The sequence below is a fragment of the Peromyscus leucopus genome, chromosome 22 (genome assembly GCF_004664715.2).
Source record: "Peromyscus leucopus breed LL Stock chromosome 22, UCI_PerLeu_2.1, whole genome shotgun sequence".
NCBI lineage: Eukaryota > Metazoa > Chordata > Mammalia > Rodentia > Cricetidae > Peromyscus > Peromyscus leucopus.
The window spans coordinates 52,765,407-52,824,633 of NC_051081.1; the positions used below are offsets into that span (position 1 = coordinate 52,765,407).

The following is a 59,227-nucleotide window of genomic DNA, read 5'->3' on the forward strand; positions in this document are numbered from 1 at the left end:
AGTTACAGCCTAGCTGAGGCAGCAAAGGTTTTGAGTGAGCGTTTCAGAATGAAAAGGTGCTCCTAATCGCCCTAATACAAAGATCCCCTGAAGCAATGCAAACTGTTAGCATTGTATCCTCACTTGTGACCAAAAACCCAGAGGCAACTGGCCAGCATCTCTGAGTTGGAGTACATTTCGGGGATACTAGGATTCCTGCAGTTGCAAACTTCCTGGAGCACAAAGCTGAGGCAGGAAGGTGCAGGACCCAGGGGAAGATTGCTAATGAACAAAGCAAGCTAAAGCCGGTGGGAACGGCACAGTTATTCGCTTTCCTACAAGTCCCGGGTTGATAGGTCCACAACTGCAAAAAGAAAATCTGAGAAAAACCTTTCCTATCAGAGTAAGGACTTTTCTGGGAAAACAGTAAAGCTGAACTGTGCCTGAAGCAGTCGTGCTGCCGAGTCACAATGCTGTCTGGGGAAAGAGCCCAGCTAGGGCAAAACAGAACTATCCAGGAGTAAAGCTTTCTTTTCTGTCAGAGAAAGCACCTCTTGAGAAAAGCTTTGTTTCAACTGACTCCCTGAGATGAGGGAGTGTAGCCCTGAGGGGTGATTGCCTCTGGCATAAGCTCTGTCCTTGAGCACCCAGACAAGCAAATGCAACCCACTGGGGGACTGGGCCAGGTGAAGGCCTGATGAGGCAAAGCACCTGTCCTAATGGGAGTTTAGAAACGGCAAAAACCTCCCTTGTTAAATTTTTCAGTCTGTTCGCAAACCACACAGACCCCGAAAACAGAAACGGACTAAAGCCCCTACCTTCAGTAGCAGGGAAAGCCAGCGCTCTAGTGTCGGAAACTGTTTCTGGGGTAGAGGGGATAAACTGAGACCAAACTGGATACTGTCAGGGAGAAAGACTCTGAAGAAACAGAGGGGACAGATTCCTCCCCAGAAAATGTATGACCTGACAAAGCTGCTAGAGTTTGAGGCAGATTCAGGGGGAGAAAAAAAGCCCCTACCTCCAAAGGCAGCTAGCAGAGGTACAGAGCCGCAGACAGATAGCTGAAGCTCTGCATCTGGGGAAGGAAGGAATAAGCAAAATGAGAAAATCAGTGGGAAAAAATCTCTGAAGGAGCTATGGAAAAGCTGTTGTAAATGATCTTGTTTTTCACTGACTGGCTAAGACAAGCACAAGCCCCGAGGAAAGATGCTATCAGAAATGCCAGCCTCAATGCCGGCTAACAAGAGGCAGGTGTGGTTCTGATTCGGGGGCCAATGTCTGATAAAGTTGAAACACCTGTTTTAAAGCCAGCTGAGGAGAATAGAAACCTCCCAATGTGCCATAGCTAAAAATGTAAAGTGCTTGTTCAAATCTCCCATTGCAAAGGCAAGAGACTTTGTTCAAACCTCCCAGGCAAGTCTAGTAAAAGAGAACCAGTTGACTCTCAGACCCGAAAAGAACTATGAGAAATCAATGATATAAGGAAAATGGTATAAGGGACTGATATGGGACTGATATTATTATGGACTGATATAAGGGAAATGCATTCTGGGAAAGGTAGTTTTTCCGCTAAAGATGGCGACATTGCCCTGAAACACTTTTGTCAGCTTGAAAATACATTCATGGTAAACTTAAAATACAGCTTTTAAAAGAATAAGGAGGAAAATCGTCTAAGAGTTTAAGTGTCAGTTCCATTGGAAAAATTGAAAGGATACGGAACTAGGTGCTTCTTGGTTTGAGGCTAAGTTGGTAAAGTGCCTTATTTACCCTAATAGCTGTGCAAAGTTTTTACGGTAGTTGGATGACAAAAAGCTACCTTTAAGAGCAAACAAGCCACTTTAAAATCCTTAACAAGGGGAAACAGTTTATACACTGAACGTTGTCTTAGATATAAAGAAGCTTATGTTAAAATTAAAGTTTTTGCCTTTTGAACAAACTGCCTGCAATGAGTAATTCCTTTGCAAATCTAATAAAGAGACAAGGAAACAGGCATTCAGAAAAGAAATGACTGCTTTATAGATGGGAAACAAACTTCAGAAAATCTAGCTGTCTTACAAAAGAGTTGCTTTACCTGAAAGTTCCTTATAAGAAATCAATGCTAAATATCACCGCTGCTAATAACATCAGGAGTTAAAGCTAATGAAGTGAAAATACTAAATCCTGAAACTCAAGTGAAATGGAAAGATCCCTGCTCGGGATTATGGAAGGGTCCCGATCCTGTTTTAATATGGGGTCGAGGACATGTTTATGTTTTTTCACAAGAGGAGAATGAAGCTCGATGGTTACCGGAGCGTGTGGTAAGGAGCATTGGAACTAAGGAAGGTCAGCTCCAATGAGGTTCCTATAAAGGAACCAGAATGAAGGTGGCTCGATTAGTATTTCTGAGGTTTTGTCACTGGTTAATGCAAACAGTGAGGAAATAAGAATTCGGAGCGCCGGGCGTGGTGGCGCACGCCTTTAATCCCAGCACTCGGGAGGCAGAGGCAGGCGGATCTTTGTGAGTTCGAGGCCAGCCTGGGCTACCAAGTGAGCTCCAGGAAAGGCGCAAAGCTACACAGAGAAACCCTGTCTCGAAAAAACCAAAAAAAAAAAAAAAAAAAAAAAAAAAAAAAAAAAAAAAAAGAATTCGGAGCTTTGCCGCTTTTGGCTTTACTTTACTAGCTGCTTTAGAAAAATACTTTATATCGCCTAATAGCTGTGCAGTATTTGGCGAAGAGCTTTACAGAAGCTAAATACAGTAATTTCACCCTCAGCGTAAAGTTTTTCAGTAGAACAAACCAAAAGTACTGCTGTGATAGAAACGTTTGTATGAATTGAAGCATTTAGGGGAACTACTATGAATTTGGGTGAAGGGACAGCCTCTAGTTAAAAACTACCGCTGACAGTGCATCTCTGCCGGTCCGGAAAGGCTGAGAGAACTGGCAACTTTGGAGTGTGGCTTCGTCCAGAGAATGTTACAATCCCCTAGCAACAAGTATCACAACTCTATAATGACAACACTCACTAAATCCCAGTGCTTTATAACAAAGCTGACTATAAACTCTAAACTTTAGAAATGATGTACGTACTTCCTGTCTAGTTAAGAGAATCTTTCTGATAGAGATGATGATAATAATTAAGAGTAAGAAATAGAAAGACGAAAATAAGATATGTGAGTTTGTAAAAATTCTGTCTTGTTAGATCTGTGTTAAGAAATCTTTAGGTGTTTGCTAAGTTAGATATATGCTAATGGTAGCCTATATAAGTTTGTAAAATAGATCTATAGAGTTCCTTTAAGAATATAAGCTTGTAAGAAGTACCTAAGGTAGTCTTAAGACATGTAGTAATAAGCTTGTAAGATGCTAGTTGTAAATGTAAGTTTAAATAGAAATAAGATGGAATGAATATAAGTATATGAGAAGTAATAAGAAATATATTTGCTAAAGTAGTTCTATAGTTTCTTTAAGGAGTATAATAAGTAGATGTTAATATGTTGTGAGTTTGTAAAAACGTGTAAATGTTGAATATGAGTCTAAATGCTTTGCAAGGCAAAAAATGTTATATGTGAGTTTGTGAAAAAATGTAAATGTTAAATGTGAGTCTATTAATGTATATGGTGAAAACACCTGAGACACAGGAGATAGTGTCCTAGTAGACTGCAAAGTAGGCAGTCTGAATGGTTTCAAAAGCTCCAGAAGCCGCTAAGAAGCTAAGAATGGCGGACACCAGAACCAGCACAAGGCATCCGCAGCTGAGATCCGTGGAATATCAACGCAGCACAGAAAAACCTGAGCTAACAGCAAAAACGGTGCGGTTTAAAATATTACTATAACTAAAAAGGTCTGTCTGTGAGAACAAAAGTTGCAGAGATGCTTGTTTGAACAAAAATTAACTGCAAAAAGTTTTGGTTGAAAAACATCTCTTCGTATTTGGAAGTGAAAGCCTGATACCAGAATTTTTCTTGTTTGAACTTTTTGAACTTAAAAATGAGATAAAATTACAAAAATTTTGGTTATGGATTTCTCATATTTGGAAGGCTAGTACCAATATTTATCATTTGAATTTTGGTACTTAAATGAAATGAACAATAGAGATTTCATTGCAATGGGACAATTTTGAGCTTACTTATAGTAATGACCTAGGAACGGTTTTCTGGAATTGGGTTAAAAATGAAACTGTTTAAATAAAGAAATGTATTTCTACTTAGAATCAAGATGCAATTTTGTGTATGCATATATGCTTTATTAACTGGAGATTTATGAATTGTTTTGTGGAACTGTTTATGTAAAAATGGAATTACTTATGGAACTGGTTTTGTGTTACAAATGGAACTGTTTAAACAGAAAAGTTTGGGTTTTCTAACTAGGCTTGAGATTTTGCTTAAAAATTATAAAGAAAAGGAGGAGCTATGAGATTGAATTATGTTCGCAGAAACCTATTGATATTAATGCACCCTGGCTTTGTGGAATTGAGAAAATGTTTAAGTTTGATGTGAATACATCGAAGTTTTTCCTATGTTCTGTTAACAAGAAAATTCAAATGACTGAGTTAAAGTTGTAAGACGGAGAAAATTGTTAACTATATATAGCACCATATATGCTAATTCTAATGGTTCTGTTAAGAGTTTGCTTTGAGTTGTAAGATTGAGAGAATTGTGACTATGTATAGCAATATTTATGTTAACCTGTTAATGGTAATGATGAAGCTAAGGGATTCTTTAAGTTTGTAGTCACCGAGTTTTGGTTTAGAAAGGGCTTGAGGCAGCTAAGACTGCTGTAGTCACCTTGGACCTAATTCAAAAGAGAAATGCCATCTATATCATCCTCTACTCCCATACTGGGAGGTATAACAGCTATGGAGATTGCTGTAAGCCATTAATAGTTATTTTTTATATATTAAGAAGGGGGACCTGTGGGAGCCCGTTCTGGGGTTCCTCGTGGCTTTACCCAGCAGGTCCGAATAGAGGATGATCAGGACCACGGGCCTGAGTGCAGGTGTCTGAGATGGCCTGCACTTGGCTGTGCTGGGGGAGGAGGTCTTTTGCTCCACCCCCTTGGCGTCTCTATAAAAACCCTGGACCAGAGACAGTCGGGGCCCGTTGGAATAGGTTCCAGGCCCTCTCGAGGCTATCCTTTATTTTCTATCTGTTTATCTCCACAAGATTCTCTGCTATAAATCCTTCTATCTAATATTTCCTGCTGCTCGCACTCAAGAAAACTCTGGGAAGCTGTGGGGGTGGTGGGTAAACGCCCCACAGCCTACCATATTAATACAAGCTACAAAGAAATCCTACATGATAATACTAATTGATCATTAAAGTATGTGACATCATCCAGCACCCATTCATGCCAAAACTTTTTGGAAAAAAAATGGGAACAGGAAGGAACTTCCCCAACTTGGTAACAAATATCCATCTATTTGTCTATCCATCCATCTATCTATAAACCTTTCAATCAATAATACCATCCTTAGATAACTTTAGAGACCAAGTGTTTCCCCCAAAAGCCTCTGTTACCAATCCCACTCAACAAAGTATTGGAAAACCAGTGGAACTTACTGGGATGAATTTCTAGTTTATTCCTTTCGCATAATAGCAGAGACAAAAGCCAGGCTGAGAAGAATGTAGAGTAAGGGAATGGACACAGTTCTTCCACAGGTCACAAGGACTGGTCAAATGGGATTACAGATTCAGATACACCTTTCTTCCTGTCATTTATACCTCTGGGAGAGGGAAAATCAATCTTCTCCAATAGAGTGACATTGGATATATCAACCACTTCAGGGCAGGCTTCATGTTCAGGAGTAGTTGACCAACATAAAATAGACTCATAGTTTATGCGTATGTATGCTTGTGCTTTTATTTGGTTATAGTTTGGTAATTTTTTTTCCTTTTTAAGTGGTGTTTTGTTTTCTTGGTTTTGGGGGCTTTGTTGTATTGGGTTTTTGGTTTTGGTTTTTCGAGACAGGGTTTCTCTGTGTAGTTTTGGTGCCTGTCCTGGATCTTGCTCTGTAGACCAGGCTGGTCTTGAACTCACAGAGATCCGCCAAGTGCTGAGATTAAAGGCGTGCGCCACCACCATCTGGCTGACTCTTCAAAGAGCCCTATCTATTTTTCAAAGAGCCCTAGACATCTCGATCTCACTATGTATACCAGGGTGGCTTCAAAGTCACAGGGATCCACCTGCCTCTGTGTCCTGAATGCTGGGTCTAAAAGTGAGCGCCACCATTCCCTGCCTGTAGGTTTAACTCTGAAAGAGTGGGAGTTTCAGACAGCTCCTATTGTGACTTTTGCACCATTTTCTACAGTACCTGGCACATAGTAGGTAACAATTTCCCACTAACCTTGACACAGAGTAAAACTCAAAAGGCTGGACAATCTGGTGTAAGGGGTGACATGTAACTGTTACCAAGTGCCTAGGTCCTAACTGTTCTTTTATATGCAAGGTACTGTCTGTCACAGACTTCCCTAACTCCCTAAAGCGTATGTCTCTCCTCCTTGCCCTTTCTCTCATCTTACCTTACCTAAGTCATTACATCATCCTTACCAAAATGCATTCTCCACAAAAGCAAAGATTCAGTTGGTTTTAGTAACCAGTGTCTTGTCTAAAACAAGCATATTCAATTACATGTGACTCTGTTGTGCTTGTATTTCCTGTGTAGAGCAGAGACTCCCTGGACACATGAATTTAAAGTGACATCAGAGGTGGACACTTCTTCAATAAATTCAATTTTCCATCCTCAGATTTATCCGACAGTTGCTCCTGTTTTCTTTTTTCTTTTTTTTTTTTCTTTTTCTGATCACAAACACAGTCAGAAGTTGTTGAGTTTTAGCAAGTCCTCTCCAAGCATTGTCTTCATTCTGTCTTTTGTTTGTTTTTGCCCCAGCTGTCTTGGAACTTGTTCTGTAGACTAGGCTGACCTCGAACTCAGATCTGCCTGCCACTGCCTCCCAAGTGTTGGGGTTAAAGGCTCATTCTGTCTTAGTACTTCTCACTGTAAGTGCTCTCTCACTGACCTGCTGTTCCTGCTTTCCCTACCTTTTAGGACATAACCGTCCCAGTTTTCTGAGTAGCCCCGGTAGGCAGAGGCCTGGACTTCTAGATCTAACCCGATGTCGGCTCTATGTGCTCTTTCAGTAAATGTTTTGTTGCTGTTTTCTAGATAAGGTTTCTTGGTGTAGCCCTGACTGTCCTGAAACTTGCTCTGTAAACCAGGCTGGCCTCATACTCAGCGATCTGCTTGCCTCTGCCTCCCAGGGGCTGGGACAAAAGGCGTGCACCACCACCGCCCAGCGTGTAAAAGGGTTTTCGCTGCCGTTTTGTATTTTGAGACCAGATCTGCAGAGTGCTGGGTAGAGCAGGCTGGCCTTCAAGTCACAGTGATCCTCCGCCTCTGCGTCCTGATGCGCCACCACACCCAGCATTTTTCATAAATGTTAAACTCAACAGGGCAGCTTCACATTTTTGAGGACAAGGGGTTCCGGGAGATGTTCCAGAATCTTCCGCTGCACCAAGCAAGAGATGTTAAAAATAGGAATTTATAGCTTGGTGATGGCAGCGCACACCTTTAATCTTGAAAAACCAAAAAAAAAAAAAAAAAAAAAAAAAAAAAAAAAAAAAAAAAAAAAACCCAAAATAAATAGCAAGTTATGACAAATATTCAAACACTATCTCATTGATTTGATTCCCTATAGGGAGAACTCGAATACCATCAGAATTCCTTTTTCTTTTTTGCTTTTTTCGATACAGAGTTTCTCTATGTAGCCCTGGCTATCCTGGAACTTTCTTTGTAGACAAGGCTGGCTTCGAACTCAGAGAGATCTGCCTGCCTCTGCCTCCCAAGTGCTGGGATTAAAGGTGTGCGCCAGTGCCAGGCTAGTGTGCCTTTAATCCCAGCACTCGAGAAGCAGAGGCAGATGGATCTCTGAGTTCGAGGCCAGCCTGAGCTACAGAGTGAGCTCCAGGACAGACTCCAAAGCTACACAGAGCAACCCTGTCTCGAAAAACAAACAAAAAAAAGGCGTGCGCCACCGTGCCAGGCTAGTCTGACTCCTTTTCATCGAGTCAGCGGGAACAGTAGAGTGAGTTCGGGACTAATCGGGCATTTCAAACGTTCCATCTTCGCGGCGAATGATACTGTCCGTCCGCCCTCACCCCGTCCGCGAACACAGGAAAGACTACAACTACGGAAGCCGAGAGCTTCCCCGCACGGAACCAAATGCCGACTTCTACGGGGCGGGGGGGGGGGGGGGGGGGAAGAGAACGAGTGATACCGCGACACTTGCCCTCCGGAAATACTTCCGGGGACCTTCTAGGCCGCCTCCCACGTTTCAGCAGAGCTTCCGCGTTCCCGCCCCTCCACTTCCGATGTCCCGCCTCTTTTTTCCTCCCCCGCCACCGGATATGAGCCGCTCTCGCGAGAGCGGGTCCTCTTTCGAAGCCGGCACTCCGTGAGGTAGGTTCGCGGCGGGCGGCGCGGCCGTGGGGTTTTTGCGGAGTCCGGGGGGGAAGGACCCTCGGGCGCCCTCCGGGGCGGCGGGCCGGGCGCCCCGGGTGGGGATGCGGCGGATTCCCCGGTCTGCGCCCGTCGATGGCCCCGGCCGGCCGCCCCGCGCGCGACCCGGGTGACTGGTGACCCCTCCCTCCCTCCCCGCAGGGACGAGCCATGTTCAGCTCGAGCGCCAAGATCGTGAAGCCCAATGGCGAGAAGCCGGACGAGTTCGAGTCTGGCATCTCCCAGGTGAGTTGGTCTCCGGGGTCCCCCTGGTCCTGGGTCCCCCCGACTCCCCGGTCCCCCGGCCTGGCACCCACGGTCTCCCCGTCCGCAGGCGCTGCTCGAGCTGGAGATGAACTCCGATCTCAAGGCGCAGCTCCGGGAACTGAACATCACCGCGGCCAAGGTGAGTGGGGACCCCCCGCTCCCCCTTCCCCGGGACGCGCCCACGGCCCCGGTGTGTGTGGCTGTGGCCGGAGTCCGCCCTTCTTCCTCCCCGGGGTGAGAAACGTAGAAGCAGTGGACGTGCGAACCTCCCAGTGCAGGTTACTCTCTCTCCACGTTCCTGCATCTTGGCACATCTGTCTGATGTTAGCATTTCTTGTCTGGTTACTGACTTGAAACTTGGACTTCCCGGAAGTGTCTAGACCCAGTGTGGCTCCCAACGGGACAGTCAGGATTACTGGTTTTTTTTTCTAAGTTCTTGGTATGGCAGGGTTTTGTCTAAGATTGATTTTGTGAGTGTTAGTGGTTTGCCTGTGTGCATGTTTCTGCACCACGTGTGTCCCTGGGACTGGATGGTTGTGAGTGCTGGGAATTGATCCCGGGTCCTTTGAAAGGGCTGTGCGCTCGCGGCGGAGTCGACCCTAGCCCCGCTATTAGTGTTCCATGGAGTTCTTATTGTCAAATTCCTACTGTGTTTGGACGGTTTACAGTGTGGAGAAGAGGCTTAACCCCGAGGACACCCATGGTGATTTAGTTTACCCTTGTAGACGGTTCCATCATGCTGGGGCCAGAGTCCTGGGTGGTGTGCCCCTCACTGGTGAGCCAGGATCTCTTGTAACCTAGGCTGGCCCCCCACTTGACTTTGTAGCTGAGGCTGGTGGCCTTGTGCCTCCACCTCTCCAGTGCTGGGGCGGTGGGCACATGTCATTCGGGGTCTGTTGTAGAGTCTCCCACATTCATTCTGGGATTACAGTTTAGTGACTTCTTCCACCTCTGGACCCTAACCCCACTGTCAGTGCCTTAAAATGAGGGTTAGGTTTTAACTCGTGGACTTCAGGGACACGTAGGATGTTGTTTGAAAGGGGGCTCTTTGAAAGGGGTTGTGGTGGAGCATGACATTAATCCCATCATTGTGAGGCAGGTGTGTCTGGGTTAAAGGCCAGTCAGGTTTGCGTCGACTCTGTCTCAGAAGGGGCGGTATTGGATTCAGGCATTTGACCATGCGTATTCACATTGAGTGGTGCTACCTGAGTGGGGTGGGGCGGGGAGGGGGTGGGAATGGAGGTGAAGGACTTATACATGACATGGACTTTCTTCCTCTTAGGAAATTGAAGTTGGTGGTGGCCGGAAAGCTATCATAATTTTTGTACCAGTTCCTCAGCTGAAGTCTTTTCAGAAAATCCAAGTCCGGCTGGTTCGTGAATTGGAGAAAAAGTTCAGTGGGAAGCACGTGGTCTTCATTGCTCAGGTATCTGCTCGGCTCCCTGTGCTCTGAACGACTTGGGTTTAGGTTTCCATGGGGAGACTGGTGACAGCCCTGTTAGTGTAAAGCTTGGTGCTGGGGTGAGAACACAAGTGTGTTCACTCTGGGAGTCACCAGTCTGAAGGGTCTGGTAAGTGATGGCGCTGTCAGTTTAGCATTGGATTTGGTGCTATGTGGTGGATGTAGTGTGAGGGCTGATTAGGAAACGGAATGCCGTTGAGGCATGTTAGTGTCCTGAGTAGTGGGCTGACAGGTATTTTTGCCTTTAAAGCAGTGGGACATTTCTTAGCTTTACAACTGCTCACTCACTGTTTTTGTGTTGGTTTTCATAAAAGAGGAGGATTCTGCCTAAGCCAACTCGGAAAAGCCGCACGAAAAATAAGCAGAAGCGCCCCAGAAGGTGAGTGTCGCCTGCCTCACTCGGGCTGGTGGTTGGTGTAGGCGTTGAGTGCACACATTGACGTGGAGTCCTCTTTGGGTGGCAGTCTCTGGTTACATGTGGTGTGTTGGAATACTTTCTAGACATAAAAGTTTCAGGGGTTCCCAGAGGCACAGTGTTGGTTGTCCCACAGGTGAGGCTTGTTCCTCGTAACAAGTCTGTTGGGTGTAGCTCGGGCTGGGGTGATTTTGTGTGTTAGAGACAGAACATGGGTGGGTTCCATTTGCCGTTGACAGTGCTGATGGTCACTTCCGCATTGGCCTTTAGACTTGGGCCTTCTGATGGTGGTGGTGTTGCTGTAATTATATCAGATTTGCATTGTAGATCCCTGCAGACTTGGACCAGATTGAGGGTGAAAAGTGTAGTTTCCCTTCATAACTGCTGTAGGCAGTCTACTCATGAGACATACAGTTTGTGTTGTGTGTTGGGTGGTATCAATTTTGGGACAGAGTGTTGAAGTCCAGATTCCCTTGAACTTGCTGTTTTAACTCCTGCCCCTACTGCTCAAGTGCTGGGATTACAGGTGCACACCACCGTGCTCTGTGGGTGTTGTATTGCAGTTAGATTACAGTGCAGTTAATCTAACAATTTCTTAGTTCAGTCTTGTTTTGAAAGCCTTGGAAAATAGATGGGAATTTGGTGTGTGAATAAATGCTGTCTGTTGGAAGGAGGAGGGGTAATGGTCACAGCTAAGGCCATAGTGTTTTGTGGGCACTTGGAATGGTAGGATCTTTGCCATAATGCTTAGTGGGGTTTGCAGTTACAGTCCTTGGAGCCTGGTCATAATTGTAGATTAAGTAGCTCGTGCATAGCAGAGCTAAGACTGCCTGCCATGGCTGTAGTGTTCCCAGTGACCTTAGCAACTTTTGCTTTTGACCGCCAGGTCATTGGCAGGTGTGGTAGCCCTATACTTCTGTCTCCAGACAGACCCCCCTGACTGTGATGTGCTTTAAAGAGGAGCAGTGAGCAGCCATCTGATTACTGCATGGTACTGCTGTGTGAACATACGGAGAGGGTGAAGTCTGCTACTTGGTGTGTGCTATTTGAGACTACAGCCATAACACCAATCCCCCAGAGTTTGGAATTGCAGACGGTTCCTCACTAGTGTAGGGTGGTTTTATAATAGTGTGCACTCAGGAGAAATAAGTTGGGATTCTGAATTAGTGCTTTTCCTAGGCTAATGGTGTGCCATGAGCTTTGATGCTGGCCAGCAGCTGCAGCTCTCAGGTACCATGTGATCGATCACCTTGTAACACTGGGCACCCACGGTCATCTCTTGTAAGCTGGGGTCCTTGCTAGGGTAGGTGTGGTAAATGTCTGGCTAGGCTATTTCCCACCTGCCCTTGTAAGTCAGGGAGCCATTATGCAGCTTGCCAGGCCTTGGGGTTGGGATGCTCTGAGAAGCAAGGGTCCACTGGAGGTCACCTAATGGCAGTGCCAGGAGGTGGAATGCTGTCTTGTTTGTTCATGGAAAATGAGTTAGTGGCATTTGGGTGAATTACATGGCCAGGTTAAAAACTACTTAGCTGTGCATGGAATGAAGAGGAGCTTGCTGCACGTGAGAACAGCAGCATGTGCAAGGCACTGTCCCCAGATTCAGTACTCTTGCCATGTGTAGGCTGCCAGGGTGTCCTCAGCGCATACAGCTTTGGACACAAATCCTGGCTTGCTTCTCACTGGGACAGAAGCTTTAGTCTTGGATGCTGGCTGAATAACCAGCCTCTTTAGGAGCCAAATGTGTTTTGAGACATGGACTCCTGGTGGCCCTGAACTCAGATTGTCACAGGTGTGAGCCACCACCCTCAGCTCCAGTGCTGATTTGGTTTCAGGAATCTGTACTTGGCTGTTTTCCGCTTTATTCCAAGGGTGCCTTCTGCCATGTTGCTTACCTTTTCCATTCTTTCAGCCGCACCCTCACTGCGGTGCACGACGCCATCCTCGAGGACTTGGTCTTCCCAAGTGAGATTGTGGGCAAGAGGATCCGAGTGAAACTGGATGGCAGCCGGCTCATAAAGGTTCATTTAGACAAAGCCCAGCAGAACAACGTGGAGCACAAGGTAAGGCCTTCACATTCGTAGGAAGGTCCAGGCACTGGGAACATGGAGATAAGGAAGGAAGCAGGCGCTGGGTCTCCAGTTTCAGGGAGGGCAGATAGATATTAGGACAACTTGGGTGGGTGGTATATTAGAATGAGGAATGGGGTGCTGTCTTGATGCTTGCTGCCCCATTAGTGATGAATTCTGTCCTCTTTTTCAGGTTGAAACTTTTTCTGGTGTGTATAAGAAGCTCACAGGCAAAGACGTTAATTTTGAATTCCCGGAGTTTCAGTTGTGAAGAAAATGACTGAATAAAGTGTCATTCATAGTATTTGGTTGTATCTTTTTTTTTTAAAATCTCAGGGCCATAGATACACGACAGTGGTAGCTTCCTGAATGAACTGAAGGTTTGAAGGGAAGCCTCGAAGTGTGTCATGTGTCTGTCCTTAGAGCCTGGCTTCACTGTAGGACAGGCTGGTGTAAACACGTCTCCTGGTTTTGCCTCTCATGACTCCACATCAGGTTAAATGGAGACAGCATTGTCCACAAAAATCAAGACCTGGAGTGGTAAGGGAGCTCCTGGTGTGGATCATGTGCAGGTGGAGCAGGCGTCCTTTGCTAAACCTTAGGCAGGCTAGAGAAACGCTCAGCCGTGTGCTGTGCTTATGTGGACTAGCTCCTGTTGCTTCCGGCCTGCTAAAAGCTGACAGGCACTGTTGCAGAGGGAGGGGATGCAGTGTGGGTGTGACTTCACTGTGGTGCCCTGGCCCTGGCGGATGTGAGTGAGCAAAGCGTGAGTCTCCACAGGAGTGTTGTGTTCCTGCTGCCCGCCCTCTCCTAGGAGCTGCAGCTGTGGTTTTGCTCCCTCGTCCTGAAGTGCCACTTGCCCAGCTCACCTTAGCACAGCTGCCGGCTGCTCACAGCTCTGCACTGGACTCCACCTCAGTTTAGTGCAGCATGGTGGTGCGCTCTGGTGGCTGAAAGGGGGTGGTGAATTTGGGGCTAACCTGGGTTACATACAAGGCTTCAAGCCAAAAGGGCTGCTCTTCAGAGGACCTGGGTTTCATTCCTGGTGTTTACATGGTGGCTCACATGGACTCTGGGCATCAGGCACATAACGTGCATAAACAGCATGCAGACAAACACTAGTACACAAAATAGTTCTTAAAAGTAGAAATTACCAGCTGGAGAGATAGCAGTTAAGAACACTGGCTGTTCTTCCAGAGGTCCTGAGTTCAATTCCCAGCAACCACATGGTGACTCAACTATTTGTAATGAGACCTGGCGCCCTCTTCTGTCAGGCAGAACACTATACACAATAAATCTTAAAAAAAAAATAGAAATTACCAATCAGAACAAGCCTGATGAAATGTCATGGAGGACTTGGTGTTGCTCTAAGCCTAGAGCTGAGGTGAGCAATGTGTTTAGCTGAACAAAATCTTGGGCCAGCCTGATGATAGGGCAGATACACTCGAACTTTAGAAGGTGACCAGTTATCCAGGGCTTGGCTAATGCAGATTCTCTTGACTCAAATTTAGGGAGTATTGCAGTTTCAGGCAGCTGTGAGGCTGTTTGGGTTATTAAGTGGGAATTTTTAGTAAGGACAGAATGTGATTGTAGAACTTGAACAATTTATGAGCCTCCCAAGAACGTGGCTGATGCAAAGTCAGCAACAGATGGATCAGTGGGAGGGCCTGTGTACCTTGTTCTTCATGTGAACCCTTCAGTTTCATCCTCTCACACCTTACAGAGCTTCCTCCATCCCTAGTGGAGCCCAGGCTGGGCTTGACCTCACTGGCCTGCCACTGCACCCCACAAACTCCAAGTTTTGGAACAGTCTCACTAGTTTGGGCTGGCCTCTTTACCTCCCTGCTGCTAGGATTAAAAGCATGAGCCACCATGCCCAGCTCTGCTTATAAGTATCACTATAGCTGATGCTGGCTTGTTTGGTTTTTTTTTTTTTTTTTTTTTTTTTTTGGTTTTTTGAGACAGGGTTTCTCTGTGTAGCTTTGCACCTTTCCTGGAACTCACTCTGTAGCCCAGGCTGGCCTCGAACTCACAGAGATCCGCTTGGCTCTGCCTCCCTAGTGCTGGGATTAAAGGCTGGGGTTTCAGTTAGGGGGCAGGGTTTCAGTTAAGGGGCAGTATAGGCTTGACAATCTTTTAATGCCTGTAGTTCCAGTGTGTGAGAGGTAGAGGCAGGAACACCAGAAGTTCAAGACATAAATTTGAGACTGGTTTAGATTACGTGAGACTTCAAAAAACAAAGCTATCCTTGTGTGGTAGCACACACATTGAATCCCATTACTCTGGAGGCAGAGCAGAGATCCTTTGAGACCAGCCTGGTCTACACATGAGTTCTAAGCACCCTAGTGGGACCCTATATCAAAAGCAAGAGTGCTCTTCCAGCTGTGGTGATTTGAGATCAATAAAATAATTAGCTTTTTAACTGCTAGTCATTAAGTTGCTGTTAATTTTTCAAAGCTAATTATGTTAACATTAAGACCAGTATCTAAATCCTAGCACTTGAGAGAGGCAGAGGCAGGCAGATCTCTGGGTTTGAGGACAGCTGGAGCTACGTAGTGAGACCAACCCAACCAAAACAAAACAAAAACCAACCAAACAAAATTAGTATCTCATCAAAAAAGCTTGGTACTATTACTACTTTTTTTTTTTTAAGATTTATTTATTTATTATGTATACAGAAGAGGGAGCCAGATATCATTATAGATGGTTGTGAGCCACCATGTGGTTGCTGGGAATTGAACTCAGGACCTCTGGAAGACCAGCCAGTGCTCTTAACCTCTGAGCCATCTCTCCAGCCCCCGCTATTACTACTTTTATCCATCAAAATTTAAAAAGCCAGGTGTGGTGGCACATGTCTCTAATCCCAGCATTTAGGAGGCAGAGGCAAGCAGATCTGAGTTTGCCTGGTCTATACAGAGAAACCCTGTCTCAACACCCCCACCCCCCACCCCTGCCATTGTCTTGCTTGTGATGTGATCGTGCCATATGGCTTGTTTGGAGTCAGGGCAACTGTGGACTGATCCTTTGTTCTCACATGGTCAGTTAGCCTTACCCAAAACCGTGTTTGATTGTTGGGTCATCCTCATCCTTATGGATTACAATTTTTTGTTTTGTTTGAGGCAAGGACTCTATAGATGAAGCTGGCCTTGAAGTCCCGTAGATCCTTGTCCACAGCACCGAGAGTAACTTTTATTACTGGTGGTTAGTGTTACTATTAACCACAGGTTTAGCATTTGCAAAACCCGAGGTTTGATTCCCAGCATACCTTCCCCACAACCAAGGATTGAAATGCCACAAGTAGAGTTACAGGAGTTATATGTGAACAAATCTAATGGAAGTTTTGATGGAAAAAAAAAAATTGTGTGTGAGGGTGTGCAGAGGACGCACATTCAATTCCCCACACTTAAAAGGTGGCTCACAACTGTCTAGTTTCAGGGATCTGATTCCTAGCTTCTGGGGCCACCAGTCATACATGTCAGGGGCACATACCTGCTTTAGAAAAAGACATTACTAAAGGCTGGTGAAGCTGTTTGAGCTGCTTGCTTGCATCCTTTACTGCACGGTGAGGACCTCACGAGATACTTTGGAAAGTAATACGAAGTGCAGTTATCACCACTGGGTTTCTGGCGGTGAACAGCTGGGTATGGGGAGGTTGCTGGGTACAGGGAGGCATTATCTTCAGTTCTGGAGCCACTGGTAAGTTATCCAGCCCCACCCATGATCACTCATGCAAGCAACCATAATTAAACTACGTTTAGAAACAGAGATCAGAGAGACGGTGCCCTGGCTGGTTTTATGTCAACCTGACACAAGCTAGGGTCATCTGATACAAGGAAATACGAAAATGCCTCCATAAGATCCAGTTGTAAGGCATTTTCTTAGTGATGGATGGGGGAGGGTCCAGTCCCTGTGGGTGATGCCATCCCTGGGCTGTTGGTCCTGGGTTCTATACGAAAACAGACTGAGCAAGCCATGGGAAGTAAGCCAGTAAGCAGCACCCACCCCTCCATGGCCTCTGCATCAGTTCCTGCCTCCAGGTTCCTGCCCTGTTTTAAGTTCCTATCTGACTTCCTTCAGTGATGGACTATTAAGTGTAAGTGTAAGCCAAATAAGCCCTTTCCAACTTGCTTTTGGTCATGGTGTTTTCATCACAGAAATTGTAACCCAAACTAAGACAGATGGCTCAGTGGTAAAGAGCACTGGCTGCCCTTGCAGAGGATGGGAGTTCACTTCCCAGCACCCACATGGCAGACCACAGCTGTCTGTAACTCCAGCTCAAGGGGACCCTACACCCTCTTTTGGCCTCAGGCACTGTAACACACGGTGTACAGACTTACATGCAGGCGAATATCAATTTTTTAAAAGGTCTTTAAGAAGCTGTGGGTCATTTTTTGGGAAGAAGGGGCTCTGCAGGAGGGAGAAGAGTAAGGGGGTCCGGCGTGGTGAAAGTGACCGAACCCCGTAAGCCTGTTGTGCAGAGCTACCCTCCTTAGCGAGGCTGCCACTGTGCAGCTGTGACTAACAAGAGACCGGAGGATCAGGCCTGTTGATGCTCCTTCACAGAAGGGGGCTGAGCGGTTCTTCCCTGGTCTCCGTCACTCAGGTAGGCTCTCCCGGCCAGCTGTCTGTAATCCTACCCTAATCGCACACTGCAGCATGGCCTGGAACCGGGCCACAGTGTTGTAGACCTTGGGAGGTTATCGGACAGGGGCTCCACCTATGCCCCTATGGGAGGCTGTCAACCATGCCGGTGTGACTTTCAGACACTGTGATGGCTTTGTTACCCGCACTACTTCATGCTCTAATTTAATCAGTAAGCCTAATAACCTCATTGGTCCCTTAGGCTGGGCTTTGGGGTTTGTCTTTGGAGCCTGGTGAGAAAGGGGTAGATGTTTGTTAGAGTTCCTGAAACAACAGAATTGTCAAGAAATTAAAAATATTTTAAAAAAAAGTCTACCAACTACTCAGTACACTTTTGGAAGTGACTTAAATCGCTGATTTTCTAACTGCCTTGAGAAGGCTCACTTTGTTTACCTCACTTGATGTCCAAACTCTCTCCGAGATGGCTCGGAGGGACAGTAAAAGGACTCCCATGTCAGATCTGCGTCTGACAATGTTCACTTTACAGTTGCCCTCCATGCTCATTTTAGTCTGACTTTCTGGCCGTATGAGGAAGCCACGCTGATTTTTGTCATGGCTGTGTTCACTCAGGCATGTTTATACGACTGTCCTTTATTCCCAGTGGTCACTGGTTGAGAGGTGGTTCTGCTACGACAGTCACTATACCCAGCGGGTCCTCTCTTCTGTCCCATCAGTCTGTTGGTTCACCCCAGGGCTGTACAGCAGCTTGAGGAGTAGGCTAGCATGGCTGGCCCTTGAGGGTTGAGGTATAAGGCCAGTCACAGCCAATAAGGGGCTGCTGACACACTGGGGTAGACGCTCAGCCATGTCCTGACACCCACTGTGAGGCTGGCAGTGGCTTCTTAAGTGTCTCTGACCCAGCCACCTCAGCCTTGAGAACTTACTACAAATGAGCATTCTGGGATCCCTACACTCAAACTATCAGTTCCGAAACCCTAGGGCCTAGAGCTGGAGAGATGGCTCAGTGGTTAAGAGCATTTGATACTCTGCAGGAGACTGAGCTTGGTTCTAGCACCCACATGGCAGCTCACAACATTGTGTATTTCCAGTTCCAGGGGATCTGATACCCTCGTTCTGGCTTCTGTAGGCACCACCAGTGCAGGCTCATTGTGAGAACCTCTGGGCGGGCCCTCTGAACATCCGATGATGACCTGTCATGGCCACTTTCCCACGTAAATGGTGCAATCCAGAATCTTAACACTGAGTAAATGTGTTAAATGGTTAAGTATTCAAGACCTTTTAACTACTTGGCAAGAAGAGGTTTTCAATGCTTGCATCTGGGTCTTTCTGCTCCATATCCCAGAGTGACTAGGCTTAGGATAGGGTAGTGGGCAAAGTACTGTGCACTCTCCGGAAGCCCAGGCACTCTCAGTGAGGGATGAGGGCCTTTAGGGAGGTGCCGTGGTGAATGTCCTTATGGACAAAATGTCCCACAGATACAGCAGCACGTCCGGTGTGACCCCCAGGGAAGTTTCCCATCCAGAGCAGAGTGGGTTTCATGTGACTCTTGTATCCAAACTCCATAGTTATCTTAGAGAGATGTAAACACTCACTGGATGTGGGCCAGTCATGTTCTGGCCAGGAATGGGATGGTCTGTGGGGTCAGAGCTCCCAGGCAAGTGGCTCTAACCCTGGGCCTGTGCCGTCAGGGCAGGAAAGCAGTGGAGGAGTGGCCAGAGTTTCCTTTTGTAACCCCAGGGTAAGCTTAGAACATACAAGTTCTAACTCACCATCTACTCAACATAGGCGAGTTAAATTACCACTGTTTTTGAAATGGGGAGTATTTTGTTGGCACTGTTTTAAAAGCCCTCAGGATGGGCTGGGGAAATAGAGCAGTTGACAGAGCATCTGCCTGGCGTGTACAGGGTCCTGAGTTCAAGCCCCAGTACCAGGGGTAGGGCTGAAGATTTGGAAGTGGTGGCTCATGTTATTCCAGCACTAAGAGGCCTCAGCAGGAGGATTGCTTCCAGTTTGAGGCCAGCCTGAGCTATGGAATATATTGAAAAAAAAAAAAAAAGCCTTATAGCAGGGTGTGGTGGAGCATGACTTTAATTCCAGCACTTGGGAAGCAGAGGCAAGCAGATCTCTGAGTCTGAAGCTAGCTTGGTCTACACAGTGAGTTCCAGAACATCCAGAGCTACACAGAGAAACTGTCTTGAACCCTCCTCCCTCCCCGCAAAAAAGGTCCTTAAGCTTTCTGGGCCCCCTGGCACCTTGAGGCAGGAGGGGGTGTCTGACAGTTTGCTTGGGCAGGTTTTTAGGAGGGACTCTTGGGCTTGCTCTGTGTACTTCTGTGAACTTTAGAGATGTGAACAGAGTCATTTCTATTAAGATTGAAGATAGTTTGAGCTACATGAGACCCTGTCTCAGAAACAAACAAACAAAAAGTTAAGCTTTATTTGGAGGTGATTATAAATTTGCATACAGTTGTAGAAAATAATTCAGAGAGCTTCCTTGAGCCCAATCTTCCCTGTGAAAAGTCTGGCACAGTACCACAACCCAGATTCCAGCATAAGCAGGCCAACTCATATCACTGTTGAGACACAGAGCTCTGGCCAACCACTGATCTGTCCTTGATTTTTATAGTTTTATCACTTTATTTATTTATTTATTTATTTATTTATTTATTTATTTATTTATTTATTTATTTATTTATTGTTGTTGTTTTGGAGAGAGAGTTTCTCTGTGTAGCCCTGGCTGTTCTGGAACTCACTCTGTAGACCTGGTTGGCCTTGAACTCAGATCTGCCTGCCTCTGGAATTAGAGGTATGTGCCACCACCACCAGGCTAGTTTTATCACTTTAAGACTGTTATATGAATGGGATGAGAGGGCAATATGGCTGCAACATCATTCACCCCAGTGATCATGAAGTTGGTTTGGCTGATCTGGCTTCCTCCCTCATGGATCCATGCGTCTATCCTGAAGCTGCATGTCAACAGGAGACCTTCCCTGATGGAGGAGGACTGTTGTTCCTTTGAGGGTCTTTGAGTGGCTGTGCTGAACTTCCAAGCAGGCTCTCAATAGTATTTTATAGATGGAACAGTGGGTAACTCATGGAGTCTGTTTTGCCACTATACGGAACTCTTGACCATCTCTCCAAGTTGCTGTGTGGTAATATCTTTTATTACTGTGTGTCTGTAAACAGGTGCTTGTGTGTGCAGAGATTCATGCCAGGTGTCTTCTGTCTCCCTCACTATCTACCTTGGTTTTTTTTTTTTTTTTTTGTTGTTGTTGTTGTCGATTTATTTGACTTGAGACACAATCTCACTATGTACTCCTGGCTGGCCTGGAACTTGCTACATGGTGCAAGCCGACTTCTAACTCACAGCGATCCTCCTGCTTCAGTCTTCAGAGTGCATGTTCAGCATATGTACTTAGAAGAAAAAGAAGAGAGAGGAAAACAGGAAAGACAACCCAAAACCGGACAGAATGTTTGGGGTGGGAGTTGGCTAGGATCTCCAGGCACCCCAGCCTGGCGGCAGGGGCTGTGTTTGTTCCCACACTCCTCAGGGCCCTGCAGGACAGCTGATGGTTTCAGGCAGGAAGCTCTTAACAGATAAGGCAGCAGCCTCCAGCAGATCCGCCGGGCTGTCTGACAGGCACGGGTTCCCTCTGAGTTGGACTGCAGCTGGTCTCTGTAAATAAGCAGCCATGAGGCTCCTTGGAGCAGTATCTCTGCTAGCCGGGGACCGTCAGGACAGCACTTTCGCCTAGTGTGCATCCAGGTAGGCGATGCTGCCCCAGGAAACTGGGCCAGGATTGGACAGGCGTCGAGGCACGGACAGGAGGGCAAATTTCCAAAGAGGGCTGGAGGGTAGACTCGGGCTTTGGAATTTGGCAAGGTGGGACACAGTCTCAGATCCAAACATCCTGGAGTTGGTCCATAAGTCAGACACTACAGCTTCAGAGTTTGTTTAGCTCCGTCGTTAGTGGAGGAACCTTTGAGAAGCCTAAAGAGGCAAATTCTGATCAATCAGTTGAGACATGATGTAATTGCAGGCATTTGGGTTAGTGCCCAGAGGTTTGAATGAACACTTCTAACTCCAACGGGGGAGAAACGTACCCCAGACTCCTGCTGAGCAGCATTTATGGGGTGACGGCTGAGCAAGCCCTGTTCAGAGACCTACAGCTCAAAGGCACACTCAGCAGTGGATCTCAGGTGGAGGGTAGTGGGAGGGACATTGCCCTCAGGGGGGCCATCTACCAGCCGGCATCCAGTCTCCCAACATTGGGAAGGGGAGCATCTTGAAAGGGCAGTTGCTTGTGCCCGGACACCAGGCTTCGGGACCGGCTGTTGTGTCTGAGTGGCTCCGGGTGACAGCTCCCAAATGGTTACATGTGAAGGCCACTGCATGGTATAATGGGGCTCAGTTTGATGAGGAACCCTGCCTGGGGGGGCAGAGCTCCGACCCTCCACATTTAGTGTCATCCCCAACTTTGAGACATCTGTGCCAGAGAAGAAAGAGAACAGACAGATCTCTCCTCACCCTAGTGTTGGTAAGATCCTCTCTGAAGCCTCATGGTTGGGGGTGGGTCACTTTAGGACAGAGGAGGCTTCCAAATGGTGGGGCTGTTTCCAGTAGACAGTTCAGAGTCTGTGAGATCCAGGGATCCACGGTGGGTGTTTAACGGACATGTCAACTTGTGTGTTTGGCAGCACGATTCATGTTTCCCCCTGACCTGCTCCCAGTTCATTCTTACGTGTTTCTTTTGTGAATTCCACATTTAATCTCTCCCCAGAAAGCTGTCTCTTTGATGGAAGTGGGTGGGGCCTTAGTCTAGTCTTTGGGCCCTGGCTGAGAGATAAGGATGTTGTTTTTAAAAAGATTTCAGGATTGCTGCATCGTCTTCGTTTATAAAACCAAATTCCTTTCCTGAGCACAACTGCCCAGGACACAGACTAGCTTCCTGGTGGGCATGGCGCCTCCCCGTGTGTCCACCGCCTCCCCATGTGCCCACCTGCCCTGTTCTGGAGCAGGTCGGGGGCAGGAATCAACTGGAGGACTGTGCCCTACCACATCCACTAGCTCAGATGAAAACTGACAGGAAAGACACACAGGCAGGAGAGTCAGTGAGAGAGTAGATGACGGACGGATGAGGAGCCAGCCCTGAAATGTTCTGCATTTCTGCTCTCCCTGCTGGCCTGCTGTGGGCTGACCTTTGTAAAGCCACACTTAAGGCTTTCACAGAAGAGAAAGTGATGGACACCTGCTGTCTCTGGAGGAGCAATTTTGTTGTTGTTTTTTTCTGAGACAGGGTCTCTCTGTGTAGCTCTGGCTGTCCTGAAACTCACTCTGTAGCCCAGGCTGGCCTTGAACTCACAGAGATCCACCTGCCTCTGCCTCCTGTGCCACCACCATCTGGCAATGTTTGTTTCTGTGGGATACATTACTGTGCCCTCTTGGGAGCTCCCAAGAAACACCTGAACAGTTTTTAATCCAGCAAATTGGGTGCAGCAGAGTATTTGCTTCCCCCCCCCCCCACAAACCCTTTTCTTTAAAAGATATTGTTATTATTTTGAATTTTTGGGATAGGGTCTCATTATGTAGTCTTGACTGGATTCAAACTCACAGGAATCCTCTCTGCCTCCCATGTATTTAGATTAAAACCATTGGGCCTCCGTATCCAGCCTTTTAAATCATTTAAAAACTATGTACATGTGTCTGTGTCTGTCTGTGTGAGTGTGTGCAGGTGCCAGTGGGGACCAGAGGCCTCAGATCTCCCTAGAGCTGGAGTCGTAGGCAGTTGTGAGCGCGTGAGTGCTGGGGAACAAACCCAGGTCCTCTGCAAGAGCAGTCGGTGTTCTTAACCTCTGAGCCACCTCTTTAACGCCCTCCACAACTCCCCTTTTTTGTTTGATGAAGGGGAATCTTACTATGTAGCCCTGGCTAGCTGCTGGGCCTGGAACTCACTGTTGGAGCCCAGGCTGGGCTTGAACTCATGAACTTCATCATTCTGTCTCCCGAAGTGCTGGGATGACAGGTGTGCATCACCATACATGGTCTCGTGTTACCTTTGCAGCTATCCAGAAGGAGGAACCACACACTTGCTGCTTAGGTATAACAGCTGAGTGTGGAGAGTGAAGGGCACCGTGGGGGAGCGTGCTCACCCACAGGTTTTGCAGTTCCCTGTTTCTTAAATTGCTGGAAATTTCAGGAAATCGACAGCAGAGTAATCATCCAAGCGTGACGAGAGTTCCGTGTAAGCTTAGCATCACATTTCTCATACATTTATGAACCTGTCCATGCATAAGTAACTCTTAAAAATGAGAAGCCGGGAGTCTAAACAACGCCCCCAGCATGCAAATCCCTGCTGAAGCCTAGATACCCAGGCCTCACTGGAGAGTGCATAGGTTCGCTGATTCCTGTCCATGGTGATTTTCCTTGTGTGTGTGTGTATGTGTGTGTATGTGTCTGTGTGTGTGTGTGTCTGTGTGTGTGTGTGTGTGTGTCTGTGTGTGTGTTGTGTATGTGTTTGTGTGTCTGTATGTGTGTCTGTGTATGTGTGTCTGTGTGTGTATGTCTGTGTGTGTGTGTCTGTGTCTGTCTGTGTGTCTATGTGTGTGTGTCTGTGTGCCTATGTGTGTGTGTCTATGTGTATGTGTCTGTGTGTCTATGTGTGTGTGTCTGTGTGTATGTCTATGTGTGTGTGTCTATGTGTGTGTGTCTGTGTGTATCTGTGTGTTTATGTGTGTGTGTATGTGTCTGTGTGTCTATGTGTGTGTGTCTGTGTGTGTATGTGTCTGTGTGTCTATGTGTGTGTGTCTGTGTGTGTATGTGTCTGTGTGTGTATGTGTCTGTGTGTGTATGTGTCTGTGTGTCTATGTGTGTGTCTGTGTGTCTATGTGTGTGTCTGTGTGTCTGTGTGTGTGTGTCTGTGTGTGTATTCTCACTCCCCACAAGCCCAGTTATGTGTTCCTTCCTCTGCTCCCATTCCTGATTTTTGCAGTCTGCCTTGATTTGTTTTTCTTCTTAATAAAAGCAGAAACTTGGTGGGACCACGGTGCTTTCCCAGCCCACCATTTCTCCTAAGCCCTTCCGCATGTGATCAAGTTCTCTCTGCTGTTGTCTCCTCACGGTTTTTGATCATTCGACTATTTCAGGAGTGGGCACCTCATTAATTAACTTCCGGCTGCCACAGCTTCCCCCTCTCCCACCACCCTGCAAGCATGGATGTACTCGCAGAGGACTGGCAACCTTGTCAACTGCCGACAGCTCAGAGCCCAGAGACCTAGAGTGTGGGAGGGTGGGGAGTGTGAGCTGGGCCTCAAACCCCAACCTCCTAAGGACAGACCAGTGTTGAGGTCAGCAGAGTCCATGTTCTGCAGGCTCAAGACTTTGTCTTCGTGGTTTGAGCTATGCAAGGTGTCTTCAGATGATGGAGTTGGCTTTCCATTTTATACCTCTGAACTTCCAGCAAAGTCCTAAGGTCAAGGTCAGTGAGTCAATCCTCTTGGTTTATACCCTCAACGCTATACCCTTCAGTCCTGTGCTCCCTCATCCTTGAGTCTCCCCTTGGCTTAGGTGGGAAGTCAACATCTAGTGCCAGCAAACCGTTCTTCTCTTGTCTCTTGGGGGTACTTGAGCCGAAAGAGGAGTGTCAGATGGCTTCCCTTCACACAGCGGGGACAGTAGATTCTGATCACCAGATGCAGCTTTCTGTTGTCGGACATGATAGTGGCAGTACGTCTGGACATCGTGACTTCTCCACACAGTTTGAGGAGAATCCTTTTCTGGAAGCAAGTGTAGCAGGGGCTTGGTATTCCTCCAGTGGGTGTCAGCACAGCCAGAGAGTGGGTCTGCAGACTGTAAAGGCTCCTGGGACTCTCTGGACTTCTCTGTGGAGAGACGCAGCAGGATGATCTCACTGGCTGGGTATGTGGGTCCCTCGCCTCTGAGGGCAAGATGGCCGGAGTCAGGGAGGGATGCAGTGTCTTGATCTTTGAGTTGGGCAAGTTAAACCATTGCTCCCTCCACCCAGGTTCACAGGCTTCTTGGACTGGGAAGTCAACTATAGTCCCCCCCCCTCCCCCATGCCTGCTCTCAGTTACCCCAGCTCTGTTCTCCAGGGCCTGCAGCTGGCCATTCCCTCGAATTTCCATAGAATCTGGTGAAAACCAATCAGCCTTGCCTCCGCAACACCTCCCAGCTGCACCTCTCTTCTCCGCCTCTGCCACGGTGTCCTCACAACTTCTCACTACTGCACACCGAGGTCTCCTCTGTCTGACCTCTTCACTTCCTTCCTTTTTGTTGCTGTTGTTTTATTTTTGGGGGACAGGGTCTCACTATGTAGCTCTGGCTGTTCTGGAACTAACTCTGTAGACCGGGCTGGTCTCGGGCTCATAGAGCTCTGCCTGCCTCTACCTCTCAAGTGCTGGGATTAAAGGTGTGCACCACCACACCACCCTGAGTCTCACTTCCATTCTCTTTTTTTTTCAAGACAGGGTTTCTCTGTGTAGCTTTGCGCCTTTCCTGGAACTCGCTTTGTAGACCAGGCTGGCCTCGAACTCACAGAGATTCGCCTGCCTCTTCCTCCTGAGTGCTGGGATTAAAGGCATGCACCACCACCGCCCGGCCTTCACTTCCATTCTTATTCCAATAAATATGGTCTCCACGAAGAGCCAAGTGGCCCTCTTATAAAGCCATGCCCTGATCAAAAGCCTCTACCTTGTTTTGCCGGGACCGCCCCCCCCCCACACACATAAGGTTTCCCAGTGGCACTAGACTTGAGCCTTCACTCTGTTCAAGGCTTTTTCTCCTCTGTGCTCACCAGGCCAGGCAACTTCTCCCCACTTCCCCAAGCTCCGTTCAAGAGGCTATACCGCCTGTTGCTTTACCAGGGAGGCCATCCCTGACAGGTCTCTAGATAGCAGCATGACCAGGTCATCTTGCCCTGCCTCTCCTCCCAGGGGAAGATCACTCTTCTCTGCTGCTTCTGGTCTTATCTGTCCATCCTTTTGTCTCTTTTAAAAAAGGTTTTGGTATGTGCGCATGCCTGCCTGTGTGTGTGGATGCACACCAGGTGTGTACAGTGCCCACAGAAGCTGGAAGAGGGCACTGGGTCCCACTGGAAGCGGGATTACAGGTGGTTGTACGCCACCATGGGGGTCCTGAGAACCAATCCCGCATCCTCTGCAAGTGCAGCAAATACTCGTAACCACGGAACGTCTCTCCCGTCCTTGGCTGTCTCCTTTGACTGGAGTTTAGTTCTTTAGTTCTTTCTCCACCCCTGGAACCCAGTGGAGCTGTGCCTGGCAGAAGGTTGGCACCTGGAAATATTGCTGAGGAGTTGACTGACCCAGGGGATAGGTGCCAGGAAGCATCCGAGGCCTTCTGAGGTGAATAGTTGTGTAGTTGTTGCTATAATTGCTATTGTGTGGTTCTGATGCCCCAAGGGGAACCCCCTACTGCAGCTTTCAGGCCCAGCTTTCCTTCTTGCTTTTTATATATCTTTCTCCCTTTCTTCTTGCCACTACTGTTGGCCTTTCTTATTTCTTCTCTCCCTCCTCTGCTTTCAAGCCATCTAGTGTGGATCTCTGTTTGGACAGGGCTATCCCCCTCTCAGACATGCTCCAAGCTCTGCATTTGGGTCATGTCTTGCATAGGGGCCTTTGTCTTCTTGGAGCCTGAGTCTCTGCCATTAGGATGAGTTGAGCCTCCTGGGCTGGCCTTGTACTCAGCAAGGCTGGACAGTGCAAGTGACCTTCAGCAAAGGCTTAGGGAAAGCGTTCCGGACACACATGGTGCCCTAGCTGCCGGGAAACTTCAGAGACTCTCAGTGGAGGTTGGTAATTGGTATGTAAGTGAGCCAGCAAGAGAGGGGAGTCCACGAGTGTGGCCTGCTGTTCACAAAGCCCTGTCTGTGTCAGATCCTGTCACTGTTTATGCCTTCCTTCTTCCAGGAGTCAGCGTCCTGCCTGCACTCATGATGACGAGGGACCTGGCTCTTGCAGGCATGCTGATTAGCCTGGCTTTCCTGTCACTGCTACCATCTGGATGTCCTCAGCAGACCACAGAGGACGCCTGCTCTGTGCAGATTCTTGTCCCCGGTCTCAAAGGTAATGGCTCTTCTGCCGCTCTGGTCATGCCTCTGGGTGTCTCAGTTTCCTGCACGGCCTGGTACTTCAGCACACACTCCCAAGAAGGGCTCTGGTCCAGGTGCATCCTGGGAAATCTGCCCATCTGCTGGGTTTGGGATTCCCTGACTATGAGTCCAAGGTTCCATGACATTTAAACATTTTCTAGCCAAGGAATTGCGGATTTCTCATTAGTGATATATAGGCAACACAACCTTCTCCTCAGGAGCCTTGTGTGAAGGTCTGGCTTATTTGATCTTCTCTGGCATGAGCCGGAGGGCTGGGGTCAACCAGCCTCTTTCCTGCTGTATGATGCTACAGCGTTTACATCCCATGGCCTGCAGGGACGAAGCCTGCTTGCAAGACACATTTGCAAATAGAACAACAGTCCAGGGATGTCTGTGGCTCTTCTTCAGCTGACAATGAGTCTATCAAAGTGTTCTGTGTTCTGCATGAAGATGATGGACACACACCTTCCTCGCTGGGTCCGACATTATCAAAGTGTGACCTGGATGAAAGCGCCGTGTTCACAGATTTAGATCTGACTTGAGAGGGCACAAGCGGTAAATTATTTCTAGGAGCGAAGAGAAAGCAACGCCAGTGGCAGTGGGAAATGAGATGGCAGCTGAAATGTCAACCTGTCCTGACAGACAGACGGCTGGTCGGAGCACCTTGGGGGGTGGGGCCTGCAGCTAGGATCTCTGTGGCTTGTTCATCGCCACCGATAAGGAGTCCTTCCCACCCCACTGAGCTTTGAGCAGTGCTGGGGAACATCTTTGGTCTTGATGACCACTCAGGGTTGTACTCCAAGGTCCCTAGAAACAGCTAGACTTATTGTCCAGCTTCCAGGGAAGGTCTCCGCCGACTTGGGTGTGGCCCTTTAGAGGCGGAGGTCAAACATGTTTTTGAGACAAAGGGTTTCACCATGAGATCCTGGCTTGCTGGGAACTCCCTATGTAGAGTAGCCTGGATTAAATTTACGGGGCTCTACCTGCTTCTGTCCCCCGAGTGCTGAGATCAAAGGCGTGCACCACCACATCTAGCAAAAACAACTTTTAAAACAAAGTAGTTTCAGGACATAACGTAATCACGGACAGAGTTGAGGGACAGAGTTGAGGGACTGCGTTGGGGAAGCGTCAGAGTCTGGGCATCAAGGTGGTTTTTTTTGGGAGATCAGCAGTGGGAAGAAGCTCAGGGTCTTGTCCCCTTCTTCCCACTGTGGGTGAAATGGGAAGATTATCCGAGAGAATGACATTTAAATGAAGAGGCTTTTCTGATTGTTTAAGAGATAAAAAATTCTTCATTCAGGTCTTGTGTGTGTGTGTGTGTGTGTGTGTGTGTGTGTGTGTGTGTGTGTACAAATATGCGTGCTTGTGTATGGAGGCCAGAGGTCATTGTTCCAGGTGATACCAACTTTGGATTTTGAGATAGGTTCTCTCATTGACCTAGTGCTAACCAATTAGTCTAGTCTGGCTAGCCAGGGAGCCCCGGGGATCCTCTTCACTCTGTCTCCCCAGCACTGGGATTACAAGTGTGTGCTACTATGCTTGGCTTTTTATTTTATTTTTTATTTTTTGGTTTTTTAAAATTTTTTTTATTTCTTGGTTTTTCGAGACAGGGTTTCTCTGCGTAGCTTTGCACCTTTCCTGGAACTCACTCTGTAGCCCAGGCTGGCCTCGAACTCACAGAATTCGGCCTGGCTTTGCTTCCCGTGTGCTGGGATTAAAGGTGTGCCCCACCAACGCCCGGCTGCTTGGCTATTTATATGGAGCTTGGGGATCGACTCCAGCCTGTGTTGGCTGTAGCAAACACAGTACTAACAGTCATTACTCCAGCCCCAGGCACCATGTTCTAAAACGTTTTCATTGGTGCATTATATCTCATTCCTGCCGTAGTATGTTAAGTGCTGTTTCAGGGTCTTATGGTGAGTTGGAATCAATATGAACAGTTTTTCAATAAAATTAGAGACAGACAGACACAGGATGCTTGCAAGGGGAAGCCAGGTAGAAGTTGTGTGGTGGGCTTAGTGTCCTTCTTGCCTTCTTTTTAAAGGGGAGGGGCCATCTGGTAAGTGTCAGTGCAGTGGATGATGGTCTGGTTCACTCAGCCTTACCCTAATCCAGGTTCTGATGCCCAAAGAAGCTGTGGTCAGGCTCAGAGCCTGCGCTTGGTTTGTCCACTCAGCTATCATGGCTCATGTCTTCATCAATGCATATCCCTCTGCGTCAAATAAGTGAGAGCCATGTGTATAAACTCTAGGAGCTGTCCACAAAACTTCTAGAAAAGCTGGAAGGTGTGCTTACGGTTACCTCTCAGTGAGTACCACCAGTGCCGCTGCTGTGTGGAGGCCTTCCTTCAGGTGCTCTGGGAGAGATTTCAGCCCCATGAAGAGAAGAGTCACGGTAGCTGCTTACTGTGACGCACACAGTGATGCACGCAGTAATAAAGAATCATGTCCCCACCCTCGCCCATCTTTGGTGGGCCTCAGCAGTGGTGGGTTTTGCTGTTGTCCCTCTGTGAGTGATCCTGTTGTCCTCTGCGGTCCAGCCCCTCAGCCTAGCCTTGGAAGGCTCATCTGGAGAGCCTTCGATGCCCTTCAGTCTGTGTGCCTTTCCTCAGAGCACCGCTCTGCTCTGGATGGCTGCGTCCTGCTCACTCACTGCACAGCTTCAGCTCAAAAGCCGCTTCGCTGGGGAGACGTCTGATCTGATGCATCCTGTGTCACTTTTGCTGAAGCTAGTGCTTCATTCTATCCTGTGCCCTGTGTGGCTAATGAGAACCCTCGCGTCAATCCGACTTAAAATATTTCTCCTCCCGGATGGCTCACAGAACGCTCTCTTTGTTGCTGACGTTAGTTTGGCACGGCCGCCTGACACATCTTTGCTGTTCGGCACTGATTTTCCCCGTGTGGTTCTCTGCAGGCTTTTTATTGTATTCCCTGCTTTCATGCGCCCACCCCTACCCCCAGTGCCAGGAAGTGTATCTGGCAGCTCTTTATAGGCTCTCTCTCTTCCCCTCTCTGTCTCTCTGGAATTCCTGTGAGATGGGTTTGGGCATGTATGAGTTGGTTTTTGTTTTTTTGTTTTTTGTTTTTCTCTCTCCCATCTCAACTTGATAACTTCAAAACAAAACCATCACGGCTTCACTGTTGAGTGTCTCCCAGAGAAAAGACCCCTGGTCCTAATGTTTTGTCTCCTGGGGAGGGAGGGAGTGTTCATCCTGCCACTGCTTTCTAGCTGGGAGGGTGGATTTCAGGCAGAAGGTCCCCAGTGGGATTGCTGTCACACTCACTACCACGCACAAGCGTATCTCCTGTCCCTTTCTCTTTCTTTTTCTGACAGGGTTTCACTGTGTAGCCCTGGATAGCCTGGAATTCGATTTATAAACCAGGATGTGTAGAGCAAGAAGCAGAGACATGTGGATCTCTGTGAGTTTGAGGCCAGGCTGGTGTATGACTCAGTGTAGCCTTTGGTGAGCTTCTGTCTTTTAGGGAGGGAAAAGCAGAATCCGATCTGTGGTGTAGGAAGGTCATTCGATCAGGGTTAGGTTGGGGCTGGAGAGTGGGTCCCCGGGGTCGCTGTGACTCAGCTCCTCTCCACACACCGGTGCCCTCATCCTGTCAGATATCCTGACTGCTTATTTTCTCCTCTGTCTCCTGTCCCTGGCCATTGAACCCCGGAACACGGAGGGCACCCTTTACTGGTCCCATGAAGCCCACATAGAGGGCCACTATGTGTGCTCCGTGGGTCGTGTTCAAAGGACGAGGAAATGCTCGGTGGACACCCCAATCTGCTCTCCCCAGCATGTCGCCAGGCCACAGGGTGTTTCTCTGGGGGTCACCTGGCAGTGACATTCCTCCTTACTTCTCCTTACTGTTGGAGCAGTGTGGAGAGCCCTGTGGTGGGAAGACAGACGGGAAACCAGCCCAGCAGGGACAGTGCATGGAGGGAAAGATCTGTTCCCTGAAAAATAAAGCAGTGTGGGGAAAGCTCATCCTGAGCTTAGACCCGGGCACCCAGCTGCTCACCCTGGTGATGCTGGTTGCAGTTTGGAGTGGGGTGGGCAGGGAGTAGGACCAGAGCAGCTGCGCCATGTGTGAAAGCCTTTCCAATTCTTCTGTATGGATGCATAACACCATAGTCCTGTCCTAGCCAGACAGTGCCTAAACAGATATAACTTCTTCCACAGGAGATGCAGGAGAAAAGGGAGACAAAGGAGCCCCCGGACAGCCAGGAAGAGTCGGTCCTACAGGAGAAAAAGGTACTCACGATGCTAGCCTCCATGGGGACAAGGAGGGTGGGAGGTGGAGGGGACAGAGCTCTCCTGAGACAGAGAGAGTTTAGGGAAGGAAGGCATGGTGCTGGCCATCAGGGCCCTGATGAAAAGCTGTGCCCTTGAAACACAGTGGTGACTCTGGGAGTGCAGGCAGGTCGGGCGTAGGCTTTGTTTAAGGAGAATGCTGTCATGAAGATAGCCTGACGGAGGAGCACAGCACAGCCCAAGGCACTGGAACAGTAGCTGACCCACCTACGACGGAAGGGTTGAGGAAGCAGTGTGCTGCTGAGTGGCGGAATGCAGCTCAGGTCCTCAGGAAGAGCAGTCTGTGCTCTTAACCACCGACTGGTTTCTACTTTAATAAAACAATGCGAATCTGCCTGTGGGTGGTTGATGAGGCCAAACTGCACATTCAAAGGCGCTAGAGACTGTGTGTGTGTGAAGGGACCAGAACACACAGGCACAGGGGTGAGAGTACCCATGTAGAGATCCAGGCTGTGGATATTGGGTGGCGACATCACAGCACAAAAGGGAGGATGTCCAAGCGGGGCGGTCTGGAGGGCGGGGGCGCTCCAGTTCACATACATGTAATGGACTTTGAATATGCATGAGAACGAAGGTGGCCACACACGTGAGGAGCCACTGTAATCACAGGTGCCTGGTGTGTGTAGCTACCATCTAGAGGATGGCATCATCTTTACTATTTCATATTTTAAAATGTTTTATTATTGTCAAAAGATTACGTGTATGTGTGTGTGTGTGTGTGTTTGTGTGTGTGTGTTTGTCTGTGGGTTTGTGCATGTGAGGGCAGTGTCTGTGCAGATCAGAAGGGGGCGTTGGGCTCCCTGGAGCTGGAGGCACCTGCCATGGCCACTGGATCCTCTTGAGGAGCAGAGCTCACTCGTTCTCTTAAAAGATTGACTTCTAGTATTTAATTATGTGTGTGCGTGTGTGTGTGTGTGTGTGTGTGTGTGTGTGTGTGTGGTATGTGCACATGAATGTGAGTGCCCACAGAGGTCAGAGGCGCCAGAACACCCTGGAGCTAGGTTTACAGGCAGTTGTATGCTACCTGATGTTGTGCGTGAGTACAACTCAGGTCCTCAGGGAGAGCAGTCTGTGCTCTTAACCACTGAGCCAACACTCCAGCCTCAAAGTTTTGTTGCTTTTTAAATTTTTTTTTGAGACAAGGTCTCACTATGTAGTCCTGGCTGCCTGGTCACTATATAGACCAGGCTGGCTTTGAACTCACAGAGAGCTCTGCCTGCCTCTGCCTACTTTACATTTTTTTTAAAATCGTTATTAAAAGATATATAGAAAAGCATTTTCAAGCCAGTCATGGTGGTGTATGCTTTTAATCCCAGCACTCTGGATGAGAGGCAGATGGATCTCTACATGTTACAGGCCATCCTAGTCTACATAGCTGGAGACCCTGCCTTAACAAACAAAGCGAGCTGGTTATAGTGGCACATGCTGGTAGGATTTGCTGAAGGAGGCAGAGGCAGAGGCAGGAGGATCATGAGTTTGAGGGCAGGCTGGGCTATGTATTTGCTGGGTGGTGGTGGTGGTGGTGGTGGTGGTGGTGGTGGTGGTGGTGGTGGTGGTGGTGGTGGCGCACACCTTTAATCCCTGTGCTCAGGAGCCAGAAGCAGGCAGATCTCTGAGTTCAAGGCCATTCTGGTTTACAGAGGACAGCTAGGACTACACAGAGAAACCCTATCTTGAAAAAAACAAAACAAAACAAAACCCAACTTGAACCAAACCAAAAAACTCAACAAACAAACAAAAAAGAAAAAGGAGAACATTTTCACCCTTTATGCCCCATCTATGATAGTATCTACTAGACAACACCACGGCTGATCTTGTGGCATTGGGAAGTTGTTTTCTGTTCAGAAAAAAAGAGAGACTAAATTAAAAAAATATGTGAAGACGGTCTTAAAATGTTTTCAAGTTTGTTCTCTAATTTCCCCCATTGTTCACTTCAAGCCCTATGAGCTGCACTTGTCTCAGAAGTGGGAGAGGCCAGGCGTGGAGGCACGCACCTTAAGGCCAGCAGGTGGATCTCTGAGAGTTTGAGGACAGCCTGGTCTACATAGTGAGTTTCAGGCCTGTGGTGGTACTGTGTTCCCCAAAATATTGTGCACGATAATAAACTTATCTGGGGTCAGAGAAGAGAACAGCCACAATATTAAACATAGAGGATAGGCAGTGGTAGCACACACCTTTAATCCTAGCATTCCAGAGGCAGAAATCCTTCTGGATCTTTGTGAGTTCAAGGCCACATAGGATACAGCCAAGCATGGTGACTCACGCTTTTAATCCCAGAAAGTGAGCTTTTTTTTTTTTTTTTCATGTAGTTTCAGGCTAGCCTTGAACGTGCTGTGTACAGCAAAGCTGGCCTTGAACTTGTTTTTTTTTTTTAAGATTTTTTTTCTTTATTATGTTTACAATGTTCTGCCTGCCATGTGTCCCTGAACACCAGAAGAGGGCACCAGATCTCATTATAGACGGTTGTGAGCCACCATGTGGTTGCTGGGAATTGAACTCAGGACCTCTGGAAGAGCAGTCAGTGCTCTTAACCTCTGAGCCATCTCACCAGCCCCCAGAAAGTGAGCTTTTAATCCCAGGAAGTGATGGCAGATAGCAGAAAGGTATATAAGGTGTGAAAACCAGGAACTAGAGCTGGGTTAAGCTTTTTGGCTTTTGAGCAGAAGTTCAGCTGAGATTCATTCTGGATGAGGACTCAGGCTTCCAGTCTGAGCAAACAGGATCAGCTGAGGAACTGGCGAGGTGAGGTGGCTGTGGCTTGTTCTGCTTCTCTGATCATCCAGCATTCACCCCAATAACTGGCCCCAGGTTTGATTTTATTAATAAGACCTTTTAAGAGTCATGCTACACAGGCCAGCCAGGGCTATATAGTGAGACCCTGACTTAAAAAAAATGTAGGCTTCCCAGGAATCTGATTCAGGTCCAGGAGTGGGGTCGGGTGGGGGTGGCTCACAGTCACAGGTCCCATGAGTTCTGGACACAGGCTAGCACATGCAGCTGTAGCAGGGTGGGTGGGATGCCTGGTGAGCTATCGGAGCACAGTAGAGATATCCTAGGCTACAGCTGTTCGTCCTCTTGGAGAACATAACTCCAGGCCCTGTAGACTCTGGCCTCATGTCATCTCTGGAAGGAGACTGCAACAATGCTAGCTAGCTAGATTCCTTCTAGAAAGCTCTGTCCACTCATCCTTCACTTCCAACTGTTGTTGGGCTGTGGATGCAAAGCCCTGGTCCACGAGGTGGTGGACTTTCCCTGTCCTGTGTAGAGGCAGCGCCAACCGTTCTGTTCCTCAGAGCAGTCTCGAGGCCACCCAGAGCCCTCTGCAGCCTCTGGCTTTAGGTCTCCACTGCAAACACGACCACATCGGTAGCTGGGTTTCGCCTTCAACTTTTGCCAGCATCCTTTTATATTCTCTGTGAGTGTTCTGGTAGCCTCACCAGGACCTTCTGTTCTTCTAGAACATTCTCCTATGATTCCTTTCTCTCTGTCACTTGTAATGTAGATGCTTTCCTCAGCTAACCTGAAACTGATTCTCACTATGTCCAAATCGGGCACTGTTCAGAAAGTCCAGGAGCTGATGGACCCGAGCCTCCTCTGCGTCATCCAGGCTCCGTTTTCCTCCTCACATCTCAAATAGACTCAGTTGCCAAGCAGCAAACCAGGCAGCAGGAACCCAGTACCAGGCCTTGCTGCCCCCCCCCTTCGGTCTGGCTAACGTCCAGGCCCACTCTGCGGTGTAAGCTGCCTTCCCCACCAGGCTGCCAGCCTTACATGTCTGCTCAGGGCAGGTGCTGTGGGCAGGCCCTCCTGGACCTCCGGCTCCGTCTTTTGGGGATAGCTCAGATCTTCCCTATTGCCTCCTGGAGGCCAGAGCAATTTCTCTAAAGAGCAGGCATGGTACTCTGGCTTTCCTATGGTTTGAGAATTCTTCTTGGGGATTAAGATCCCTGGCATTGGGCTGGAGAGATGGCTTAGTGATTGGGAGCAGGGGCTGCTCTTCTGGTTAGACCCAGGTTCAATTTCCAGCACCCACATGGCAGCTCACAACTGTCCCATTTCCAAGGGAAAAAAGATTACAGAGCTATTTCTCTCTAGTTCACAAAAAAAAAAAAAAAAAAAAAAAAAAAAAAAAAAAATTCCTGGCATTTTGCTCTTCTAGTACCTGAAAGTAGGGCCCGGGCATGTGCCTCTGCCCCATTGTTCCCTTGAAGAGGCCCACATATAACCCCCAGCCCACGAGTGCCTTCCGTGCTTGGTGCCACCCTCACATTGGTTGGCGCGTTAGTGCCGAATTCTGCCTCTCTAAGGAATGTGACTCCCTCTCTTCCTCCACATCTATTGTTTTCCTGCTGTATCCAAAGTATAATAAATGTGGTCATGCATCCCTACGATCCAGTACTCAGAAGGCTGACGCAGGAGGGTGGTAAGTTTGAGGCCAGCCTGGGCTACACAGTGAGATAATTTTCCAAAAAGAAAACGAAACAAACAAAACAATATAAAAACAAAACCTTCGGAAATAAAGCCAAAGCAAAATATAATGCATGACATTTCAACCAAGGCAGCAAATTCTAGGCAGAGATAATAATGATAGTAATGTGCCAGAAATGAAGGCATGGGGTGGTGGGGAAGCATTGACCAGAACAGAACAGGTACAGGGAGGTCTAATGATGAAACCGCAGAAGACAGATGCAGGGGCTGAATTCTGAGACAGAGAGAGGGGAGGGAGGGGGGAGGGGAGAGAGAGAGGGAGAGAGAGAGCCCCAAGAAGGAGTTCTTTATAAGGGTTAAGGGGAGCTACATGGTCTGACCTCTGTCCAGGCATGGGTCCAAGCAGGCACCTCACTATCTTGTTAAGCAGTAAATGTTACAGCATGGGTCATCATTCCTAATTGGAGTCATGTGGGATGAGGTTCAGAGGCGATGTCACAGGCCACTGGGGTTGGGTTCCAAGTGGTCGGAGTCTCATTGTTAACGTGGGATTTTCCGATTCTCCGTTTTGAGGCATGGTCTCGTGTATCACAGGCTGGCCTTGAACTTGCTCTGCAGCCGAGGATGGCTTTGAAATCATCCTCTCGATTCAGCCTCCTGAGTGCTGGGGTCCCAGGTGAGCACCCCCACACCAGGTGTATGGCTGCCTTTCCTGTTGTGGTGATAGGATACCCGGACAAAACCAAATCCAAGAAGGGTTTGACTCATGGTTTGAGATGGAAGTCTGTCGTCTCTCTCATTGGCAGAACTTGAAGCCACCTTTTAGGTAACCTACCATTCCATTAATAGCCTGATCTTATGCAAATAAAATCTACCGGAGACCCTAGGGGCAGCACCTGTGTCTTGTGAGGTGGGTGGCTGTTAGTGACTGGCATCTTCAAAGGATGCCGTGACAGGTGCTCAGTGCGTGCCACAGTTGAGAGCAACTCGTAACCATTTCTTTTTATACTGGACACTCCTGCAGCAAGCGAGCAATGGGGACAGGTCTACACCGCCTTCAGTGTTCTGTCTCTGAGGCTCAGCCTGACGCTGGTGGTCTGAGACCTCTCCATCCGTTGTTTGAAATAGATCTTGAGATGTAATATCTTTAAATATCTTTGAAGTCTCTGGGTGATCTCAGCCCTGGCTGAGCTCTGGGTCTGTGTACTCCACTCTCCCCCAGGTGAGTGAACTGCCCTTCCTGAGTCCAGGGAGGTCTGCCAGTAGAGACACCCAAGTTCTCATGCTGGGCTGCTGTCTCTATGGAGTGCGATGGCCCTTGGCAGGCTGTAAACCACCACCACCACCCCATCACACCCCACCCAGCCTCCACTACCACCACCACCACCCCATCCCACCCCACCCAGCCTCCACCACCACCACCACCCCATCCCACCCCACACAGCCTCCGAGGTTGGCTTGTGTTAACAGGCTTAGGTACTGCTACAGAATGTGTTTCCCAGGGTGGTGGGCTCCCCACCCTGGGTCTGGACAGCCCAGCCTCCACCAGATGTAACTGGTGTCCACCTGGGACTGCTCTGGAGGAGGCAGCTGACTTGCAGGGTAAGCAGCGGCCCTGCCAGGAAGAGAGAAGTGTCTGCTGGTGAGTTGCCTTTACTGAAACAAAGCCAGGCAGCACGGAGCCCCAGAACTGCGTGCTGTCATCTGCTGTTTACCGAGACAAGAGCAGCATCTACATTTCTGGGTTGTGTGCTGTGTGGCAGGCGCAGGGTGGCTCTGCTGATGTGACCCGATACGTGTGTGTTGTCCCAGATTTTCCCGTCTGGTCTCCAGACTTAAGCAGTGACGGGAGGGGGTGGCTGCCTTGTTTCCTGCCGTAGAAGCTGGGGCCCCTCCTGGCACAGGCAGCAGAGGGCAGCTGCGCCAGCACCGGCTGTCATGAGCTGTAATGCGCACACCATCCTTCATAAAAATCGCTGAGGAGGCTGAATTGCGCGTGCCCCCTTTGCCCCGTCTCCTCTTCAAAGGGCTCTGATATCTTCATTAAAATTAATACGAATCACGCACCTGCTGCGAGCTGCCCACCCTCTCCACTCCTCCTGCGTGTCTGGAGAACAAATGGGGACCGCCCCACTTCTCGTTAGAGTAATGGGCTGTAAGGGCGGCAGCGGCGGCGGCGGGTCACAATGGCTCCCAGCGTTTGGAGGGCCTCCTTCGAGCTTCTCCACTTAAAGGCACAGCCTCTCAACGCACAACTGAGCCTGTGTGCACATCCCAGAAAGCCCATTGTCCTGCTTTAGCCTTGTAACCACGCCGCCGCCGGTCTCCCCATGGGGCTAAAACAAGCCTGTGACCATAAAGGGAGCGTGAGCAGACAGTCTGGATGTCCCCGCGGCTTCCATCCTTTCTTCCTCCTAACGCATCCGAACAATGTTCCTGTCAGCAGCTGCCAATCCTGTGCGCGGCTATTACGGTAGAGGGCCAGAAAGCAAGGGGTCTCCCCTGGTGCTTTGAGTAAACTGGGTTCTCAACCAACTCTGTGCTAATTAACTTTACCACCCTGGGTTGGGTGAGGGTCCACTGTATGCTTATACACATGTGCTTGCACACATGTATAGCATGCATGCTCACACACATGCATGCATATTGTGTACATGTATACGCTTATATGTAGATATGCATACACACAAAAAAATGCATGCAAATTACTATTTGGATGCTTATGTATAAGTATGCACATCTAAAATATCATGTGTTTTTGTGTCCACATTGTGCACGTGTGTGTGTGTGTGTGTGTGTGTGTGTGTGTGTGTATACAAATACTCTGTGTATATATGTTTGCATTCACATGAATATGTGTGTCTGTATGGTATATGGTACATGTTATCTTTGTATGCACATATATCCATGTGAATGCATTCACATGTCTGTATTTTATATATGTGCATACATATTTGCAATGCATGCGTGAATATAGGTTTGTAATTGTGTATATATATATATATATATATATAGTCATAATCACATGTATGTATTATGATTGTGAAGCACCTAGTTGTATTTGTACACTCACGTTTATGTGTGGTGCATATGCATACACCATGTATGCATATGTGGATATATGTGTTCTTGTTAGATTTGCTTCCCTAGGAGTGATAAAACATTTTGACCAGCAGTAACTTAGAAAAGAGGGTTTATTTCAGCATCCATGTTACAGTTTGTCATTGAGGATGTCAGAGCAGGGACCTGGAGGCAGGGACCATGGAGGCAGGGAACATGGAGGCAGGGACCATGGAGGCATTCTGTGTGCTGGCTTGTTCTCACACTCATTCACAGGCTCACGCTTAGCCGGCTTCTTCAGAGCCCAGGAGTGGAGTAGGACAGCGTGCACATGTCCGTGTGTCTATAGCATATGCATACTAGTGTGTGTGTGTGTGTGTGTGTGTGTGTGTATGTTCATGTGTATGTGCACACGTGTCTAATATGCACATGTGCTATGTGTATGTATGTTTGTGATGCTCAGCTCCAGACCTGACCCCGGCAGATGTTCTATTTACAGCAGCTGCTCTCATTCTGCTGGGTCAGAGCAGGACTAGGGTAGTGCCAGAGCTGTTAACGGGGAGGCAATGGCTCCCTCTGGCTAGCCCAGCCTGTCCCCACAAAGGCCTTCTTGTGAGTATGCCCAGTCTTCTCACGCTTCAGGTGCTGTGGACTGGTGCCTAGTGGTCAGGCTGAAGGTTTGGGGCAGAAGGGATGGGGTGGTAGACAGGAGAGGTGGAGCTGTCTGTCTGCCACCCTGACTCCCACTGGCCAGTGGCCCTCACTCATAGCAGTCACAGGAGGACCCCAGGAGGCCATTGCTTGCCTGAAAGACCATGAGCCTGCACAAGCCCCTCAGCCCTGGTCCGTGTAGCCCTCCAGCACTTCCTGAGCCAGCGAGGAGTGGGCGTGGGGCACTCTGTGGGTACCGGTGCAGAGGCTGGGTCTCAGGTAAGGCCGCTGTCCTACAGCTGAGGCGCTGGGTTTGGAGCCCTGATGTGGAGTCAGGTGACATTGGTCTTGGTGGCATCTAGTCACTTGGTCTATGCTCTGTGCATGATTCTCTGGCTTCCTGATACAGTGACCTGGGGTTCTGGGGACATTTAGGACATTTGCAGGAGAGGAAAGAGAGGTGTAAAGATGATTACAACTGTCCAAGGCTGGTGAATGTGAAGCAGAATGTGATGGCTCACATCTTTAATCCCAGCACTTGGGAGGCAGAGGCAGGTAAATCCCCGTGAATTCAAGGCCAGCCAGAACTCTTGTGAATGGAGACCTGGGATTTGGGGGTCTGGGTCTGTCTGAGTGTAGTTTGTGCTTGGAGCCACTGGACAGCTGTGTTTACTGTGTGGCCTGTGGAATTCATCTCCCTTCTGGGCCTTGCTTCTCTGTGGGAGCACAAGATGGCAGGGTCTGTCAGCTGAGCCACCAACCAGGACTTGATTTGTTTCTTTGAGCTCTGGGGGCTGGAAGTCCAAGATGCAGGTGGGGCGGGGATGTTTTCTCCATGGCTTGCTGCCAGCTGCCCTTTTCCTGTATCCTCACATGGCCTGTACTCTGCATACCTGGTGTCTTCTCTTATAAGGCCCCCAGTGCTGTTGGATCAGGGGCCAACATATGACCTATGACCCCGGTGAGCATCCATGGCTCACTTGAGCACAGATTTTTTTTTTTTTTTAGATGGACTGTTCAGCTCATCAAAAGATAGAAATGACAGGCTGGGGATGTGGCTCAGTCAGTAAAGTGCCTGCCATGCAAGTATGAAAACCTGAGTTCAATCCCCCAGAACCCATGTAAAAAAGTCAGGCACAGTGGCATATAGGTGTCACCCTAGCGCTGAGGAGGCAGAGCCAGCCTAGCCAAATTGGCAGGTTTCAGGTCAGTGAGAGACCTTGTTTTAATAAACAGCTGACCTTGGGCCTTCGCATGCATGCACACAAATGCACACATATGTATGTATACACACATGATGGCCGTGAGAACGATGTGACGTTGAGCTCAGTGGAGTCACATGAATGTACTGTCCTGACTCAACATACCAGACGTGTCTGTGCTTGTCCCTTGATGATGGGGAAGGGAGCAGAGCCTACCCCTCGCTCTGGCTGTCTTCAAGGATCAGGTGATGCAGGAACCTCAGGCAGATTGAAAGAAGCAGGGACCAAGGCAGTCCTGGCTGGCTTTGGTGCCCATCCATCACCTGGGACTGTGTGAAAGTGCAGGTGCACATCCACCTGGCCCCTGGGGCTGTCCGTGTGGCTTGTCACCGTTCCAGGCTCTCGAGTGCCTCCGCCGCCGGTGATGATGAATGACTGCTGCTGGGGACACGTGTGTCCCACCTGCTATGTGCCAGGTGCAATCCTGGGTGGTGTGCCTGTTTCTCCAGCATCCGACGAGGGGCACACTGCCAACCCTGTTTCATAGGTGCAGACCCAGCACTGGGGCCACTGAGCCAAGCTCTGAGCCCGTTTTGCCGACAAGGATGCCAGGCTGCTCTGTTTGAGGTGGCACAGAGCCACACCGAGCAAGGCCATCAGGCAGTGGGCAGGGGAGAGGACAGACAGCTTGATTATGGGGATTTTCTTTCCAAAGCCTTTACTACAGGATTTCAGCTTCTTGTTATTTTAAAAATGTATTATTTCCTGTGTATGAGTATTTTGACTGCATACATATTTATATTCAATGTTCTGCCTGTGCGCCTGGTTCCAGAAGAAGGCATCAGATTACTTGGAATGGGAGTTGTAGATGGTTGTGAGCTGCCATGTGGGTGAGGGGTACTGAACCCCAGTCCTCTGAAAGAGCAACCATTGCTCTTAACCAATGAGTCATCTCTTTAGCCCCTTATCTTATATATTTTTTGAGACAGGGTATTATTCTAGTTCATTCTATAGCTCTGGCTGGCTTGAAACTACATAGACCAGGCTGGCCTTGAATTCACAGGAATTTACCTGCCTCTGTCTCCCGAGTGCTGGGATTATAATATGAGCCACCACATCCAGCTTATATTTTTACTTTTTTGAGTTAGGGTCTCATGTAGCCCAGGCTGGCCCTGAAATTACTATATAGTTGAGGATGACCTTTAAACTTCTGGTCTTCTTACATGTATCTCCTGAGTGCTAGGATTACAAACATGTACTGCCATGCCCAGTTGCATGCTGGGAATTGAATTTGGAACTCAGTGCATGCTAGCAAGCACTCTCCCAACTAAGCTGTACCCCAGGCTCAGATTCCACGTCTACAGAGGTGAAAACAGAGGCTCAGAGAATGTGGTGGTTTGAATAGGTATGGTCCCCATGGACTCCTGTGTCTGAGTGCTTGGCCCATAGGGAGTGGCACTATTAGGAGATGTGGCCTTGTTGGAGGAAGTGTGTCACTGTGGAGGTGGGTATTGAAGTGACATAGGTTCAAACTAGGCCTGGTACAGAGTCTTCTCTTCTGCTGCCTGTGGATCCAGATGTAGAACTCTCAGCTCCTTCTCCAGCACCATGTCTGCCTGCATGCTGCCATGCTTCCTACCATGATGATAATGGACTAAACCTCTGAACTGTAAGCCAGCCTCAATTAAGTGTTTTCCTTTGTAAGAGTGGCCGTAGTCATGGTGTCTCTTCACAGCAATAAAAACCCTGAGAAAGAGAGATTAATAAACACACCCAGGGTTGCTGACTAACCCAGGCTACTCAGCTCCATAAGGGTAGAGAGGATGCACAGACTCAGAGCTGCCTCAGTCCTTGTGGGGCTCCTTCTTCTGTCTCCCCAAATCTTGGCACATCTTAAACCAATGGCATCAATGTTCTGTGGGAACTTGATAGCACTGTCCAGCACTCGGGGACCCAAGAGGCCCCCCAAAGGCCGCAAGCTGCTGTCTACACAGGCCAGCTGGCAGTGTTTGCTTTCTGGAGCTCGAGGCTCAGATTTTTGCCTCCCCTGTGTCCTTCACATCCTCTGCGCCGAGTTGCTGCTGTCTCCACCGTGTCTTGTTTTCCACACTTGCTCTTGGTTCCCGGGTACCCCGATGGCAGGGCTTGGCACCCATGCTTCTCCAAGGACAGGAGCGGAGTGTGGTGCCAGCTGGTACCAGGAGCCAAGTATCAGCAACAGCTTTGAATTCCTGTTCCTGTTGGGCTGTAAGAGTTAGGGATGGGTTGGAGCCAAGTGTTCTCAGATCAGCCTCAGGTGGTGGCTGATTTATGACAGCCGACTCCCACTTGCAGGCCCTCAGCCCAGTGGACTGAATTGAACAATGGAGTGCTAATTGATTGTTCGGTTGAGGTGGGAATTTCACAGGAAAGAAAAAAAAACACTCTGAGGCATTTGTGTTGCAAATGTTTTTCCTCCAGCAACTTTTGAGCCTGTCTGCCTGGCACCTCAGGGACCTGATCTTCTCTACCTGATGTGGCTGGAAGGCTGAGAAGGCAGAGCTGTGGTGTGACTTTTCCTCGACCATAGCCTCGAACCAGTTAGACATTTCTCAAAGGGAAGCAGCCCCACAGTGGACAAAGACCTCTGGATCCCTTCCTGTCCCTTCCTCCACACCACACAGCAGACTACACACACACTCAGGACCCTCATTCCCACCTGCTGTGTGGTAACAGGCAACTGATCTCGCAAGGTTTGGGGCATTTAGTGGGAACTGGCCTTTTCAGGGTAAGATCTGTGGTTTTTATTTTCTAGGACCCGGCTACCCAGCCTCTGTCCATATGGGAATGTGGTAAGCCTGGGTATCGGGATGACCCATCTGTCCGTTCTTGAGCAGTGCAGTGGGGTGGGTGTACCCAGCTGTCAGATGGACAAGCTGAACCTTATGTCCTCCAAACACGTGATGTGAACGTGGGCTGGGCAGGCATGCTCACTGGCTGGCGTGGGGGAACGGTGGGCTTGGACTCCTGTATGTGGGGAACTACTGCGCTCCCATCTCCACTGTGGGGCTTCAGTGGGTTGTTTTGACTTGTCCAATCTGCGGCATGCAGGCTGCATGCAGCCAAAGACAGCTTCAATTACAGCTCAACACGAAATTACAAACTTACTTGAACCGTGAGATATTTTCATGATTTCTTTAAAAACTCAGTTGCATGGCCTAGCATGAACTATGCAGATATCAAGGGGAATGTTTTGATTTCAAAAGGCTGGAGAGGATTGCTCTCTTTCCTTCCCTGTTCCTTAACTCATTGGTCAAGACGCTGCCTGCCCTGGTCTCAGCCCCTCTCCCCCTGAACACCCTCCCCACCCCACCCCCCCTTTCTGGCTCCCTTGAATCCCTCTGGATTCTTTCTTTATCCATGTCAAGCCTACTCTGTCCCCATTTTACACCCACGGCCTTTCTTCCTGTTTGTCTCTGGGATGTTGGAGCCCAGCGCCCTCTCTGACGTAGGATGGCCCACTGTGCATACAGGCGTCCAGGCCACAAGCCTCGACCTTACCTTGCATCCCATTGCTGAGCTGTTGTTAACTCCAGACACCTGCCTGTTGGGAGGCTTCTTTTCGTTCTCTGAGCTGCCGTCTGGCTAAGCCACCCGCTGGCCTCTGTGCCTGCCTTGCCCACTTCTCCTCAAGTGTGGCCGGGTTTCCCAAGCAGGAATCCGATCTCCCGTCGTCTCCTCTTCCTGACCCTGCAGTGGCTCCCACTGCTCTGGGGATGCACTGTGCCCTCTCAAATGCCCCCTCTCCCCCGTCCCCAGCCTCCACATGGGTCAGGGCCCCTTCCGTGGCCACTCAGTGCCTCCTTCCTCTCTCCTACAGTTGCTCTGGGTTTCCATTGCCAGACTGCCCCCTGTGTCCTCAGCTCGCACTCTGTACCCCGCTGGACCACGGACTTGCTTTGGCCTTTCACCCACACAGACTTCACCCATCTCCGTCTCCCCCATAGCAGGACAGAAGGACAGCTTTCAAGTCAGCGGGTCGCGGCGCTTGATCTGGTTCTGTGGGGCTTTCAGGGTCCAACCTGGTCAAGTCACTTGATCCTAGAACTCCCTGTGTGCAGCTGACCAGTTTTAGAGGCCGTACAGGGGACGGTGCATGTATGAATGCACTGCGTGAGCAAGCACTTTGTGCTCATGCTCTTTCCGTGGACGGCGTGTGTTCCGATCAGGCAGGGCTCTGTCCTTTGGGCCCCATCTGCTCTGCACTGAGGGAGCATTCCATCCACTCCCGCACTGGGAGACCCTTTGGGAAGTGCTGCGCTGTGAGGTGCTTCACATCAGCACATGGGACTGGACGGGCGGAGTCCTCCCTCCCGCCTGTCTTCAGAGCCGCCCATATCAAGCTTCTGTTTATCCTCTGTAACCCTAGGGGCAATAGAAGAACAAAAGGTCATGGCATCATGACCACACGTGAGCCTGTCCATGGCGAACTTGGTGCCCAGGGCTTCCCTGAATGCCTGTTCTTTGTGCTTTGGTGTCTCATCAGTGGGGATCCCAAAAGATTACCCAGGGGAGGACATGGCATTGAGAAATGTCTCCTGCCTTGACTTGTTATGGATCTGGGAGAGGACAGCTAGTCACAGCTTTATTCCAGTGCTCAGTGTTCTCTGGGGCAAGCAAGGCCACCCACGGCTCCCTCTTACAATGGAAGAGAGAGAGCAGAGGGCTGGCAGCCTTATGCAACTAGACCGAATGCTTGCTGATGAGAGACACAGTAGGCACTGTGCTACAGACCTGCGGTAAGGCATGCCAGAGCGTTCTGGGCTCCTCTCCCCAGCCCTCTGTCTCCTGCAGAGCCACCTTCAAATGCAACCAGAAGGGTTGCCCAGGGCTTTGCTGTTCCCGAGAGCATCTAGCTGTGTCTGTGATGCTTTTGGTTTGGGTGTGAGAACAAGCTTGGGAGACACGGTTGAGCTAAGATACAGGTCAGGGACCTGCCCTCGCTGACCCAGGCTCAGAGGAGAGCCGGCCTTGGCTGCGTGACTCAGGAGTGCTGGCCTGTTCTCCTCCCTCCTGCCATCTGTGTGACTCAGATCCGTCGTTAGAAACAAGACCAGTGGGCTACCTGTGAGGAACCATCCTGTGGCAGTCATGTGTGTGCCCTTGAAGAGCTGTTCTTTATGCAGTCTCTTCCGGTGTGTATGTGTGCACATGTGTGATGGTGAGGAAGGGGTGTGTCAGATTACCTGTGCATGTGTGATGGTGAGGAGAGGGGGGGTGTGTCAGATCACCTGTGCATGTGTGATGGTGAGGAAGGGGTGTGTCAGATCACCTGTGCATGTGTGATGGTGAGGAAGGGGTGTGTCAGATCACCTGTGCATGTGTGATGGTGAGGAGGGTGTGTCAGATCACCTGTGCATGTGTGATGGTGAGGAAGGGGTGTGTCAGATCACCTGTGCATGTGTGATGGTGAGGAAGGGGTGTGTCAGATCACCTGTGCATGTGTGATGGTGAGGAGGGGGTGTGTCAGATCACCTGTGCATGTGTGATGGTGAGGAGGGGGTGTGTCAGATCACCTGTGCATGTGTGATGTGTCAGATCACTGTGCATGTGTGATGGTGAGGAGGGGTGTGTTCAGATCACCTGTGCATGTGTGATGGTGAGGAAGGGGTGTGTCAGATCACCTGTGCATGTGTGATGGTGAGGAGGGTGTGTCAGATCACCTGTGCATGTGTGATGGTGAGGAGGGGGTGTGTCAGATCACCTGTGCATGTGTGATGGTGAGGACGGGGTGTCTCAGATCACCTGTGCATGTGTGATGGTGAGGAAGGGGTGTGTCAGATCACCTGTGCATGTGTGATGGTGAGGAAGGGGTGTGTCAGATCACCTGTGCATGTGTGATGGTGAGGAGGGTGTGTCAGATCACCTGTGCATGTGTGATGGTGAGGAGGGTGTGTCAGATCACCTGTGCATGTGTGATGGTGAGGAGGGTGTGTCAGATCACCTGTGCATGTGTGATGGTGAGGAAGGGGTGTGTCAGATCACCTGTGCATGTGTGATGGTGAGGAGGGTGTGTCAGATCACCTGTGCATGTGTGATGGTGAGGAGGGGTGTGTCAGATCACCTGTGCATGTGTGATGGTGAGGAAGGGTGTGTCAGATCACCTGTGCATCAATCAATTTTGGCCTTATTGTTTTCTACAGGAGACATGGGGGACAAAGGACAGAAAGGCACTGTGGGCCGCCATGGAAAAATAGGTCCCATTGGCGCTAAAGGTATTGGTGACACACTTCTTGCCCTACATTCCCCGATAGGCTCAGAACAGCTGCTGCCTGGGCCACTTTGCCTGGATCTCCTGTTTTCATGTGCCACTCTGATAAACTCTGCTGCAGGATTCTCGCTACGGCAGCGATACCAAAGGAGATGCGTCTCTGTGAGCATCAGGGTGGGTGGAGTCACGCCAGCCTGCAGCACTTAACGAGCATTTAACCTCCTGGATGCAGGATCCAGAGCGTGTGCTTGAGCCAGAGCCCAGATCCTCAGCACACCTTCCTTATTAACAAGTGTGATGAAATGATGAGGGACCCGAGTGGTCAGGATGGGTTGTGTCATGAATTACTGTGTCTTCACTCCCACCTCCAGCTTCATCTTCCATCAGACGTGTTCTGAGCACCCGGACCTGGCAGGGGGACGACACAGGGGTCATGTAGCTCTCTGCGTGATCTCACTGAAGTCTCCTGTGCTCCTGTGCGGGTTGGCCATGGGGGAGACTGAGCCTGGGTGGCCAGTGGCTGGCGAAGAGCTGTACTGGCTATCAGAGGCAAGGGGGGAATTTGGCCATGGTCTCCCCAGCTGTCTCCTGGGTTCTTACACTGGAGCAGGTTGACTTGGCCTTGAGATGTCTTGGTTCGAAGTCCGAGCTGTGACTTGGTTTGGGTTTGCTGCAGCCCTGTGCTGTTCTTGCAGAGAGAGATCATTGGCCAGGAGTGTTGGGGAGGTGGGCACTCTGCTCGGCTGTCTCTTCTCTGGGAAGAACCTGCTGTCAGACATCATCCTGATGGGCATGGGGTGCTGAGGGACGTTCAGGCTACAAAACCTTCACAGAACGGCGATGAAGCATCGATCTCACAAAAGCTGCCATTTCAACTGTGCCAGCTGCAGTTCAGTGGCGCCAACACATCCGCAATGTGATGCCACCGTGCCCACTGTTTCCAGAAGCTTTTTATCCACCCACAGAGACACAGCACCATCAAGGAGTAACTCCCTCCCCTTCCCAGCCCCTGACAACCCGGAGTCTGCTTTTTGCCTCTGTGAATTTGCCCATCCTATAAACCATATAACGGGATTTGCCCTTTGTGGTGGTCTCCTTTCCTTTAGTACAATGCTCTCAGAGTTCATCATGGAGCAGGCGTCAAAAGTCCCCCTTTTTAAGGCCAAATGACACCTATTGCACAGCTAAACCATGCTTCGTTTATCTAAGTATTGTGAAAATTCCTTTCCCGAGGAAACATAAATGGTGTCTACCTCTTCCTCCTAAGGTCCCAACAACAAACCAAAGTACTATTCCACCAAAGTTCAACCTAGAGAACAAATGGATTTATTGTGCTTACATACGGAACACGGGTGAGGGATTACTTGCATAATTGTGGGGGACCCCACAGCAGTAATATTGGAAAGTCACATTGTTGGCATCTCCCTTTCTATGGGAAGTTAACCTTCCCTAGCATGCATGCTCTGGTACCTCAGAGACTCCAAGACTCCAAGGTCACATGCCATCAGGGCAGAACTTCGTGTAAATGGCTGGCAGGACTGGCTGGGATCTCAGGTAAAAGGGCTCAGTGACCCTCCGCATTCCCCTTTTCTCTGATGAGACATCGACAGCGGACAGTTGTGATCTGATGGCATCTTGCAAGTAGGCACAACTGTCCTGACGAAAAGTGTGGCTGCTCTGCTCCGAGGACTGAGTTGTCCGCTACGATCTCCCAGTCTGTGGGCACTCAGGCCATCTGTCCCCACTGGCTGCTGTGGCCCACGCTGTAATGAGCGAGGGGAAGACAGAAGGAATGCACATTCTTTTCTACACAGCACGTGTGCTGGGCAGCTCTCCAAGTCTCATGTGGAGACCAGGACCACCCTTATTTGGCTTTGATTATTCGATTGGCTTTGTCTCCAAGGCTGTCCTCTTGGGTCCTGGCCAGGCTGAGATTCTGGAGGTCTTCAAACACCTGACAGAACACAGGAGAATGAGTTGGGCAGGGGCTGCTTAAATGCTTCCCTCCTCATGTGAACAGACTGTGAATCTGCAGATGTGGAACTCACAGTCCTTCACAGAGATGGTTCTGGCCTCTGAGCAAGAGGCACGATGCAGTGGGGATTCTAAGATGACTGATGTAGACACACACACACACACACACACACACACACACACACACACACACCCCATGGCTTGATCTCACAGATCACTGTCACTGTGTTCTCTCTCTCTCTCTCTCTCTCTCTCTCTCTCTCTCTATATATATATATATATATATATATATATATATATATATATATATATAGTGTGTGTGTGTGTGTGTGTGTGTGTGTGTGTGTGTGTTGAGATTGAAGGCAGGGGGTTAGAGGCTGGGCAGGGTCCTGGTGTCTGGGCCCTTCTGTGACACTATACTACCTGGAACAGATTCAGAGGAACTAGGGTTACAGCTTGGGATTATTGTGCCGTCTACACTTCCTGGAGCAGGCTTTCCCTGAACTCACCCCATCTCCCGTTTTCTGTTCACCCGGATGTTCCTGTTGAGCTGCTCTGCTGTCATCTGCTCTGGGTGTTAAGTAGTCGACACAATGTCGCCTGTAAAACATTCCCTGAAGGGCACTGTGCTCCCCAGAGCTGACTTCAAGTATGCCATTGGATGCTCCCCCAAAGCCCACGGAACGCAAACGGCCGTGTTTGTAAGCAGCCTGAAGAGCTGTCTCTAGAACACGGTGACGGGGAGCAATGGGGATTGAACCCGGAGTCTCATACATGCTATCACTATCCCAGCTTCAATAAATAAGATGTTTAACTTGACACATTTTAATTCCAGCGACATCTCCCCTCTGAATGGTAACTTTAATTTTTCTTTTTATCACCCAGGTGAAAAAGGAGACTCTGGTGACATTGGACCCCCTGGTCCCAGTGGAGAACCTGGTATGACAAACCATAAACCATGGGGCTGGAGTGATGGTCCAGAGGTTAAGAACACTGGCTGCTCTTCCAGAAGACCTGGGTTCAATTCCCAGCATCCACATAGGAACCACATAGCAGCTCACAGTTTGTAACTACAGTTCTAAGAGATCAGGTGCCCTCTTCTGGCCTCTGGGGTCACTGTAGACACACACACATGGTGCACAGACATACATGTAGGCAAAACACCCATATACATAAAATTAAACAATTATATGTAATAATAATAAGTTTGAAAGAAAGAAAAAAGCTACATGTGGCTGCATGGAGCCCTGGGCTCCAAAACTGGGAATGGTGGTGCACACCTATAATCCTCTCATCAGCCATTGGGTAAAGGCAGGGGGATCTGAAGTTCAAGGTCATCTTTGGCTACAGAGCTGTGCTACATGGGATCCCATCTCAAAACAGACAAACAAAACAACAAAAACAGCATAGTTAATGAGGGTAAGGTGCCCATGCTGCCCTGGTGTACAACCCCAGTGAAACTCATTGGGGCACACAAGTGCACACACACACACACACACCACACGGACATGGTGTTGGAAGGAGGAAGGGGTCCAGTTGGAAGGAGCAGGAGGGAACAAGAGAAGGTAACAGGATGAGTATGATCAAGATACATTGTGGGCACGTACGAGAAGGTCACAGTGAAGCACATTATTGTGCATAATCAATACTCACGCACACACGCATGAAAACATTTAAGAAGCACAAACTGGAACTGCAGTGGGCAGGGAAGCAGGGAGCTCAAGTAGCTGATAGCTTCTTGTGAGGCTGGCCCCGCTGTGGGGTACTCCGGTCTCTGGTTCCTCTACCCTTTTAATCTTCTCCGGGTTGCGGTCTGTCTGCAAGGCATCGCTCTGTCTGTGTAGTAGGCTCAGCTACACCTGCCCTAGAGGTCAGGCTGCTCGTTTCCTGATCCCTTTCTCTGCGGCATGCGCATTTGGGTGTGTGTGTGTGTGTGTGTGTGTGTGTGTGTGTGTGTATGTGTGTGTGTGTACGTACGCACGCACCCTTCTTTTCCAAAACCGGTCCCCTGTGTAAGAGGCTGCTTCTTGCAGGTATCCCGTGTGAGTGTAGCCAGCTGAGGAAGGCTATCGGGGAGATGGACAACCAGGTCACTCAACTGACGACTGAGCTGAAGTTCATAAAAAATGGTACGTAGGGATGAGGCCTTCCCCTCCCCTCTTCCTCCCTGCCCCCTTCTCCCCGAAGCCGGACAGCATGGGCTCCCATTTGCTGCTCAGCGCCCGCCCACCGCTGCCGTGCCCGTGGCCGTGGTGTGGTGGCGTGCGCCGAGTTTGTTTATAGAAATGCAAGTGCTGGCCTTTCAGCGCTGCCCTCCCCTGCAGCTGTTGCCGGTGTGCGTGAGACCGAGAGCAAGATCTACCTGCTGGTGAAGGAGGAGAAGCGGTACGCAGACGCCCAGCTGTCCTGCCAAGGCCGGGGAGGCACACTGAGCATGCCCAAGGACGAGGCAGCCAATGGCCTGATGGCTTCGTACCTGGCACAGGCCGGCCTGGCCCGTGTCTTCATAGGCATCAATGACCTGGAGAGAGAGGGCACCTTCGTGTACTCGGACCGCTCCCCCATGCAGACTTTCAACAAGTGGCGTAGCGGAGAACCCAATAATGCCTATGACGAGGAGGACTGTGTAGAGATGGTGGCCTCAGGGGGCTGGAACGATGTGGCCTGTCATATCACCATGTACTTCATGTGCGAGTTTGACAAGGAAAACTTGTGAGTGGCTGGCAGGCTGCAGCTCAGGGGAGACAGCCCTCTGAACCCCATTTTCTACAGACACTCAGCCTTCCAGACACCAGTGGCCACAAGCTACCCCTGGGCATCAGTCACCATGTCTGCCAGTTCCTTTCTGTAAGGAAGTTCTGGGCCTCATTGACGGAAGGGCTGTTTGAACTACCGGGTGGTGGTGGGGGGAAACCCTGTTTTCCAGTGCTGTTCTGAATGGGCAAAGTTTTACCACCCTTGTCCAGCCGAGACGCTCATTATGGAGTCACCACTCAGAAGGATGCGGTGAAGCTCTGGTCTTGGTCTTGGTCCAGCCACAAAGCGCTGTGAATGTGGTGGCAGTCATGTGCAAACAGTGGCCGTGGGGGCAGGAGTTGCCACCCACCTTCTAAACTACACAAAGAGCACCATTCCGTGGTGACCAATGTTTCTATAAGTTACTCTAACACATAGGTTCCTTTCACTATTATCCACGTAGGAACACAGCTGCTCTGCTTCAAACCCATACTCCAGGAACACAAATAAATCCTCTGAATTTCGCTATGGGGTGTGTGGTGCTCTCTGTTCTAGTTTCTTCAGTAGCTGTGTTATCTATCGCTGTGGATTAAGCAAATCACCCCGGAATATAGTGACCTAGAGTATTTATTAGGATGAGGGGGCTGAAGGCCAGAGGGATTCAGGTGAGGCTCGACAAGTCCGTCCCAGTGAGAACCTGGTTACTCGCCATGGTTCCACGCCTCTGAGGCCATACGGAATGCAGAGACTTGGTTTCTCACTGCCTGGCGGGGTGCAGACGTTATCACAGTTCTTGCTAATGGAAGGTCCCTCTAAGGTACAGATCAAATGTGGCAGTAGCTTCATCAGAGAAGTCGGGGAGAGGCCTGAGGGAGCCCCAGAGACCAAAGCCACACCCTTCCTAACCCGGCCTTGGGGCCACAGTCCTCGGTATTGGCTGTGTTCTCTTTTTTAGGGCTGTCACCAGCTCCAGCCTACACAGAGGATGCTAGGGACTGGAGCTTGGGGGAGCTTGCAGTAACAACCTTCACTTCCCCCCTTCTGTAAGTCAGAGTCTTTGGTAAAAAGGAATTAACTCTTTACTTCCCAAAGAAAATACATCATCACAGGCAACCCCACTTGGGACCAGGAAAAGGAGGTATGGTAACAGCACCCTGGTCCACTTGGTCTTCCTGTGTGTCTTTCCAGGGAGGTCCTGACTGCCCTACGCTGTGGATAATTTTCTTTCATTGATGTGTGTAGGTTCATGGGGGGGTGGGTGGGGAGCTTCATGAAACCACACCCAGAGCCTTACACAGGCTTTACCCCAGCTTTAGACTGCTCCATGAAGGATGTTTGCATGGTGAGCTAATCTGGAAGATGAAATTGGTATTTCCCATGTATCCCACCCTACGTTCAGCCTCAGAAGAAAGATGATGTGGTGCTGGGGGCTGGTGAACAAGTGTTCCCACTGTACAGTGTCCCAAAGGAGGTGTCTGCCTTGGGAGGCAGGGGTGGGTGTTTCTTGTTCCAGCGGATCTAGGTCCTCGAGTCAATCCTCCTGTATGTTATCTGCTGGGAGTACTAGTGTCACATGTCCCTGTAGGGATGATGTTCCTGTGAACAATGAAGTCCTTGTCTTCAGGAGTCTTGTGGCTCCCACCAGCATCCATGAACCTGGGTAGCTGACATGGTGGTTTGGAAGGGGATGCTTCAGACTCCCACAGTTCTTGACATAAGTTTTTTGAAACTTCCTTGAAAGCTTATTCAGGCACCATGATGTTGCACAGCACTGTCCTCTGAGCAGTGTAGATGTAACCAACCGTCTTATTAAATAAGAAACAGAGAACCAATGCAAAGAAGAAAGCCAAGAGGTCAGAGCTAAGAGCTAAAACCTTACCCTTCCTCCTGCGGTGGTCCTACCTCTCCGAAAGAGAGCTACTTCCTGTGTTAAAGTCTTTATAAAGACTTTCGGTTCTGCCTTCTCATTGGTTGTAAACCCAGCCACATGACCACCTCATCACTGCCTGTCTGTACAGACCTCCAGGTCTTCTATGGTTGGTATTGAGATTAAAGGCGTGTGTCTCCAATGCTGGCTGTGTCCCTGAACACACAGAGATCTACCTAGCTCTGCCTACCAAGTGCTGGGATTAAAGGCATGTACCACCACCACCCAGCTTTCCTATGGCTTGCTAATAGCTCTGATCCCCGGGCAACTTTATTTATTAACATACAAATAACATTTTAGTACAAAATAAAACATCACCATAGAGCAGAACAAACTATATCTTCATAAAGCTGGTGTCTGATTGCAAAAGCACAATCACAGCTAGACTGGTGGACGGTTGACATGCCCTCATAGCAAGAGGGGGTGTGGAGAGTCATTGGCCTGAGCATCCAGCTGCCGTGTTTGGCCGGTTGTAGCAATTCTGTTCTAACTACAGGTGGTCTTGGAGGTCTCAGGGAGGAGCTAGATTATGTGGGCTGGGAAAGGACTAGGAGAAGGGGGCTCCATCATCCATGCTGGGTGTACACCGTCCAGTAGGGCTGTTTTAGGGTCACCTACACCCTTGCGCAAAGGAGGTGTCTGCATCAGACAAGTGAGCCACGCTGGCGTCTCCCTGCTCTTCAGTAGCCTCTGCTGCCCATGAAGTATCTCTCGTGTGCACCTATCCTGGAGGTGAGGGTGAGCCTGGGGGTCCTTTAGAGAGAAAGAGTGTTGCCAAAGAAGTGGGCAGAGAGTCACCAGGAAAGTCTGCTAGCCTAGTTCTCGGTGCCCAGTGGGATGCCTGGAGCATCCTCATTCTACACAGTGGGATCTATGCTGCCCTCTCTTCCCTCCACCCCTTCCCGTCGCCAACATGGCCCCCTGTCCTCCAGTCGTGAACTTGTGCAAGCATCTGTGTGACCACAGCAGCTGGCCCAGACACATCCCAAGCTGGGATGAGCCTTTTACACACGGTGGGAACTTGAGTCACCTAAACTCCTTAGGCCTAGGATTCCTCATTCAAGGGCCTTATGAGGACTCCATAGGACAGTGCAGGTGGAGTACATGACTAAGTACTGAGTACTTACCATCAAGGACATGTGGAGCACCCACTGAGAGGCAGTGGTTTTGATGACCTAGTACAGTCTTGCCCAGCCATGGGTACTCAGCATCATCTAGAATAGCAGTTCTCAACCTGGAGTCACATATCAGATATCCCGTATATCAGATATTTACATGACGATTCATAACAGTAGCAAAATTACAGTTATGAAGCAGTAACTAAATAATTTTATGGTTGGGGTCGGCACAACATAAGGGACTGTGTTAAAGGGTCGCAGCATTAGCCAGGTTGAGAACCACTGGTCTAGGATGTGTTCCATCCCTAGCCCTGACTCTTTGCCTCGTTGGAACGGAGGGTGGACCAGAGCTCTGTTCTGCACACTGCCTCCCACCCCACGGGAGGTTAGAAGCGCCAGGCGCCTTGTGGTTTCTTCTGCTAAGCTTCATTTAGGCAAGTCTGTGTTACTATAAAACACGGCGATGGCATTCTAGCCATTATTTGCACGTGGTTACGGACATTTCCATGACGATGACTGTTGGGAAGCAAATCAGATCGGGTCCAAACACTGGCGCAGAGCCAGACCTCTGTCCTGAATTCCCTTCCTGAGGCTCAGGAGGGAACCTCGGTTCAGACCCGGGGTGGGCGGGGGCGGGGCTGGCTGCGCAGCAGGGCTGCGGCGGCTCAGGCGAGAGCTGAGATTCATTAGGTGCCGCAGTGAGGCGTGACCGATAAGCTGGCGTGGGTGTCCTCTTTAGAGCTCTCTGTGGAGCACAGGCTGAGATGGATGAGCGGAGAGACAGCCTGGGGCCGTGGGTCAGGGGTGCCAATCCACGGTGCCACACTGCCACCCAGTGGGGAAGATCGAGGCAGCCAGAGTGAGGTTTGCTGGGGGAGTGCTCCCGCACTTGCAAGGATTCTCGGATCTCTCTCTCTCTCTCTCTCTCTCTCTCTCTCTCTCTCTCTCTCTCTCTCTCTCTCTCTCTCTCTCTCTCTCCCCTCCCTCCCTCCCTCTCTCTCTCTCTCTCTCTCTCTCTCCTCTCTCTCTCTCTCCTCTCCTCTCCTCTCTCTCTGCATCTGTGTAAGAGAGAGGGGGAATGATAGGGCGAGGGCGAATCAGTAAGAGACAGAGGGAGAGAGAGGCAGAACAAAGGATGTCAGGGCTGTGGGGGAGGAGAACTCTAGCTCAGGATAGGAGACCAAGGCCAGGGTGCCCTTCTTCAGAAAGCCGCTCCAGCCATACGCCCCTGTGTTTCCCCATCCTCAAGGGGCCATCCTAGCACGTTTGCACAAACCTACTGTCCATTTAGGCAGGGCAGGCACAAGGTTAGGAAAGCGCTGGTTACAGCTGCTTATGTGGCATGTCCTGATTCCAGGGGGGTCTGCACCTTGAAGGACCAGTGAAAACTCCTCCCGCCCCCCAGGGGGGGGGGCTGAAATCCTGGGAGAGATGGATGCAGGGTATTTTTGCTCTGACAGGCTCAGCTCTATCAGTCACGTTCATGGGTCAGCCATTCATCGGGCTGTTCCAGCCTCTCCAGGCTTGGACCGTCACTCCCCTCTCTGCCTACAAGTCACACAGTGACTGATGGCTGTTGTCTGAGAAGCCTGCCAGCAATTCCCTCCGCTGTGTTCCCGCAGGGGAAGTGGCCGGAGGAAGCTGGGTTGTGCGCACTGTTTGAGTTTGCTTCTCTGTAACTGTGGTAACGCCGTGACCAAAACCAACTTGAGAAGAAAGGGTTTATTTGGTTTACATGCCACAGTCCATCATGAGGGCAAGTCAGGGCTCAAACAGGAACCGTGCTCTGGGATGGTCTTTCTCTACACTGTGAATATGTGTTGCTCTCATGGTTGATAAATAAAGCTGTTTTGGCCAATACACAGGAAGAATAAGGTTAGGTGGGACAATCAAACTGGAGATGAAGAAGGGCAGAGTCAGGGTAGATGCCACCCAGTCACTGAAGGAGCAATATGCCAACAGACCAGTAGTGCCATGGCCACGTGGCAATACATAGATTAATAGAAATGGGTTAATTTAAATGTAAGAGCTAGCTAGTAATAAGCCCGAGCCATCGGCCAAACATTTATAATTACTATTAAGCCTTGGAGTGATTATTTGGAAATGGCTACAGTACCAGGTGGATCAGAAAAAAGCCTTCGTTTACAGAACCTGGAGGCAGGAACTGAAGCAGAGGCCACGGAGAGGTGCTGCTTTCTGGCTTGCTCCCCATAGCTTGCTCTGCTTGCTTTCTGACACAAACCATGACCACTTGCTCAGGGGTGGTACCATTCACAGTGACCTGGCCCCTTCCACGTCAATCAGGAATCAAGAAAATGCCCCCGCAGACTTGCCTACAGGCCAATCTGATGGAGGCAATCCCTCAATTGAGATCTCAGATAACTCTAGCTTGGGTCAAGTTGAAAACACAAACAACGAACAAACAAACAACTAACCATGGAACAGGTCATCAGGCTCAACCCAACTCACTTTCAACAGACCTAATCAAAAGCTGGAGCTTCCTAAGCTGTTAAGGAGAAAAATCAGTTTGGAAAGTTTACACAGAAACTGTTGTTGGGAGCTCACAGGAACAAGTTCCAGTTGTGAAGGGAGCAAAGCCCGTGAATCACATTGCAGATGGGTTGTGCAGGGGGCGGAGGGAAGGCGTCCTCTGCGACTGTGGCTGTGGATGCTATTGCCAGGCTGCTGAGGCTGTTGCCATGGAAGCTGGCTGACTGATGTGCCTGTACATCACTTCCTTCCCACACAGAGCCTGCAGGCAAACCTGTCTGTCTGGGTACCTGAGGTCAGGGCCACGTTTGATGTCTACACGGGTTGTGCATTGCACAAATCCCCAAAACGACATCTGTGCTCTGGAGACAACGGGTCTTGGGAAGGCATGCTTTATGCAGTTTCTACTCTGGAAGGGAAGTGCCTAGTGGATGGTGATATCTATACATCCAATAGCTATATATAGATGAGCTTTTACTGTGTGATATCACTCCCAAAACTTCCCTCTCTCCCTCCCTTCCTCCCTCCCTTCCTCCCATGTGTGTGTGTGTGTGTGTGTGTGTGTGTGTGTGTGTGTGTGTGTATACCAGAAAACCTTGGGTGTCATTCCTTAGGTGTTGTCCAACTTGTTTTTTTTTTGAGACAGGGTCTCTCATTTGCCTGGAGTAGGCTAGGCTAATTACAAGTACCACCACACTTGGCTTTGAAAAAAAAAGAATTTTAATTTTAGGTGTATGAGTGTGTGCCTAAGTGTATGTGTGTGTGCACCACGTGTGTGCAGGTGTGTATGGGAACCAGAAGAGAGTGTCAGCTCCTCTGGAACTGGAATTATAGGAGGCTGTGAGCTGCTTGATGTTGGTGCTGGGAAACAAATCTGTGTCCTCTGCAAGAGTAGCAAATGCAAACGGTCTTAGCCAATGAGGCGTCTTTCTAGTTCTTGGATTGAAAAGCAGGAAAGTTCTGGGGCTTCAACCAAAGCCAGGACTTTACCGATGGAGTCATTGCTTGGGCCCTGTGGTGACTTTAAGCAAGAACTGTTTACTTTAGCCCTAAACTGTGACTTTGTGGGCCAGGGGTTGGGATGGGAGTCAGCAGGTGATGAAGGGACTCGGGACAGCTCAGTGTGGCAGGCACGGCTCTGGCAGGCCTTGCCCTGCTCCCCCATTCCCTCTGCCTTGCTAAAAAACTATTACATTACAGTCCTAAATCCAGCCACCAAGGTCTAGTCTTTGATATTTGGCTACTTCCTCCTCCCAAGACTGACTACCAAGGTCCAGCTATCAAAGTGTTGACATCCAGCCATCAAAAGCCCCTTTGGCTCATCTCATTAACAAGCCCAATTAACACCTCACCCTAAAATGGGGTTTCTCCTTGTACCTTTATAAACTGCCATTTTCCTATGGGCCATATCTGTATCAAGAGGCAGTCATTTGTCCCTCTGGGACAAATACCCCTCCCCCTGTCCCTTGTTCCTTTCCCCTTCTCCCATGTCCTCTATCTCCTGTCTCTGTCTCTTATTTCCTGATCTCTGTCTTTCTGGGGCAAATAAATCTCCTTTGTGCTGAGAACTTGGTCTTGGGGGTCCTGAGCTGACGCTTTTCCTCTCAGGTGATCTACTGTGGTTCTGTGTGCCAGGGGTTAGGATGGAGGTCGGCAGGTGATCTACTCCCTCTCCCTCCCTCTCCCTCTCCCT

General features: G+C 49.4%; 2 protein-coding genes across 3 annotated transcripts; both read left to right on the forward strand.

Moving 5' to 3' along the window:
- The first annotated feature begins 8,309 nt into the window (after positions 1–8,309).
- On the forward strand, positions 8,310–12,965 carry Rps7 (ribosomal protein S7). The gene is made up of 7 exons (XM_028883160.2): positions 8,310–8,412; positions 8,614–8,697; positions 8,786–8,857; positions 10,001–10,144; positions 10,495–10,559; positions 12,505–12,655; positions 12,855–12,965. Exons 2-7 carry the CDS (start codon positions 8,623–8,625, stop codon positions 12,930–12,932), a joined length of 585 nt encoding a protein of 194 aa, XP_028738993.1. The 5' UTR covers positions 8,310–8,412; positions 8,614–8,622; the 3' UTR covers positions 12,933–12,965.
- A 7,854-nt stretch (positions 12,966–20,819) lies between these two features.
- Colec11 (collectin subfamily member 11) lies at positions 20,820–52,527 on the forward strand. 2 transcript variants are annotated; one of them, XM_028883161.2, is made up of 7 exons: positions 20,820–21,028; positions 27,205–27,360; positions 31,567–31,638; positions 47,222–47,293; positions 50,149–50,202; positions 51,297–51,392; positions 51,570–52,527. In XM_028883161.2, the coding sequence occupies exons 2-7, from the start codon at positions 27,228–27,230 to the stop codon at positions 51,977–51,979; spliced, it is 837 nt and encodes a 278-aa protein (XP_028738994.1). In that variant the 5' UTR covers positions 20,820–21,028; positions 27,205–27,227; the 3' UTR covers positions 51,980–52,527. The 2 variants fall into 2 exon arrangements, with proteins under 2 accessions (XP_028738994.1, XP_028738995.1); XM_028883162.2 differs by having other exon boundaries at positions 20,826–21,028; positions 51,588–52,527.
- The last annotated feature ends 6,700 nt before the right edge of the window (positions 52,528–59,227 follow it).

Excerpts from the sequence above, each read along its gene's own strand:
- Rps7 (XM_028883160.2), top strand. The coding sequence starts at position 8,623 with ATGTTCAGCTCGAGCGCCAAGATCGTGAAGCCCAATGGCGAGAAGCCG. Across the intron at positions 8,698-8,785 it reads TCGAGTCTGGCATCTCCCAG|GCGCTGCTCGAGCTGGAGAT; the intron begins GTGAGTTGGTCT and ends CCCCGTCCGCAG. Across the intron at positions 10,145-10,494 it reads ACGTGGTCTTCATTGCTCAG|AGGAGGATTCTGCCTAAGCC; the intron begins GTATCTGCTCGG and ends TTTTCATAAAAG.
- Colec11 (XM_028883161.2), top strand. The coding sequence starts at position 27,228 with ATGATGACGAGGGACCTGGCTCTTGCAGGCATGCTGATTAGCCTGGCT. Across the intron at positions 27,361-31,566 it reads TCTTGTCCCCGGTCTCAAAG|GAGATGCAGGAGAAAAGGGA; the intron begins GTAATGGCTCTT and ends CTTCTTCCACAG. Across the intron at positions 51,393-51,569 it reads GCTGAAGTTCATAAAAAATG|CGCTGCCCTCCCCTGCAGCT; the intron begins GTACGTAGGGAT and ends CTGGCCTTTCAG.